This window comes from Prunus persica, chromosome G2 (genome assembly GCF_000346465.2).
Source record: "Prunus persica cultivar Lovell chromosome G2, Prunus_persica_NCBIv2, whole genome shotgun sequence".
Lineage (NCBI taxonomy): Eukaryota > Viridiplantae > Streptophyta > Magnoliopsida > Rosales > Rosaceae > Prunus > Prunus persica.
In genome coordinates, this window is record NC_034010.1 from 15,140,032 (window position 1) to 15,212,120 (window position 72,089).

General features: G+C 36.3%; 5 protein-coding genes across 6 annotated transcripts; 2 read left to right on the plus strand and 3 right to left on the minus strand.

Moving 5' to 3' along the window:
• On the minus strand, nucleotides 32,015–33,809 carry LOC18787279 (E3 ubiquitin-protein ligase SDIR1). The gene has a single exon (XM_007219794.2). It carries the CDS (start codon nucleotides 32,892–32,894, stop codon nucleotides 32,178–32,180), a length of 717 nt encoding a protein of 238 aa, XP_007219856.2. The 5' UTR covers nucleotides 32,895–33,809; the 3' UTR covers nucleotides 32,015–32,177.
• Nucleotides 34,935–35,699, minus strand: LOC18786405 (receptor homology region, transmembrane domain- and RING domain-containing protein 1). Its single transcript, XM_020557310.1, has one exon. It carries the CDS (start codon nucleotides 35,697–35,699, stop codon nucleotides 34,935–34,937), a length of 765 nt encoding a protein of 254 aa, XP_020412899.1.
• On the minus strand, nucleotides 39,272–43,863 carry LOC18787299 (SEC12-like protein 1). Its single transcript, XM_007218042.2, has 10 exons — nucleotides 43,582–43,863; nucleotides 43,272–43,372; nucleotides 42,271–42,403; nucleotides 42,074–42,165; nucleotides 41,551–41,650; nucleotides 41,353–41,425; nucleotides 41,153–41,273; nucleotides 40,630–40,749; nucleotides 39,959–40,029; nucleotides 39,272–39,843 (listed from the first exon to the last, which is right to left on the minus strand). Exons 1-10 carry the CDS (start codon nucleotides 43,768–43,770, stop codon nucleotides 39,647–39,649), a joined length of 1,197 nt encoding a protein of 398 aa, XP_007218104.1. The 5' UTR covers nucleotides 43,771–43,863; the 3' UTR covers nucleotides 39,272–39,646.
• On the plus strand, nucleotides 43,927–50,248 carry LOC18784719 (probable U3 small nucleolar RNA-associated protein 7). Of its 2 annotated transcripts, none has more exons than XM_020556996.1 (9): nucleotides 43,927–44,386; nucleotides 45,117–45,211; nucleotides 45,745–45,813; nucleotides 45,898–45,987; nucleotides 46,286–46,418; nucleotides 46,965–47,083; nucleotides 47,687–47,754; nucleotides 48,290–48,338; nucleotides 49,046–50,248. In XM_020556996.1, exons 2-9 carry the CDS (start codon nucleotides 45,164–45,166, stop codon nucleotides 50,081–50,083), a joined length of 1,614 nt encoding a protein of 537 aa, XP_020412585.1. In that variant the 5' UTR covers nucleotides 43,927–44,386; nucleotides 45,117–45,163; the 3' UTR covers nucleotides 50,084–50,248. The 2 variants fall into 2 exon arrangements, with proteins under 2 accessions (XP_020412585.1, XP_007219314.2); XM_007219252.2 differs by having other exon boundaries at nucleotides 45,123–45,211.
• On the plus strand, nucleotides 57,657–60,519 carry LOC18785863 (probable phytol kinase 1, chloroplastic). The gene is made up of 5 exons (XM_007218658.2): nucleotides 57,657–58,094; nucleotides 58,989–59,056; nucleotides 59,182–59,313; nucleotides 59,402–59,517; nucleotides 59,854–60,519. The coding sequence occupies exons 1-5, from the start codon at nucleotides 57,786–57,788 to the stop codon at nucleotides 60,153–60,155; spliced, it is 927 nt and encodes a 308-aa protein (XP_007218720.1). The 5' UTR covers nucleotides 57,657–57,785; the 3' UTR covers nucleotides 60,156–60,519.

The following is a 72,089-nucleotide window of genomic DNA, read 5'->3' on the forward strand; positions in this document are numbered from 1 at the left end:
TCAGGTCTAAGGATTAATTTGCATGATCACAATTTAGAATTCTTTGTTTGACACTTGTGAGTAAGACTTCCATACAAGAATTCTAGAGTTGATCGCATTCAATGGACTCCATCTTCTATAGAGCACCTACACATCTGTCTTAGTATCTCTACACTAATGACTTGAGACTAGTCATCCTCCTAATTGAACAGACATAATGTGTACCAGTCTTTGCAAGTCACCATTGTCCAATTGGTGATCCTATGACCAGAAACATTTTAGGATACAATATTTATGTGTATGGAAAGGTCTCGTGCATCTAACTTCTTTAGACTATTTTTCATTTATATCTTAATCCATGGACTTGTTACTTTGTGCACGTTATGTATCTAAAGCAATGTTCTTGCCCATTTGATTATTATATATTATTTCTTTAAAATTATCCATTTTATATTGACTTCTAGGGCATATATCTAACAACAACCACGCTGCCACTGCCACCACCACCACCGGCGGTCACTGCTGCCACCACTACCACATCCTCCTCTATCTCCACCACCATCACCACCACAACTGCCACCTCCTCCTCCACCTCCACCTCCACCACCACGCCATCATCTCCTCCTCCTCATCAACCTCCGCCACCTTCACCTCCACAACTGCCATCACCACCATCACTACCACCACATGATTAGCGCATAACACTTCAGCATCATGCTTATTTTAGTCTTCACAGTTACAACAATTTTATATTAAAATTTACAAAACAGTTTTGACACTGCTTTTTGTACTAAGAACACTTTAAAAATATTGTTTACCAAACATAGAGCTCCATTACTTTATAGCTAATTATTTTCAAAGCACAACATAAACAATTTTTTTTTAAAGTGATAGCAATCCCAAACTGGCCTTTAAAGTGGGGACTTATCTACCAATGGGTCTAGTAGAAAAGGGTAATTACTGGCAGACCAAAGGTCTCAGGTTCGAATTCTCATGGCACCTTGGTAGTGTGTGTGTGAGAAAGCTCCCTCCCTTGTAGTTTATATCGCTTCACTCGCAAGTTGGAACTTATCATAGCATTAGTAAGAGAAATGGTAATAGATCAAGAGGGCCAACCAGCTAATAATTTATTGTTAATTTTTTTCATAATATTGAAAAATATTTCAAATTCGATTTTTTCCTCTACAAACATCAAAAGAGAAAAATATACCAATAGATAATTGATCATACATATTCAAGTTATAAATAAAAACTTAAAGCTAGACTACTACATGAATCAAACCATCACACATACATCTCTAACAATTTAAACAATCATTGGATGAAATGCTAGTAAATTTGATGGAGAAAGACAAATACTTCTATCATAAGATGAAGTGACAAGTGGGATTATCATGAGCATTTGTCATATTCACACAAATGAGTGATGACTAAGGGCTCATTTCGGAATGATTCTGGATAGGCCAATAATCATTTTTATGGAGAATTATTTCTTCTTATTTAAGTAGGTTTAAGAGATTTGATGGAGAAGCACATGGGAGGTGCTTCTCCTTAGAATCGCTTAAAATCATTAAAAGTGATTATATGGAGAAACACGTAGAGTGCTTCTCCCTATAAGTGATTATAGTCCTCCCACAATCACTCCTAATAAGTCCTAAGATAATTGCAGCTGATGCATGTTGGTAACGAATCCTGAATGTACCCTCTACAAGATAAAACCGTAAGACCTTCTCCCTTTCCTACGTGAGTTCTCTTGGGCTTCGTGCTTTGTTGAACTGTGTAGGTTATGACATCCAAAACATGGTTTCTCTTTTGAGACACTTACGGGCTGTTTAGCCTTTCTAAGAAAATGAGTTAGAGCTAGTTTTTATTATTTGGGTCTTAAAATTTTGAGTTTAGCACCCTGCTGAAGATGCTTTTAGAATATAAAATTTTCATTTTTAATTTGAATTTCTTTTCACATGATTGGAAGTGGCTGTCAAAAGTTCAAATTGTAAATCACTCGTTTAATTAAGGCCCGAGGGAAACCAAAACCAGTTGATAGTTGTTCGATTTACTTGCTCTTGTTAATTGGGGTTATGGGTTTTCCCTGTCCAAATTGTGGGAGCATAAACTGCCTCTATATTGCTTTTTCCATTTCTATTTGATCTCTTTGGGCTGACTTGCCTAAGAACTTTTTGCTTGTATAATGTTTTCTTTCCATATTAAATATTAAATAAAAATAAAAATAAATAAAAACTAAGCAGTGAGTTAGAAGGATTTAAATTTCAAATCACACCTAAAGAATAAAAATAAGAGCATTAAACTCTTCATGCAAGACATGTTGATAATTTCAAGGGTGGTAGGTGTGAATCCGTTTGGAGGTTGTTGTTGTTTTTTTTTTTTTTGTGAGAAATTCTATGATTGCATTCATAATTCAGCCAAAAAAGCCACTAGCCACAAATGGCCAATACAAACTAGCCACAAAAGGGCCCACGGAGCGGTCTAATATCAAAATTAAGAAAATCAGGTACGTCTCCACTAACGATCAGGCAAGATCGAAGAAACTCTGGCATAGGCATCCCAACTAAGATTGCAAACTTAGAATAATAAAAAAAAGATAAAGCTTGAAAAAACCAAGTCAGAACAATACAAATAAAACTCTTACAAAGGAGAGATGAAAAGCTCTCACAAAGGAGAGATGAAAAACTCTCACAAAATGAGAGGTGAAAACTACACAGAGAACCCAAAGAGTCTCTGCAACTTATTCTAAACATAAAGAAATTGTAAAAAAAGATGGTGGTGGAGATCCGACGCCGAAATACAGGTGAAAATCCGAAGCTGAGCCGCAACCGCCTATAATGGTTAGATGAAAATCATAACAAAACTAAGACAAATAGGAAAAACCCTTTGTCTATGAAAATGGGGGAAGAGGTGAAAGGAGGAAGAGAGGAAGAGAAGAGGGGAGAGGAAGGAAGAACAATGGCTTCCTCCCCCCTCAAAGTGGAAAAGGCTCTAAGAGTGTTTTTTGGGAGAACTAATTTGGAAGTCGGGTGAGAATAAAATAGTAAATATGGTGTACAGGAAACTTTATTAGAGCATCTCCAACCAATATGTCAAGTTGCCACATAGATATAAAATGGCAAAAGTGGAAGGTTAAAGTTGCTCTAATTGAGTTGTCAAATTCTACATGGATTTGAAGGGCGGAAGAGATATGTCAAAAACAACTTATCAAAAAGCTTGATGTCAAATATTATTTTAATATTTGTTTAGTCATGGACTCCACTATCATTTACTCTCTTTTAAAACTTTATGCATCATATAAGCCTCATTTGCATTTAAAAATATAATAAAATAATATGATATTTGGCATTTCGGGTGGAGTTAAAATTTTTCCAAAGTGTCAAATAGCCACATAAGCCATAAAAAAAAAATATATGTAATTTGAAATTCGAACTTAGTTTCCTTTAATTTGCTACAACAACTTTCTTAATATGGCAACAAATTGAAAGCTCTCATTTAGTTCTATTTCCAAACACATCTTTGTTCATGTACATAACATTTAAGGAAGCCTGTCTTTTGTACCAAAAACAAAATTACACAATTTCTTTCCTATAAATCCAGAGCCTTTCTCTCTTTCTAGGCCATGTGCATTGGATGAAAATGGTTGCTCATTATAAAAAAAAAAAAAAAAAGGTAATTTGAAAATATAAGTCAAATATTGTTTTCACTTTCCTTTAATTTGCTAAAATAGACACAAAATTAAAAAAAATTAAATTATTATTTTTTCGGGTCACAGATATTTCGGAGCATATTCATATATATATATCGTATAAATACCGATAATATAGGAAAATATCAATGTCAATAATTTCGCTCACACTTCAGTAATATTTTGTCAAAATATCGCTATACTATTGGAAATATCAAAAATATTGATGTAATGGAAAGAAGGAAAAAAAAAACACATAGCACACACGCAAAGAGGATTCGAACCCCTGCCATTTCACTCCTCCAATGCCTTAACCACCATGTTGCTTATGTTTTTGTGATAATACGCAAAGGGGAACTCTATGTGATACTGAGTCACTCATGTATCTTACCATGCAATGTATAAAGTGTAAAATATTGCAGCAAATCATTATATATAAATGATTATGGTGTGTTTAATCTTCTTTCATTAATTACAACATATTTTCTTCACTCATAATGTTTGTCACATCGCTATATAATCAACTTAAATCAGTTAAACCCATCATGCAATGCATTTCCTTCCAATTTTTTGTGATAAACTAATAGATAATTGACTAAATAAACATTCTCCAAAGTTTCAATAAAAAATTTCAAGTTTTTCTTACAATTTCCATGGTTTTTATTCAATTTTTATTGATATCGATAATATCTTGATATTTTCATCGAAATTATCGTATTTTTAGACTATCAATATTTCTAATACCATCAATATTTTAGACCTTGGGTGTGAATCCAATTGGAGGTTGTTGGATGAACTAATTTGGAAGTCCGGTGCGAATAAAATAGTAAATATGGTGTACAAGGAAACCTTACTCCATAAAAATATGTAATTTGAAATTCAAACTCACTTTCCTTTAATTTGCCACAACAACTTTCTTAATATGGCAACAAATTGAAAGCTCTCATTCAGTTCTATTTCCAGACACATCCTTGTTCATGTACATAACATTTAAGGAAGCTTGGCTTTTCTACCAAAAACAAAATTACACAATTTCTTTCCTATAAATCTAGAGCCTCTCTCTCTTTCTAGGCCATGTGCATTGGATGAAAATGGTTGCTCATGAAAAAAAAAAAGTAATTTGAAAATATAAGCCAAATATTGTTTTCACTTTCCTTTAATTTGCTACAACATACATTTCTTAATTTGGAAATAAATTGAAAGCTCTCATTTAGTTCTATATTTAGACACCTAATTTTTCATGTACATGAATTTGAAGGAAGCTTGTATAATCTACTAAAAATAAAAGGAGAAATTTTCTTCCCTATAAATCTAGAGCAATTCTCTCTTTAGACACCCACACTCATGTCTTCTCTCCTTTGTATTTGATTTATTGCGCTTTTTAGCCGTTATAACTCTCTCACTCTCTCACTCTCTCTCTCTCTTTATCTCTCAAGATATCTAGCAGTACTTCACAAATAAACTTCTCATTAGCACCCTCTACCTCCACAACTGAAATACTCATTTACGTTATTTTGATACAGAATTTACCAATCTTCTAGAGCTCATTTTGGTGACTTATGCGCATGACCCGCCATTGGCCTCTTCTCCAAAAACCTAAAGAAATTGGGAGCTCTTGTACTAAGCATGAGGAGTTGTAGACAGAACTAATAGCTATTCCTATATTATTCCTCATATTGATTTGCAAAACTACTAGAGCTTCTTCAGAACTTAACCATGTTCGTATAGTTGGTTTGGTGCCCTAGGGGTGGATGATGAGAGTGTGCATACACTTTGAACTCGAGGATTGGAACTTCGATTACGGATCAAGATCTAATGGAAGAACACCTGACATGGTATCAAATTAACTGCTCATATGAAGTTATTTTACATAATTTTGAAAACCTCAAGATCCATAGACTTTTATTGGAAAATTAGCGGAGATAAACTTTTCTTATGCTACTGTGACACCCTTAATTAATTTTTTTCATGTTTCCTAAAGATATGAAAATGATTTATGCAGTATTACCGACATGAAGGAGACAGAGAGAGAACTTTCAATCAACTGTTTAGGTGGTTAGGTTCATCCACCGGCAAGGAAAATGCGTTGATGGAAGATGAATCGGTGAGTCAATTAGGTCACACAATTTTAATATAGTATATATACATTTTTATATAGTTGTATTGCCACATTAAACTTAGAAGATGAATGATTTATTGCTAAGTCTAACATATTTTCAAAATTTAGAAAATTAAATAATTTTATATGATTTTATTTTTTCTTGACATATATTGAAATTGATTTATGCAGTATTATCGCCATCAAGGAGTAAAGATGAATTTTCAATCATTTATTGAGGTGGTAAAATTCGTCATATACGAAGAATACCCAGCCACGAATAAGGGAAAAGAAGATGAACTAGTGAGTTAATCAGATCACATAACAATAACATTATATATACTAGCCCTTTAATATAAGCGCGAAAATTAATAGATAGTTTATATGTTTTACAATTCTCTGCTTTTTGTTTTATATATATAGATTTAACATTATAAAAATAAAAAAATTAAATTACATTTGTTATATTATGAGCACATGTCGACGTTTTTAACATATATATATTTTTAAAAATGAAATTATACATATATATATTAATGGCCGAAGAACGTTGGTGTAGCACTAAATCCCCCATGCAAAATACTGTTTTTATGTCCATTAAATCTCCCACAGAACTAAGAGATGGAGATATAGAGACGACAAGCCTTCTAAGAACAATGAGGAAGTTGTCCAACTCAACCTTATAATGAACTCTGATAAGGTGGAAGTCAAATCAAACCAAGAATGGCATGAACCCTACGGAAGTGAATGAAACACAGTACAGGTTCCAAATGTACATGATGTTACCACCACAAACGAACTGAATGAGCAAAGGTGATGAAGGCTTTCGGTTTCGATACAATGCTACTGATGATTACCTGTATTGGCTAACTAGGTTTATAATTCGTGGTTGGGAAGATGAGTATAGATTGTAAGGACGAATTTGAAGATTAATAAGTACTAAATATTTTGAATTTACAGTTTCTGTACGTCAACTTTGCACTTGATTTAGAAATAATCTTCATATGAATGCTAATGATTTATGCATTTTAACACCACGAGGACTTCAAAAGTTATATATGCATCTTTGTTTGGGCTTAATTTAATAGTTATGCTAAATTCCCTTTTTACCCCCTAAACTCGAATTTCTATCTCAATTTAACTCCCGAAACTCAAATTTTTTCACGTAACACTCTAGAACCTTACTACGTGTCCCACTTTGACTCATTTCGTCGATTCCGTTAACAAATCTTTAACTTGCTGACATAGCATGAAACATTTTAGTAATTTTAGTTATTAAAAAAAATTAAATTTTTTTTTAAAGCTTTGCTTAAAATTAAATATCATCTCTCCCCCTTTTTCTCTTTCTTCCTCTCTCTTTCTCTCTGTTCCCCCTCTCTTTTTTTCTCTCTCTCTCTTCCCTTCTTTTTCTCCAGTGTTGCATGCTTTGTTTTCCTACTTTCATTTCCTTTTATGCTATTTTCTTTATTTGTGAAACTAAGCAGCTAATGTTGATAGTGTAAGAGCATCTACAATCATGTTCTCTATTTTTTAGTTAAAATTAGCTAAAAACATACAAAAGCTATTTTAGGAGCTCTCTATAAAATTTTAACTCAAATCATACTCTCTAGTTTAGGGATTCATAAATCCTATAACTCTTTTTTAATTGGTCCATCTATATAAAAATAATAATATAAAAAATAGTTAACATTAATTAAAGGATTGAAATACTCATAAAATAAAGCAGCATTAAATTATAGGGAGCCACTAGGAGTCCTTTCTCTCTCCTCAGATTTAGGAGCTCCTAGAGGTCTCCCTATTTTAGGAGGTGGATGGAGAGCATGGTTGGGATTGTATTCAAATCCTCCCTGAAATTTGTCTAAGAAGGTGATTTAGGGAGCCCATTGTGAATGCTTTAAAGCTTAATTAGAAACCCAACACAATTTACCACCCCAACCACAGCAACACTGCAATTTTCCCTCCTCCCACCTCCAACCCGTCGTAAGCCACACCCAAACAACCTTTTCTCTCTCTCCCTCTCTCTGCTTGGAATTCCATTTGAGACTTGAAATTTTGTTAATGTGGCAAATACATCGGCAAATGAGTGGGCTCCGCTCATGCCACATCAACAAGTTAACAGATTTGTTAAACAAAGTTAATGAGAAAATTTAAATTCTATGAGATAAATTGAGATGAACATTCGACTCTATGGGTAAAATAAGAATGAAGCCTTTTAAGTTAGCCTGCCAGCTAATCCATGTGGTAGGATGAAAAACATGGGTACAGACACTTGTGCAATCACATTCACACAAAGGGACAAAATGTAGAAATATGGAAACAAAAAGAAAGGTATCCGACATCATTCAATTATGCAAACAAAGAAAGGGAAAAAGTAGAGAAAAGGAAGATAGATGTCTCACACGTTTTATTGTTGCTTCAGTATACTGTTATGCCTTCATGTGTGCCTTCCTTTTCGGACTTGCCATTTAAATGGCTTAGGTTATAGGGAGCATTTTTAGTCACTTTAATTCAATATGTATCCTCATCGTCTTTATAAAAAGTTGACATCTATTTATAAAGATAACTGTGATTAACTTTTGCTTTTAAAGATTTTCAGGAATTTAAAACTAAATAATAAAGTATAATAATAATAATAAAATATAAAAACTCTTTCCTCTCTCCCTCTTCCTGACCGACTCCCTCCCTTCATCACCACCGGCACATCATCCGTCTGGTCCTTCACCGCCGACCTTGTGCATCAGTCAATTTATTTATTTATTTTTAAAAAGCACACAACTTTCAATTGCTCCAAAAGCCATCTTTAGAATTATAAAGATATAACCCATTGTTGGTATGAAACTAAATTTTGCTTGAGGATATGATTGAGAAGAATAATTTTTCTCACAATGTTTATTCAAGATAAAAGAACTAGACTATATAGCATTTACTTGAACTGAAACCAACAAAAAAAGCTGAAGCATTATCCCATGAATAACAAGTCCTAATCTCATGGGATACTAGCTAGAGAAACAGTCAAAGATAAACCTCTACAACTACGTTTCTACAACTTAGGGATTATTCAAACAATTTAAAAATAAACAACTAATAATAATATCTTCACATCCTCCCTTAAACTGAATGCGATTAAGGAATCAGTTTACATCTTAACTTGAACAGATTCCAAGTGAACTGCGCATCTTTCTGAAATCATCCAACTTCAATGGCTTTGTTAGAATATTTGCAACCTGTTCTTGAGTTCGGCAATGAACCAAATTCACCACTTCTTTTTCAATGAGTTCTCGCAGAAAGTGAAATCAAACATCTATATGCTTACTTCTTCCTTTCATAATTGGATTTTTAGATAACTTAATAGCTGAACTATTGTCACAGTATATTAAAGTAGATTCATACTGTGAACAATGCAACTCATTAAGTAATCTCCTTAGCCTAATAGCCTGACATGCGCATGAGGCAGCAACAATAAATTCATCCTCAATTGTTGAAAGTGTAATTACTGGTTGTTTCTTTGAGGACCAAGCAACAGCTGCTGAACCATATATGAAAACATACCATGAAGTACTCTTTCGATCATCTAAATCACCAGCATAATCATTGTCACTGTATCCTAATAGAAAATATCCTTTCAATCCTTTCTTGTAGAACAAACCATAATCTGTGGTTCCCTTCACGTATCGAAGTATCCCTGATCCAGGAGGATCTACCAACAAAAATAAACATAATATAATATAATTATAATTTATTATATTATATTATATTATTAAGTTATTTAAAACCATAAAAAGTTAATGGTTCAAATTAAGTAAGATTTTAGGCCATTCATTCTTTATGGCTTAAAATAATTTACTATTTTAGTTTAGTTAATTTTAGCAACCGAACCTTGTATAAATATGTAAGTTATTCATTGAAATGAAGGAAGCAATTCAAAAAGGCAGAACTCAAAGCAGTTCCTTAGCTTCTTCCTTTTGTTTCTCTAATTGTCTTAAAATTCCTTTCGTTCCCTTATTCCTATAAACTAGGAATTCATAGTTCTATCGACTAGAAGTTTTGGATCAAGTGGTATCAGAGCACCAGATCCGAGTGGGTGACGGTGGTTTATGGTCTCAACTCGCAACCAACGCAAAGCTTCTGGAGAAGAACTTTTAGGTCCTTTGCTCGTACACCGAAAGCCAAGGTCCAAGAGAGGCAATATGACTGGAGAAAACAAACAGGATACATCTAATGATGGCGATCGCATCACTAAACTTGAGCAACAAGTTGAAAACTTGTCTGCATCAATCCTTAAACTCGTGGAGAGTTTGAAAACTGGAAAATCTTCACGTCCATCAACTTCATCCGAGCCTGATCAAAAGCTCAAGAAAAAGGTTGTTGAGGATAGCGAAGATGAAGACGACATACAAGCTGATCCAACGAAAAAGGAAGCTGAATCAGGTGACAATAAAAATTCTATTGATACCTTAAAGATTGATTTTAAGGTTGACATCCCTATATATAAAGGAGATATTGATCCTGAAAAGCTAGATAACTGGGTAGACACATTAGAAACTTATTTCACAGTTTATAAGTATTCTAATGTGCAAAAAATAAAATTTGCGAGTTTGAAACTTTCAAGCCATGCCCTTACATGGTGGAAGTCCTATCAGAGACGGTATGATGTCTCAGAATTGACTTGGAAGAACTTCAAGAAGCTTTTGAGAAAACAATTTTATCCAGTTGGCTATGAAGATGAAAGATGGTATAAATGGCAACACTTCAGACAAAGATTTGGACAACATGTACAAGAGTATACAACAAAGTTCCACAACCAAGCTATGGTTCTGGACATTGACGTCGATGACTACGACGTTTTCATGAAGTATACCGGAGGTCTTGCCGACTACATACGGAAAGAACTAAAATTGTTCACCGTAGACACCATTGAAAAAGCTACTGTGAAGGCCATCGCCATTGAGGCGAAAAATAAAAGAACTGACAAGAAGGATGACAGATCAAAACCTGTCAACAAAACTGACTGGCAGAAAAAGGGGAAGCGGAGCAAGGAAGGTCAGACACAGAAGGTATACTGTGATCACTGTCAAACCAGTAGACATGCCAAAGACAAGTGCTGGACACTCCATCCTGAGTTACGGCCAAAGCGCGAGAAAAACAACCAGGGGAGAAATGACAGAAAAGCCACCTTAACTACACAACAAGCAGAAGAGCTTCCAGAATTGAAGCAACCTGATGTTACACTTACCCTTATGACAAGACCAGCAGATATTGAAGACACATACAACCGTGAAGAGTTGTTTCATGTGAATATTCAGGTGAAGCAAAGTGTTGTACAAGCTATCATTGACCCTGGAAGTCAGAAAAACCTGATTTCAGAGGCTTTAGTAAGAAAAGTGGGTTTAGAAACCACACCACATCCTAAGCCGTACCCGCTAGGATGGATTCAGAAAGATGTTGACTTACAGATCACGAAGCAATGTACCTTCAAATTTGCTATCACCAATCGATATATCGATGAGGTGACATGTGAGGTGGTTCCTTTGGATGTTTGCCAAGTCATATTAGGCAGTCCATATTTATGGGACCGAGATGCCATCCACTATCGGAGGCTTCGCAAGTATCGACTTGTGAAGGATGGGAAGGAGTTCCACATCAACGCTTGCAAGCCTCAAGCTACAAATAATTTGCTTACAGATAATTTGCTGACAGCTAACCAAGCCAAGAGGTTAGTCAATTCATGTGGGCGATTTGTTTTGTTGATGATTCGACCACAAGATCAAAGTTCTAGAGCTGTGACATTGTCTACATTGTCTTTATCTCCTACGCAATGCTCAGACATAGGAAAATTGCAGGAGAAGTTCAAGGACTTATTTCATGATGTGCAAGGTTTGCCACCACAGAGAGCTATAGAGCATGAGATCTAGTTGGTAGGAGATTCACCTCTACCAAACTTAGGTCTGTATCGTACTTCTTTGATGGAATCTGACGAGATCAAAAAGCAAATTCAGGGACTTCTTGAACAAGGAATCATCAAACCTAGCTGCTCCCCATGTGGTTCGCCAGTGTTACTTGTGCCTAAGAAAGACGGAGGCTGGCGTATGTGTGTTGATTATAGGGCACTCAACAAAATAACCATTAAGAATCGGTATCCATTGCCGAGGATTGATGACCTACTAGATCAACTACATGGTGCACACTACTTCACTAAGCTTGATCTCAAATCTGGCTATCACCAAGTCCGCATACATGAAGAAGATACTTGGAAGACTGCATTCAAAACAAAGCAGGGACTCTTCGAGTGGTTAGTCATGCCATTCGGGTTATGTAATGCTCCAGCTACCTTCATGCGATTGATGAATGAGGTACTCCGCCCTTTCATTGACGACTTCGTCATTGTATACTTAGATGACATTCTCATTTTTAGTGTCACATGGGAGGACCATCTTCATCATATTGCTCAAGTTTAGGAGGTTCTACGAACAAATCAGTTACAATTAAATGGTAAGAAGTGTGAATTTGGGAAACAACACCTCGTATACCTGGGATTCATTGTTGGTGCAGGAGAACTGAAAATGGACCTAGAGAAAGTACATGTGATTTCTCAATGGCCTACACCCCGTTCAGTGACTGAAGTTCGGAGCTTTATAGGTGCATGTCAATATTTGCGAAAGTTTATTCGGCACTTTTCACAAATTGCAGCACCCTTACATTCACTTACAAAAGCCAATCAAAAGTTTGAATGGTCGAGAAACCATGAAGAATCTTTCCAATTGTTGAAACGAAAGATTACAGAGGCCCCAGTACTAGCATTACCGAATCTGCAGAAACCATTTGACGTAGAAGCAGATGCATCAAACTATGCAATGGGAGCCGTATTATTTCAGGATGGGAAACCAGTTGCATACCATTCTAAGATGTTTAGTGGACCGGTATTGAATTATCCAACTTATGACAAGGAGCTGTATGCAATGCATCAAGCAGTGAAGCATTGGAGAGCTTACTTGTTGGGAAAAGAAGTTGTAGTTCACTCAGATCATAAACCTCTTCAATTTTTAACTACACAGTCTAAGTTGCAGCATGCTCGCCATATGAAATGGATGTCTTACCTACAACAATTCAATATTGTGATAAAGTACAAGAAAGGAACAACTAATAAGTTGGCAGATATGTTATCTAGACCACCTACACCAGTTAGTTCCGCATTGCTGGTGGCTATGCAAATCCAACCCATTGTTCCTTCTGAATATGCCAAAGGGTATGACACAGATACTGATTTCAACTCAGCATATGCCAAGCTACAACAAGGAAAGACTAGTGAGTTCCAATTGAAGGATGGACTAATGTACAAGGGAACACAATTGTGCATTCCAGAAGATGGCGACAGATTGCAGTGGATTCGTGAGGCTCATACTTCCAAAGTAGCAGGACATTTTGGAGTTGAGAAGACTTTATTGAATCTTCGTCGCTATGTGTATTGGCCAAAGATGCATCTCGATGTTTCACGATACATTCGAGGTTGTGTTCTATGCAACACATCAAAGCCTTCCAATAGAAAGTTAGGACTGTATCTTCCATTGCCAATACCTAGCCTACCTTGGGAGAGTATCTCGATGGATTTCTTAGGTGGATTGCCTAAAACTAAGTCTGGAAATGACTACTTGTTTGTGGTGGTAGATCGTTTCAGTAAGATGGTGATTCTCATTCCATGCAAGAAGACCGTTACTGGAGAAGGAGCTGCTAAGTTATTTTTTCAACATGTTTGGAAGTATTTTGGCTTACCTACATCGATTATTTCTGATAGAGACAGTCGATTCTTAGGCCATTTCTGGAGGTCTTTATGGGAAATGATGGATACTAGATTGAAAAGAAGTACTACATTTCATCCACAGACAGATGGGCAAACAGAGGTTGTAAACCGGACTATGGTACACTTATTGAGGGGTTACAATTCAAAGCATCCAAAGACTTGGGATGAAAGTCTCCCTTACTTACAATTTGCTTTTAACCGAGCAATTCATGGTTCCACACTCAAATCTCCATTTGAGGTTTGTTTGGGTTATTTACCCCAGAGTCCTTTTGATTTAGCATTCACTATGAGTGACCAACCATTAAGTGGGAAAGAAGAAGAAGAACATATTCGAGCAAAAAAATTTCTCGAACGAGTCAGAAAGATTCATATTGAAGTAGAGGCACAATTGAAACGTTCTCAACAACGGTATAAAGCTCGCCATGATAAGCATCGTGTGCCATGTAACTTTAAAGAAGGTGACCTAGTATGGTTACACCTTGGAAAGGAGCGGCTAACCGGGGAAGGCAAGAAACTGAAGCCTATTCGTTATGGACCGTTCAAGATCATCAAACAAATTGGTGATAATGCCTTTCAACTTGAATTACCACCATACATGCATATGTACTCGGTCATCAATGCCGAGAATCTTAAACTTTTTGAACCATCTCTACTTGATGATGATCCCGAAGAAGACACTCGTCTTCCATCAGTTGATGACTTGCAGATTGAACAAGAAGATCCTTTGCAGCAGGATTGTATATTGGAACAAAAGGTTCGTGAGACTCGACATGGAAAGTATGAGTATTTTCGTATTGGTAGTAAAGGGCAACTTCCCAGCAAATCGAAATGGTATATTCGAGACAAGGCAATAATAGAGTTTCCTCATCTCAATGTAGCTTGATCAGGAGCTCAAGCATCTTAAATAGGGGAGCCATGATCCAGGAGGATCTACCAACAAAAATAAACATAATATAATATAATTATAATTTATTATATTATATTATATTATTAAGTTATTTAAAACCATAAAAAGTTAATGGTTCAAATTAAGTAAGATTTTAGGCCATTCATTCTTTATGGCTTAAAATAATTTACTATTTTAGTTTAGTTAATTTTAGCAACCGAACCTTGTATAAATATGTAAGTTATTCATTGAAATGAAGGAAGCAATTCAAAAAGGCAGAACTCAAAGCAGTTCCTTAGCTTCTTCCTTTTGTTTCTCTAATTGTCTTAAAATTCCTTTCGTTCCCTTATTCCTATAAACTAGGAATTCATAGTTCTATCGACTAGAAGTTTTGGATCAATCCCTTTGCTGTTTGAAGATGCACTTCAGTAGGTGATTCCATGACCCTGCTTATTAGACTAACTACATACATTAAATCTGGACGTGTATTAGTCAAATACATTAGGCTCCCCATAATCTTCTTGAATTAAGTGCTATCAACTTTTTGTCCTTTAGTGTATTTAATGAGCTTGGTTCCTAGGAAAATTGGGTTTTGTACAACATTGCAATCAACCATACAAAACCTTTTGAGCACTTCTTTTGCATATCTTTTCTGCCCAACAAAGATTCTATCCGTAGATTGCTTCACTTCAATACCCAAGAAGTAATGCACCTTTCCTAGATCTGTCATCTCGAACTCATTCATCATGGAGGTCTTGAACTAAGTGGACATAGCTGTATCATTTCCTGTATATATTAAATCATCAACGTAGAGACAAATAATCAAGATTTTATCTCCCTCTTGATGCTTTATGGACAAGGTGTGTTCATATGGACACTTCACAAAATCTGTTTTGAAAAAAATAGCTTTCAATAAGACCGTACCAAGCTCTAAGAGCTTGTTTCAGTCCATATAGAGCTTTCTTCAAACGATAAACCTTCTGCTCTTGCCTTTTTTTGTTTATAGCCAATCGGTTGATCCACATAGACTAGCTCATTTAAGTCTCCATGCAAGAATGCTGATTTTAGATCGAGTTGGTGGATATCCCAGTCATTGTTGGCAGCTAAAGCAATTACTAATTGAATGGCATCATGTCGAGCTATAGGTGCAAAAACTTATGTATAATAAATACCATGCTTTTGAGAGTATCATTTAGCTAATAACCTTGCTTTGTACTTGTCAATCTCACCATTTTCTTTGACCTTTGTGTTGAAGATCCACTTGACTCCAATTGTTTTTCCTCCCACAAGCAGATCAGTAAGCTCTCATGTATTGTTTCTTTGAACGACATCTATCTCAACATCCACGGCTTTCCTCTATTTTGAGCTTTTAACAGCTTCATCAAAGGTGATTGGATCACTATCAATGAACAAAGCAAAGTGAACACCATTTTCTTCATTTATTAGTTCTTCTCCAGTCACATAATCAGTTAGCCATCCAGGAGCTCTTCTTGTTCTCGTTCCCCTTTTCATTGCTTCATCAAGTTCTGAGGAGTTGCTCTCTAATGAGTCATTTTCTGGTAAGTCATTTTGAGAAGCTTGAGGTGTGGCATCTTCAATTTCTTCAGCTACTTCTAGGTCAACAGTGACATGTTGATCTTTTCCATTACTCCAATCTCATCCTTCATCTTCACTAAAAACAACATCTCTACTAATAATAATCTTCTGTTTATTTGGGTTGTACAACCCTGTAAGCTTTTGATTCCTCACTAACACCAAGCATTACACATTTCACACATTTATTATCAAGTTTAATACGTTAGGAATCACTTACATGAGCATATGCCAAGCAGCAAAATATTCTGAAGTAGCCATATTAGGTTTCTTTCCACTCCAAACTTATTCTTGAGTAACATTCTTCACTGTTCGGGTTGGACATCTGTTGAGTATATGGTTGCTCCAGTTCACTGCTTCTGGCCAAGACCTTTTAGGAACTTTCTTCAAAGCAAGCATACTACGGACCACGTTCATGATGGTGCAATTCTTCATCTTAGCTACTCCATTTTGCTGTGGTGAATAAGCTGTTGTCAACTGTCTTTTAATTCCATTCATTTCGCACAAAAATAACAATTTGAATTCTCCTCCACAATTAGTTTGTAAAGTTTTGATGAACAACCCAGTTTCCTTCTCCACAGCAGTTTTGAACTTCTTGAAAACAACAAGAGCTTCTGATTTTTCAGCTAAGAAATATATCCAAGTCTTCCTATTATAATCATCAATAAAGGTAATGTAACACTTTTTATTGCTGTTGGAAATAGGATTTATAAGTCCACAAATGTTTGAATGAACAAGTTGTAATACTAATGATGCACTCCAAGTGCTTTCCTTTGGAAAAACTTCTCTGTGTTGTTTTCCCATCATGCATTCTTCACAAATCCTAGTTGGAGGTTGCAACTAAGGTAGTCCTCCTACCATGCTTTTCTCCTGTAAAGTCTTTAAGCCCTTGAAATCCAGATGTCCATATCTAAAATGCCACAACCAAGTATCATCTTGGATAGTTGATTTCAAACAGACTTGCTTGGTTAATGCAACTTGTTTTTGTAATGGAACATTCTATTAGAAGCTGATTCAACCTGCATAATTAAACCTTTCTCCGAATGATGAATTTGGCAGCAATACTTTTGAATTAGAATGGCAAACCCTTTCTCTTGAAGCTTACCAAGGCTGATCAGATTACTTCTTAATTCAGGCACATAAACACACCTGATATGATTTGTAGAACACCACTGACTTTAACTTTGACATCTCCTTTTCCTTGTAATTTTAAGCTTGAATCATTACCAAGCTTTACATTCTCCCTGAACTTCGCATCAAGTTTGGTGAGCATCTTCCTCTTTCCATTCATGTGATTGCTAAAGCCTGAATCCAAATACCATGTGTTATTGATTTGTTCTCCCTTGACTTCCACATATGCCATCAGCAACAACTCTTCTTCAGTTTTAGCTACTTTGGCTTTTGTTTCATTCTCCTTTTTGGGACACTCATATTGAAAGTGTCCCAGTTCATGGCACTAGTAACACTCCACAGTTGATTTATCAAATGATCCCTGGCGTCCTCTTCCACGTCTTGAAAGCTTCCTCAACCTCTTCTTCTTCCTCTCCCAGGAGAGTGATTCTCTTGGCTTACCTTTAATGCTTATTCTTCCATTGCATGACCATTCATCTATTGTTCATGTACCAAAAGACTGCTTTGTAGTTCATCAATAGAGAGATTATCAAGATCTTTTGATTCTTCAATCGAACACACCACATAGTCAAATTTGGTGTCATTGATCTCAGAATCTTTTCGATAACAGCTACATCTTCTAGCTTCTCTCCCATTGATCCTCCTCTTGTTAGCCACAGTTAGAGTCCTTCCAAAATACTTATCAATTGACTCTCCAACCTTCATATTGAGCATCTCAAACTCTTTGTGAAGAGCTTGAAGTTGAGCACGCTTGTCTTTTGTCGTGCCTTAATATTTCTTCTTCATTGAATCCCATATATCCTTCGCTGTGTCTTTCTTCAAGATGGTCTTAATGGCCTGAAAGAGATACTTCTTGGTCTTCAAATCTTTGAGCTTCTGATCCTCTAGGACTTTCAATTGAGCTTCTGTCAACTCTGCACCCTCTGCATACCTTGTGATTTCATTCTCAAAATGCCCAAATATTCCATGGACTTCAAGAAGTTTTCCATCAATATGCTCCAGTGGTCATAATGACCATCGAAGCATGGAATCGTTAGTTGCACGAAGCTACTTCCTTCTCCTGCCATTAATTCTTGTTGCTACAAGCTTTCTTATGCTTTCTCTACCCCAGTTAGGGCTATGATACCAATTCTTGGTATTAAACTAAGTTTTGCTTGAGAATATGATTGAGAAGAATAAGTTTTCTCACAGTGTTTATTCAAGATAAAAGAACTAATCTATATAGCCTTTACATAAACTGAAACCAACGGAAAAAGCTGAAGCATTATCCCATGAATAACAAGTCCTAATCTCATGGGATACTGATGTTGTGGTCCAAAATAGCTCCAAAATCTTACAACTTTACAAGAAATAAATAAAGCTCTACTACCCTCATCTAATTCAGCCTTAACTTATTTAGTCCTAGTCTTGCCCACAAATTCATCTGAAAAATTAAACAGGGTGAGGGATGAGCAACCACTGCTCAGTAGGTACATGAGACCTTACCACGGTAGATTGATATAACTAAATTAAGTGACATGCAATCACACAACCAAATATCATGTTAATAATATTAATGCATGAATGCTCTTCATCTACTCCCGTTAATTCATATAACTGGACAAGCAGACCTGCACGTCCCATACCATGCTTATACCACTTGGTCCCGAATGCCCATTTATATGAACTAATACCCATCTCAATCATCCCATAATTCCCCTTTTGTTAGTCATCTTGTCTAACTCCCTGTCGCCAGTCCCAAATCACCCAATAAAAACCATGTGCATTGTGGGATCCCTGAGACCTGGTACCTGCCAAGAGTTAGACTCAACTACACAAAAAATCCTTCCCATTACCCTCTTTTCCATACTTTCTTTATCAACCCAAGAACTCCAAAAAATTTCCATGACATGATATAATTATGCATTTCATATACCCATATATCTCACAACAATGTAACATTTAAAACATCACCAATATACATATAATCATTAAACGCATAATATAGTGCTCTCGAAATTTAATTAGATCAATCTCTACAAAGGCTCCCCGAGAAAACCCTACCTTGACACCGAAGCTTTTGCTAGAAAGTAAGGTACATCCACAAACTCAGTTTCCCATTCTTTTTCTTAACAATTCTTCTTCTCTCTAAATTTCTTTCTAATTTCTCATGTTTGAAACGGTAAGGTTATGCTTCTATTTAAAGTGGTTATAGGGATAGGATAAACTTCAATATCAAAAGGATAAGAATCTCCAAGTTTATCTAAAAGATAAATATCTTAATAAGATAAGATCATCCAAGTTTATCCAAAAGGTAAATATCTTAAAAAGATAATATCGTCCAAGCTTATCTAAAAGATAAATATCTTCTTTTACCCGTTTAAAATACAGGTCTTCACAACCAGACAGCTAAAATTTTTGTTACCCATGCTGCGGAGAGCAATGAGATTGTCCCCGACTTTGAGTGGCCAAAAAAATGTGTAAGAGTAGTCGAGGGAGAAGTTATCTGAGTCTGGGCAGATCCAGTCATCCTTGGTGAGCCTCCAATTTCCGAACAAGGAAGCGGATATTATGCGGAGGATTCCTTCTGATTTGGCCAAAACATGGTTCGCTATTGTCGGATCTCCCAAGTCGTCGAATTGGAACAATAGATACAGGCGTCTGTTGATCATGCAGGCACTAAGGTATTTTCTATTGCAACCCTTGAAAGCCATGTATCTGGGAAGTCTCGTGGCCAACGAGCCCAATCGGTGGCAATCATGTTAGCTTCACGCGATGATGCAGATGCTGCGAGTGGTGCTGCGTGTAGGCCTTCCTTGCAGGCATTATTTTTCAGGCAAAGGCTTACGTAGCTTCCAAGCTGGACATGGCGAAACTGGAGAGATAAAACTTTAATATCCAAACTAAAAGATGAGGAATCTCCTTCATAGTATGATTCAAGAAGTTTGTAGATGGGCTCGGACAAAGTGCATACGGTTTTGGATCGGTCTTCCTTTGGTTCGTCGGCCCCAGCAACAATCAAAGCCTCCTTATGGAACTTGTTCGTGCCCTGCAGCCTTACCCAGTATTTGTTATTGTAATAGCATCTGATGTGTAGGAGGCCCTCATTCTAGCTGCTCTTTGCTCTCTCTAGCTCAAACTTTGAGTAATGGCTGCCAATGTCATCTTCTGAGAATTTGTGAAACCCTGCTAATGGCACCTTCTTTTCATCTTCATCATGTATGTAGTGCAGGTGTTTGTGGTTGCTGCAAGATCTCAGCACCACAAACCTTGGCAGAGTTGCCATTTTCTACATTTTATCACTTCAAATAATTTACCAAAAATGAAGGAGAGGTGTATTAAAGTCAAATGGAAATGGTTTACATAACTAGCAAGAATATCAAAAATCCACTCAAGCCACACTTGATCTCATACGTGGTGACCTCCTACTTTAGACACAAAGGCCGCAACCTGGTGCGCTGCCTTATCACATTGGCCTATAATATCTTTAAAAACTACCTGCTGCAATTGGCCAGCATGCATCTGGATATTAAAAACAATAGCCTCCACTACTACTTCTACATGTCGTTCTCTTCTACGCATTTGCATATTGTGCACCGAGTCAGACTCAACTTCTACACACAGCATTCGAGTCTTGATGCAGGTAAGCAAAGCTTCTCTAGTAGCCTCAGCCTCCATCTCTAATTTACCAAATAAGTTTTCAGTTGTCAATTTTTTAAAAATGAAATGAAAATTAAAAATAGTGAAAACTCAAATGAATATCAACCGGACCCTAAATTTATAGGTTCAAAATTGGTGAGGGACAGAACATTTATTATTCACCGCTACCATTAATTCTAGACAAGATAAGTCATGAATCATTCCCAGATACATATGGGAATTGTAATATATAAATTTATCTAGAGTGGCAAGGCAAGTTCTCAAATCAATTCCACAAAACACAGAGTAGGCCTTACAGAATAAATGAAAGTCTAAACCATGAAACTCATGAAACTAGAGTAGGCCTCAAATCAATTCCACAAAACTAAGAGAACGTTTCACCAATTATTAAAAAATTCATTCATTTTGGAAATAAACAACACAATATCGCCAAACTGATGTAGAACAGATGGCAGATTTTATTGCGGTTGAGCTAGAAAAAGGACGTAGCGGGAATTTGAAAATTTATTGTCCGAGCTCCGATTAGGACGCAAAATACCATTTCGGAAAGGGAACGCGCCAGGAGTCAAACTCATAACTTTGCTGTGATGTACAATGGATTTTGGCATTCTGAAGTCGTTTGTCCTTCCAAAACTGCATTCAAAGTTTCGTAGTTAATTCTTCGAATAAATTCTGTTTTTCAGTTTTAATGTAATAACTTCCCTAGCAGTTCATGGGTTGAGAGTTGTGTATTTAGACAGGTTTGTCTGACGTTTTTGATTATCTCAGATTTTAATAAAATTATCCCAAGAGAATTCCTCTTAATTTCTGGTGGAATCCAAATTTCTTGTTACTCAAGGTTTCGCTTGAAACCTTTGTTGCTTGTGCTGCGTCAAGTGGTATCAGAGCGGGTGTCTCCCGTCTCGGCATTCTTGTCTTGTCTTATCATGGGTGATCGAGAAGCTGATGTCCCAGCCCCAATTACTCGAGCGGATCTGGGCGCTCAAAACCAACGGATCGACAACCTAACCAACCAATTTGGGGAGATGCGAGAATTGTTGTTGCAAGCTCTTGGTGGCAACAATAGAAGAGGTGGCAGAGATGACGAAAGAAGAGAAGGCAGGGAAGACAATCGAACAGAAGGTAGAGATGGCGAGAGAAGAGATAATAGGAGGCAACATATTCCGGATAGCGAGTCAGAGTCAGAAGAAGAACATGAGGAACCACCACCACCGGCTAATAATCGTCGTAATCGTAATTACGAAAATTTTGGCGATTATCGGATTAAAGCCGAAATTCCTAACTTTTGGGGAAATCTGAAGATTGAAGACTTCTTGGATTGGCTTGTAGAAGTGGAGAGGTTTTTCGATATTATGGAGGTTCCTGAGCATAAAATGGTGAAGATGGTAGCTTTCCGTCTAAAAGCTACAGCGGCTGTATGGTGGGATCAATTGCAAAATTCAAGGCAGAGGCAAGGAAAGCAGCGGGTTCGTACATGGCGGAAGATGAAGTCGCTTATGATGGAACGATTCTTGCCCACGGATTATGAGCAGATTCTATACCGTATGTATCTAGGTTGTACGCAAGGCAACCGTTCAGTTTCTGAATATACCGAAGAATTCATGCATTTGGCAGAGCGAAACCATTTGACCGAGACTGACAATCAAAAGGTCGCGAGGTATAACAATGGGCTGAAGATTTCCATCCAAGAAAAAATTGGTATGCAGAATATATGGACTTTGCAAGAGGCGATTAACATGGCGATGAAAGCTGAACTGTTGGAGAAGGAGAAGCGCCAACCCAACTTCCGTAGGAACACGACGGAAGCCTCTGAATATGCTACTGGTGCTTCTAGTGGCTCCGGAGATAAGGGGAAAGTGCAGCAGCAACCTAGAGGAACGACGAAACCAGCGACAACTGTCCAAAACAAAAACTTTAACGAAAGCAGCAGCCGGACTTTCAACAGAGGGCAGTCCCGAAACCAATCCCAGAATCCGTATGCTAAGCCCAGGACGGACATATGTTATCGTTGCCAAAAACCAGGGCATCGTTCTAATGTTTGTCCAGAGTGGACGCAGGCTAACTTTATCGAGGAGGTCGATGAAGATGAGGAAAAAGATGAAGTCGGGGAAGATGATTATGCAGGGGCTGAATTTGCAATTGAGGAAAGAATGGAGAGGATTATCTTGGTTTTGCAGAGAGTTCTTTTGGCACCAAAGGAGGAAGGGCAGCGTCATAGTATTTGTCGTTCCCTCTGCTCAATCAAAAACAAGGTGTGTGATGTGATCGTCGACAATGGAAGTTGCGAGAATTTCGTGTCAAAGAAATTGGTGGAGCATTTGCAGCTATCAACGGAGCCACATGTCAGACCTTACTCACTAGGTTGGGTTAAAAAAGGCCCTTCGGTTCGTGTTGCTGAGACTTACAGTGTGCCACTATCCATTGGTAAGCATTACATCGATGATGTATTATGTGATGTTATTGACATGGATGCATGCCATATTTTATTAGGGCAACTTTGGCAATTTGATGTGGATGCAACTTACAAGGGACGAGATAATGTAATTCTATTTTCTTGGAACAACCGAAAAATTGCAATGGCAACTACAAAGCCCTCAAAACAATCTGTTGAGCCCAAGACGAGGAGTTCTAGTTTCCTAACCCTAATTAGCAGCGAGCAGGAGTTGAACAAGGTTGTCAAAGAGGCGGAGTATTTTTGTCCCTTGGTGTTGAAGGGGTTGTTGAAGCTTGGCAGAGGAGAAAGTGACATTCCACAAGACGTGCAGAAGATTTTGTCACAGTTTCAGGAACTACTTTCTGAAAAATTGCCAAACGAGCTGCCATCTATGCGGGACATACAACACCGAATTGACTTGGTGCCTGGAGCTAACCTTCCGAATCTGCCTCATTATCGGATGAGCCCCAAGGAGAATGACATCCTAAGAGAGCAGATTGAAGAATTACTGCAGAAGGGATTTATCAGGGAGAGTTTGAGTCCCTGCGCAGTTCCTGTTTTGCTGGTTCCAAAGAAAGACAAGACTTGGCGAATGTGTGTTGATAGCCGAGCAATCAACAAGATAACAGTCAAGTCCAGGTTTCCCATTCCACGATTGGAGGATATGCTGGATGTTCTTAGCGGCTCAAGGGTGTTTTCCAAGATAGATTTGCGAAGCGGTTACCACCAGATTCGCATCAGACCTGGTGACGAATGGAAAACAGCGTTCAAGAGCAAGGACGGATTATTTGAATGGTTGGTAATGCCATTCGGATTGTCAAATGCGCCTAGCACTTTCATGAGACTCATGAATCAGGTTCTTCGACCATTTATTGGCTCTTTTGTCGTAGTTTATTTCGATGACATTTTAATTTACAGTACCACAAAAGAAGAACATCTTGTGCATTTGAGACAAGTTTTAGATGTTTTGAGAGAAAATAAACTGTATATGAACTTAAAAAAATGTACTTTCTGCACAAATAAGCTACTGTTCTTGGGTTTTGTTGTTGGTGAGAATGGTATCCAGGTAGATGACGAGAAGATCAAGGCAATCCTTGACTGGCCAACTCCAAAAATAGTTTCTGAAGTTCGAAGTTTCCATGGTTTGGCCACCTTTTACAGAAGATTTGTGAGGCATTTCAGCTCCATCACTGCACCTATCACAGAGTGTTTGAAGAAGGGTCGGTTCAGCTGGGGAGATGAGCAAGAGAGAAGCTTTGCAGATATAAAAGAAAAGCTTTGCACCGCGCCGGTTCTAGCCCTTCCAAACTTTGAGAAAGTTTTCGAAGTTGAATGTGATGCCAGCGGTGTGGGAGTCGGAGCTGTGCTTTCACAAGACAAGCGGCCAGTTGCGTTCTTTTCTGAAAAGTTGAGCGATGCATGTCAAAAGTGGAGTACTTATGACCAAGAGTTCTATGCGGTTGTTCGAGCTTTGAAGCAATGGGAGCACTATCTTATCCAGAAGGAATTTGTTCTATTTACAGATCATCAAGCGTTAAGGTATATTAACGGCTAGAAAAATATTGATAAAATGCATGCTAGATGGGTGACTTTTTTGCAGAAATTTTCGTTCGTTATCAGGCATACTTCCGGCAAGACAAATCGTGTGGTAGATGCGCTGAGTAGAAGAGCTTCATTGTTAGTCACGCAGACTCAAGAAGTTGTGGGGTTTGAATGTCTGAAGGAATTATATGAAGGTGATGATGATTTTCGGGAAATTTGGACTAAGTGCACCAATCAAGAGCCGATGGCAGATTACTTTCTTAATGAAGGTTATTTGTTCAAAGGCAACCAGTTGTGTATTCCAGTTTCCTCTTTAAGGGAGAAGCTCATTCAGGACTTGCATGGTGGAGGGTTGAGTGGCCACCTAGGCCGTGATAAAACAATTGCGGGGATGAAGGAGAGATTTTACTGGCCACAGCTCAAACGAGATGTTGGAACTATTGTGCGCAAGTGCTACACTTGTCAAACTTCGAAGGGGCAGGTACAAAACACTGGATTATATATGCCATTACCAGTTCCTAACGATATTTGGCAGGATCTTGCTATGGATTTTGTCCTCGGTTTGCCCCGAACACAAAGGGGAATGGACTCTGTATATGTGGTGGTTGATCGGTTCTCAAATATGGCGCATTTCATAGCCTGCAAAAAGACTGATGATGCATCAAATATAGCCAAACTGGTTTTCAGAGAGGTTGTTCGCTTGCATGGGGTTCCTACATCCATTACATCAGATCGTGACGCCAAGTTCTTGAGCCATTTTTGGATCACTTTGTGGAGGCTGTTTGGGACTACTTTGAATCGTAGCAGCACTACCCATCCCCAGACTGATAGCCAGACTGAGGTTACAACCCGGACATTGGGCAATATGGTATGAAGCGTCTGTGGAGAAAAGCCAAAACAATGGGATTATGCACTACCGCAGGTGGAGTTTGCATATAACAGTAAAATCCATAGTGCAACTGGGAAGTCTCCATTTTCCATTGTTTATACTGCTATACCTAACCATGTTGTAGATTTGGTGAAACTGCCTAGAGGCCAGCAAACTAGTGTGGCAGCGAAAAATTTGGCTGAGGAAGTAGTAGCCGTTCGAGATGAAGTCAAGCAGAAACTTGAGCAAACTAATGCTAAGTACAAAGCTGCTGCAGATAGGCATAGGCGAGTTAAAGTGTTTCAAGAAGGCGATTCTGTGATGATATTTCTGAGGAAGGAGAGGTTTCCAGTTGGCACATATAGCAAGCTTAAACCAAAAAAATATGGTCCGTACAAAGTGCTCAAACGGATCAATGATAATGCCTATGTTATTGAGTTACCGGATTCCATGGGAATTTTCAACATTTTTAATGTTGCAGATTTATATGAGTTCCGTGAAGATGAGGTCATTTATCCAGATCATAACTCAGGGTCGAGTTCTTCGGAGGTGGAGGGGACTGATGTAGAACAGATGGCAGATTTTATCGCGGTTGAGCTAGAAAAAGGACGTAGCGGGAATTTGCAGATTTGTTGTCCGAGCTCCGATTAGGACACAAAATACAATTTCGGAAAGGGAATGACGCCACGAGTCAAACTCACAGCTTTGCTGTGATGTACGATGGATTTTGGCATTCTGAGGTCATTTGGCCTTCCAAAACTGCATTAAAAGTTTCGTAGTTAATTCTCCGAATAAATTCTGTTTTTCAGTTTTAATGTAATAACTCCCCTAGCAATTCAAGAGTTGAGAGTTGTGTATTTAGACAGGTTTGTCTGACGTTTCTGATTATCTCAGATTTTAATAAAATTATCCCAAGAGAATTCCTCTTAATTTCTGGTGGAATCCAGATTTCTTGTTACTCAAGGTTTCGCTTGAAACCTTTGTTGCTTGTGCTGCGTTACAAACAATATAAATTTACATTGTGTCAAATTAAAACAAACATAAGTTTTAAAAATATTAATCGAAATTGAGGATTGTCCTTGAATTGCTTCAAATTAAAACCATAGGGCAAAAGTGACCAAATTGAAACCACAAAGACCTTAATATAAAAGTGATGAACAGCAGATGTCAAAAGTGACTTTTTGTCTTTTCCTTTTACTTTGAATTTTCTTTTTACAAAGTTGGAAAAGGCTACTAAATTTACAATTGTACACCACGAGGGCAAAGGAAACCAGCCCACTAATAGTTCGAAATACTTGACATTAATTAACATAAAAGGAAAGGGTAGACATGGACTTAGATAAGTTGGCTAGAGCGGATATGCTCTCCACTCTACACCCGAGTTCGAATCCCCCTCTTCTCGTAGTTTAGATTAATTTAAAGTAGATTATCGCCTGTTAAAAAAAAAGTGCCTAATCACACATTAAGAGCACTAAACTCTTCATGAAAGACATTTTGATAATTTCAAAGTTTTGTAGGTGCGAATTCATTTGGAGGTTGTTGGATGAACTAATTTGGAAGTTCGGTGAGAATAAATAGTAAATATAGCGTACAAAGAAACATTATAATAATAGGTTTGCTACCTTAAAAGCGATTATTCCATATAAATATGTAATTTGAAAATCCAACTCAAATATTATTTTCACTTTCCTTGAAATTGCTACAATATTTTCTTAATATGACAACAAATTGAAAGCTCTCATTTAGGTCTATGTTCAGTCACCTTCTTGTTCATGTACGTAGTTTTATATGGACACAGTTTCTTTCCTATAATTCTAGAGCATTTCTCCTTTTTCTACACCATATGCAATGGATGTCTTCTCTCCTTTGTTATGCTTTATTTTGTGGACCCAGTTGGAGGTTGTTGGATGAACTAATTTGGAAGTCTAGTGAGAATAAAATAGTAAATATGGTGTACAAAGCAAACCTTATGATAATTTGATTTGGGACGATGAAAACAATTGTTGATTAAAAAAAAATATATGTAATTTGAAAATATAACTAATATTGTTTTCACTTTCCTTTAATTTGCTCTAACACCTTTTTAATGATATATAAATGAATTTAAGGAAACTTGTTTTTTATACAAAAAATAATAATGAAAGGACACATTTTCTTCCGTATAAATCTAGACCGTTTTTGCAGAGATGAGCATAGCCAAGGTGGCTAGAGCACATGTGCGCTCCTCACTCTGCACCCGAGTTTAAATCTTCATTCCCGCAGTTTAAAAAGTAAAATATCACTTGTGTAAAAAAAATCTAGAGCAGTTCTCTCATTAGACTTGTGCACTCAATGCCTTCTCTCGTATGTTTTGCTTTGTTGCCTTCTATTCTGCCTTGTTTAGCCGTTAAAACTCTCTCGTTCCCTCTTTCTCTCTCTCAAGATATCTAGCTGCACTTCATAGAAAAACATCGCACTGGTACCCTCCACCTCCACGCCTAAAAAGTCGGTATTAGATTAGTGCACATAGAAAATGTTCCTTCATCTTGGTTGGATATAGACTTCACCAATCTTTGAGAGCTGTTTGAGTGACTTATGGTCATCAACAACCACTAGCCTCTTTAGAGAAATTGAGATCTCTAGTACTGAACTTGAGGAAATCCAATAGAAACTGTTGCTGTAAGTAACAGGCCTGGTGTAGCTCAAAATTCTCATCCAAACAATATGGAAAGCATCCAACCAACGCTATCATGAACTCCAATCAAGTAAAAGTTCTTGATGAACATCAAGCCAACAATATTTTGAGCCCTACAAAACTAGATAGGGCACAGTGGCCAATGCAAACCACTCCACCACTGATGAACTTGATGATTAATGCAACATATCCAGCAACAAGTATTGGAAACTCTTAACTGAAAGTTTAGACCATACTTACCATTCTTTTTTCTCTAAAACCCTAAGGCCTTCCTCTTCTCTTCCCAGCCCCGCACTTCCCCATTTGGGGAGGAGGAGGTATGTCCCTCCTCCCCTCCACTTCTCTTTCGTGTTGCTACCTCCCTATCTCTCCTACCTTGGCTTCTTTTGGTGGGACTGGTCTTACCTTCGGTTTGAGTCTGTTTTGGCTCTGCCTATGGCTATCTTTGAGAGTTTATTGCTTCTCCTCCTATGGTGACTGCTTGAGCCTTGGGCTTGGTTCTGAGATTTAATGTCTCAGACTGATTTTGTGTCCCCCATTCTTCGCCAAATACCATATATAACTAGATTTACTTCTTCCTCCACATCCCCTCCTCTTCTTGCCTTCTCTTCATTCTAGATCTGGCCTCTCTTTTGGGTTATATAAACTACTTCTATATGCGTTTTTTTTTCCGTCTTTCTGGGAATGTGTATAGAGCTCTTGCTACAGTTCTAGATATGGTGCTTTGCTTGCACCACTACTTTTTGCTATGTCGATCTTTGGGTATATACCATGATGTTGGTGTGAATGGTTGTTGTTTTATCTTGGGTCCAGAGACGAATTTAGGTGTGATGGAGAAGATGACTCTTGGATGACTATTGGTGTGTGGATGGATGCATTTTCTGTGTTTTCGGGAATTTTTCTCCTTAGCAGATGATCAGTGGGTCTCTATGTGCAGCGGTGTTGACCTGTGTGGAGGATATGTATCTCCTCTTTTGTGGCCATTTTTGTGCAATCCCCGTTCCCTTAGGGGCGACGGTGTCTTTGTTTTTTTATTTTGTTTTGATTTTGTGATGGGGAAGATTTATTACGCTAAACTGTACTAGTTTTTATTTAATCTTTCGTGTGCTTGTTGTACTATGTTCTTGGCCTTTTCGGCTCATGTATTCATTGTTTTTCCTTCCCCTTTTGTGGTTTGAATGAACTTTACTTGAACAAAAAAAAATATGTATGGGAAACTCCACTATTGATATTAATGATGAGTTGTACGCAATCATCGGGGATTTAATTTATAGTCGGGAACAAGAGTGTAGAATATGTCTCTGGTTCAATCCATTTTATCTTTATAATCAATGTGCCATTTTAGGACTTGAATTGAATCGACTTGTCTTCAGTAGTATCTCACTTTGAATTCATTGAGTGAATCAGAGTGATCAAGCACACTCACCTCAACTACAATTGAAGCACTATCAAATTCCTTGTCACAAAGATCGAGTGGTGACGGCTGCTTGTTTCTAGGGTTTTTGTGTTTTGGGGGTTTTTTTTGTCCTTTTGGCCCTAAATTATTTGTATTTTGTATTGGGCTTTTATTTTGTTTGGTTAAGCCCTTGTTTTTATTGTTCTAATAATTTTTGTTTTGAATTTATATGTAACTTTCTATGGCAATAGCATGTTCATTCCTCTGAAGAAAAAAAACTAAAATTTGAAATTTTTTATTTTCATTGCTCAAATTTGTGTGCCAAAGTATTTCATGATTGCTGGAGATTTTGAAGGTTGACCTCATCTTGTCATATTCATTTTTTAGCTGATTTTTTCACTTGTTAAAGTTTAAGGAGATTTATCTAGAACCTACCTAGTGGAAATTTCATTCAAATCCTCTCCACCTAGCTTGCAAAACCAACCCTAAAATTATGGTTTATTACATCCTTGGCTACTCAGTCAAACTGACCATCAAGTGAACCCTTTTTTTATTATTAAAAAAAAATGAAACCTTTGTTTTTTTTTTTTTTTAGTTGTTACATTGGAAGAAAGAAAATCTCACTGAAATTCGATTATTTTATTTTTGTTAAAAAATTCTTTTATATATGTTTCCATAGAACATCCATTAAAATATTGTATAGATTCAATAAATACTGAAAATAATTCATTAATATTACCGATGAAAAATACATCATTAATTCCCCTGAATAAATTCATCTCAACTACTTCAAAAAAACTACAGTCCTGATCTCTTGGACTCCTATGGTCCAAGAGATCGGGACTGAAAAAAACTAACTCAAATGCTAAATTCAAATGCTAAATGTTATTCATATTTTTCGTGAAACTAATGAAGTAGCACATAAGACTTGCTTGTTATGCTTTATCTTTACCGAATTCATCTTCTTGGTATGAGGAATCTCTCAATATCATTTAAGATGTTCTAGTAAATGACCTTAGTATAATCTTGATTTGCTTCAATATATTTCTTTTTTTTTTTTTTTTAAGGCAAGTTCTTAAGTGAAAAAAGGTTAAGACTTAGACTTAAGGGTGGGCATCAAAACCGGAATATCGAAATCATTCTGAAACCGTGCCAAATCTTGCCAATCTCGTGCCGTCCCATTTGGTATTGACTTGTAAACAGGATGATACCGTGTCATCCCGTTACTGTTTGGTATGACATCGATTTCAGATTTGTGATCCTATTTGGTGTCATACCGTATCGAACAATACAGGTAAATAAGAATCCTAATTTAATTTCAGTTCCTCCTCTCTCTCCCACAGACATTTCGACTCAGCTTTGTTTCTCCTCCGTCCTTTCCTTCCCTTCCCTCTATCTATTCTTCTCTTCTCTTCTCCTTTGATCCTGTTTATTACATTTTGACTGCAACTGCCTATAGTTCTCTCTCAGGCTTACATATTTGTTAACGGTATCTTTGAAAGAAGATGATATGCATTTGACCCAAACTCTGCTTTTCCTTTTTCTTTCTATTTTCTTCAATTACTTTCCTTTTCATTTATCAAAAGTAAATAGCTAAATAAATAAATAAATAACATTTTTTTTCTTCTTCTTTCTGGCTGAATAAAAGCATGTGCTTACCATGGTTTAATAATGGTTTGTTCTATCTCGCTGCTGTAATTCCAATATAGTTAGAAGATTTATAGTCGGTTTAGTTTTGTTTAATAGCATATAAACGCTAAGTCTCGCTACTGTAATTCATTCTGTATATTCTGAGAATTAGAGCAATCAACCTAGAGGTTTTCTATTCTTTCTTTGCTTACTTTCTTCTTCATTCTTGCAATGGCTACCATGGTTATCAATGCCTTGTAACCATGCTCAAGCATCAGACCATTTGGATTTCAGGTGTGAAATGGTTTGGTGACGCAACCAAAATTTTGAGACAGAATTACTTTTAAGTTTTTTTTTATTTAAATTTTGTAGGATTTTTTACAGTATCAACATTAATACCGAATCATACCGGTTTCATTTGAGTTAATACCGGGATGCCGTGCCCAGCCCTACTTAGGCTAGCTCAACAATTTAATTCCATTCCATTTTATATTATTTATAATAATAAATAAATAAAATAAAACTAGCGAGTGTTAAAGGGGAAATTATAAAACTCCCCAATTAGTTTTTATTAAGGGCCGGCCCTAAATCTTGAATTTCATTAGTGCGGATAACAAATTAATTTTTGTTGTTGGAAAAAGTAACAAATTAATTGGAAATTAGGAACAATCATATTCATTAATAACAAAAATAAAGAACCATCAATTTACATCCATCCAGAGACTTAAAAAAATAAAGAAATAAAGAATATCAATCGGGCAAGTGATATTTGGTGCCGTATCCTCTCAGCGGCATTTCAACAAACACTTCGGTGTCCGTTGTCTAATCGGGCAACAAAATAGAAGATCCGGTTTGCCGACCCGACCAGCGCCCCGACAGATCGGCAGGCAGAGAAAACCGACACATCGGGCAAACCCTGCTCTTCTGCAGCCACTCCACAATGCAGCCCCGGTGATAAAGATGCGAGCACGGCATACACGTGGAGTCCGATCCAACGGCCATCTCCTCCAGACAAACCGCGCACACCGCCGATTCTTCAACCGTCGCCGTCTCCAACTTCGAAATCGCCGCCCTGCTCGCCGGCACGAATTTCGGGGCGGTCGCCTCCTCCTCCTCGGAGCCGCCGAACTGCTCGACGAAAACATCGAGGCACGCCTCGATGTGAACGAGCATGAAGTCCGAGAAAGGGCGGGAACTAGCCTCTTCCGCAACGGCGCCGTTTGCTACCTTATCCACCATGGCGGCGCAGAGCTCCGGCGGGCAATGCAGCTCGGAAAGCAGAGCCTCGGCGAGCTTTGCCCTCGACGCATTTTCGTCCATCAGTAGGTCAAGTTGGAGCTCGTGCGAGTAGTATTCTGAAGTGGGCGGTGAAACGGCGTCGTTTTCTTCATCCGAGGCGTGATTAAAAGTAAATGTCGTGGACTTGACAGTGATCAAGAATTGGGTACATGGCAAGTCAGTTTCAGGCTCAATCACGGCTAATGTAGATAACCGGCAGCAGCAGGAGACTTCGCTTCGCCTCTCCATCGGTTGATCCATCGAGACGAAAATCGGGAAGCAAGAATTGAAGACGACACGAATTAGGGTTCGAGTATGGTGTAGAATAATTGTAGCAGAACCAAATTGTGAGGCTTGTTGGAAAGTCTTGTAACGTTTATATACAGAAAGCTAAGGCGGTCTCCAATTTAAATTAGGAATTGTGATCGAAGTAGGATTCCATGTTGCATTAGGATTGATGAGGGGTCGTTGGTCAAAGGGTAGTATAGTAATTCAATAATGGAACAAACATTTGTTTATTTTACGAAGAAAAGTTAATTGAAAATCGCGTGCACCTAGTCAACTCTTTGACTCTGGGCAGGATCTCAGTTTTGCCTTGCTATTATTACTCGTAGTACAAAAGACAAACAATAACATTTGTTGCGGGCTCATCAGGCGCAGCGCACTACTCGCCATCTCACCTTTAATTCCACCAAGGTTGTAATTTTTTTTTTTTTTTTTTTTATCGAAACCCAAGGTTGTGATTCTCCTTTTTTTTTTTTTTTTTCAAACCCAAGGTTGTAAATTATAATTCATTGCAATACTTTTGCTGCATCTCTTACTAGCCTCTTGACCCACGCAGCGACTTAAATAGTTTTCTTTATTTTCATACGAATTTTTTTTAATTATTATTAAGTAAATATATAAATATATAAAAATCTAAAAACTGAAAATGCAACATTAAAGAGGGATGTGCCTACAGTTAGGGATGACAATGGGTCGAATCGTGGGTGGATATGCGAATCTTATCCCCATCCCTGTTAAGTTTTTTCCCCCCATTCCCGCCTTCATACCTGCAATATTCATATTGAGGATCCCTTATTCCCATCTTCATTGGGAAATGAGTTCTCTGACCCGCCCCATTACAGAAGAAAAAATCAATATAAAACTACTTTGTTGAAAGAAAAAAAAAATTTGAAGTAGGGCAAGATAATGAACCTATATATATAAGTAGTGTGACATAAGATTCATATAAATTATATAAGTATATAATATAATAATGGGAAATTAAAACTTAGTTGGCACAATTACTTTAATAGCATAGTTATATATATCATAATATATATTCTAAACAGGGAGGGTTCGGGGCAGGAATTAAAATATCATCCACGCCCCTCCCCGAACACCATACCAAAAAATTTCATGTACCCGTCTCTATTTCAGTTTTTTATCCTTCATACCCGACCCATTAGGGTCGAATCCCCACGAAGACCCTTACCCAAGGAGAAAATTGTCATCTATATTGCAGTGGGGAGTAACTGCTTCTATATAATTACTTAGGTGAGATTTATTTTTTATTATTATATGAATTATTCACTATTTTTAATTTGGTTACATTTTAGAATATCACAATAAAAAATATTATACGAAGAATGCCATGTGGAAAATCTTCGACTTTGGTGTGTTAGAACCTGTTGTGCTTCTTGTGAAAGAAAAAAAGAAGAAAAAAAAAAAAAAAAAAACTTGAGTACTTGAGTATTTGGGTGTTTGTCTGCTTGAACCCATCAAGGACAATTTCTTCCCTAATGCGGAAGTTTGACTTGATTGTTTTTTTCTTGATTTGGTTGGTGTAGCTTCTCATATAATGACATGTGCTTTCTTTTGCGGATCTTTTTCTCCTCTCGAGTAATATGTAGCATGTGTATTTTACGTGATACTTATATAATCTCAGATGCAAAGATAAATGTTCTTAATGACTTGAATTATTAACCAACAACCCGTTTATTTAGTTATTATTTGTACCACTAAAATTAATAAATCTTAGTGTAAGTCTTAACATATTTGCTTTAATCTACAGAATAAAGCCGCTTCCTAATTTTCTTGCTTTTATTCAAGAATACAAGAAAGTTAAAGAGTTCTTTTAATAAAAAGTACATTATATTGAAATTGCAAGAATCAGATTAATCAATATCTCACCAAAAAAATTAAATTCACCTTCATTGGCTTGGCTACAATATTAATATATATATATATATATATATATATATATATATATATATACAAAATTTGAGCTACATAGTTGCTTGCACCATTAATTAATATCTAAAAACTTCGTCCATCATCTCTCTTCATACCTCTCTCTTCATGCATCAAAGCAGGCATGGAAAATCGACACAATGGACAAGACCTGCTTTTGTCCAGCCACTTGAGAATGCAAGCTCCATGAAAAAGATGAGAACATGGCATACAAGTCCCTTCCGAACCAACCACAATCTCCTCCATACAAATCGAACACACAGTCGAAACTTGTACTTCTCTCACCCTCTCCAACTTATTGTCAACCCACAATTTTTTCGTCCACGGCACGAATTCTAATCCGGCCTCCCCCAAGTCATCGTTCCACACGTAAGTGTCAACAACATGAACATTGATGAAAACCGAAAGATTCAAAACCTTATGCCCGGTACCACCTCTGGTAACGAACAAATAGAAAGAGGCATCGTTCAATATTTTATCTGTCATCCACTGACAAATTGCGGCTGGCACGCTCAAGCAAGATAGCTTGCCGGATATGGCAGTCCTCGAATCCTCTTCTGAGGCATTGCCAGCCGCGAAGGGGTCGATCTCGAGCTTTTCGTGCTTAACGCTGACGAGGGTGGTGCAATTTTTTTGGTCAATGTGGTTGTCCTCGTACAAGTCCTCAAACTCGAAATCCCAGCAGGGGTGAAGGCGATTAACCCTAGCCTCCATGTTCAGAAGGAATTTGGTGGATCGCAGCTCGGTTTGGGGTTCAATTACGGCTTCAAGCTCTGTAGTAAGCCGGAAACGAGGGTCACCCACCACCCTTTCCAAAACTTCAATCGACATGGTCATCTTCTATACGCACACTTCTTGATTCACAGTGATCAATCGAGCACTTTTTGGAAACTAACAACTTTGTGTGTTTGGTTGTAAAAACTAGCAACTTAAATATATAAGCTTGGCTGGTTTTCAAATCAATTGCTAGGAATCCCTGTCGGTTGATCCATCAACTTGCAAATTCGATCGAGACGAAAATTGACAAGCAAGAAATCAGGTTTGAGTATGGTGTAGAACTGTAGCAGAAGCAGATAGTGAGTATACGGTATGAAATGTTACTGGCATTTCACGTTTATATAGAAAGCTTGGTGGTCTCCAAATTAAATTAGGATTTGTGACGTAAGTATGATTCCTTGCGAGCCAATAAAGACATGAGGGGTAGTATAGTAATTAATTAATATATAAGCTTGGCTGGTTTCCAAATCAATTCTTTCCTTTTCGATAAGTATTTTATTTAGGAGTGGCATTTTAAACCGAAAAACCGAAAAACCGCAAAAATCAACCGATATTTTACCGCAATAAAACCGCAATCGCGGTAAACCGAACCGCAATCGCGGTATTAAGAACCGAACCGCATTTACGGTTGCGGTTGCGGTATTTGATTTTCAAAATTTGCGGTTACCGCAAACCGCAAAGTATAGCCGCACGGCTATACTCTATGAATAATTAAGTAAAATTGTAAACCCTTCTCTTCTCTTGAATTGGTGGAAAGGGAACCAAACAAGATATCCTATTCTTTCACAAGTTGCCAAGGATATCTTTGCAATTCCAAGTTCTACGGTTGCTAGTGAAAATGCTTTTAGCATAGGCAAGAGGATTGTGGATCCTTTTAGAAGCTCTTTGCATCCTAAAATGGTAGAGGCATTAGTGTGTACTAGTGATTAGCTTAGAGCGGACGAATTTTCCTTTTACAAAGAACCAACAGATGATGAGGTTGAATTATACAAGGAAATGGAAGATATGACAACTTGTAAGTAATTAGTTTATTTATGCTAATGTTATTTATGCTTCTTCTTATAATAAAATGTACTAAACTATGTTGTTTTATTTGTAGATAGCATTGGTGCTCAAACAACACAAAGGGGTTCTTCAAATCCACTCACCACCAACACTTGAGTTTGTAACATTGGTGTATTGCATTTTTCCTTTTAGTTTGTAACTTTAATTAACTGTGAATTGGATTTTTCTTTTTGGTTGTAACTTTAATTCATTTTGCTTTTGGTTTGTAAATTTAAAGGATTTGGAATTGGAATGCTTGAGAAGTTTAACTTTAATTGGAATGTTTGGAATTGTAACTTTAATTTTCTTAGGTTGTGAATGCTTGAGAATTGGAATCGATTGTGAATTTATATATGCTTGAGAAATTGAGGTTGTGTATTTATTTATTTAGGTTGTAAATTTATATTTTTGTGAATGCTTGAGAATTTACGGTTTTAAACCGCAAAACGCGGTCGGTTTGCGGTTTCAAAAATCACCAAACCGCAAATAATCGGTCGGTTTGCGGTTTGAATAAAAATTCGCGGTTACCGAACCGCAACCACCCCTAATTTTATTAGTTTAACAAAAATTAACGTTGTTTTTGGTCGAAGAGGTTTGGGCCCAATAGCGTGGGTCGATGATGGATGACCCGTTGGCCGAATTGTTAGCGATGTTGCTCGTGGAGAAAGCTATGTAATTAATAAACAATATATTATATATGTAGTCGTTTCTTTAATATAAAAAATAATTTATTCTACTGCTCATACTTCTTTAGTGTTTTTTTTTTTTGGTTGAGAAAATATGGTATTTCATTCAATCGAAAGGAACATTACATGGTAAGAACTAGCATATTAACGACGGTCTAATTAAAACCTTCACAGAGAAACAAAATCCTGTGGTAGAAAAGAGTACCACCTATGTTATTGACTAAACAGAATAGTCAAACGACTTATACGAAACAAACCAACCTAAGCCCCAACAACAAAACTCTTAAAACAACATCCCATCACTACGTAAGTACTGTTAAAGAAATTCTCATATGATCTAGAAAAAGCATCATAGTTCTTCGTACATAGTCAAAAACGTACTATGGGTATCAGAATAGATCCAACCAATCACCCAACTGCAAAACCATTGAAACACATCCCATCACTACGTAGATACTATCAAAGGAAGCCTCCTATGATCTAAAGAAAGCATCATAATTCTTCGTACAAAGTCAAAAACGTATTGTGAGCATCATAACAGATCCAGTCATACACCAACCGCCACCTCCAATTTTCTTGATCTAGAACCCCAGCTGACAAGCAAGAGAGACCAAGATTGGCCTCTTAACCTGAAGAAAATTCTGAAGAAAGATCTTTATAGTAGGAACGTTCATCGGTTACTAAGCCCACGAACGTTCCATAGGAGAATTATTAGGGAGATCTTGGAGACCCCTCAAGGCTGGTCTCCTCCGCCTTGTCAATAAAATCCTCGATACAAAAACTATGCTTATCAGAAAAATCCATGCCATTAACAATCAGATGCCCACACCAGTTTTCGCGCTCTTCTGATTCCCGCTTGGTATCGCATACTTGTCATCCTCTTGAGCGGAAGAGGCAGTGGCCATCTCCATAGCGTTAAGATGGAGACCCTTCACCAGCGACTGGCTCCTTGGGAACCCAGAAAGGAAGCCAACATAGCCACCCCATGGAGAACAAAAGAGCAACAACAAAAAAAACGTCATATCCAATTCACTAAGAAGAACCCAAAGAGACAATCAGAGAAGATTGAGAGCGATGGCGCAGAGAATGAGTAAAGAAAACTGGAGAAACCCTAACTCTAACCGTCAAGGCTCTCCTCACGTGAACAGAGAGCGACCCCTACATCATCATTGTTTCTTGAAATGTATTTCCTCTTGCTTCTTTAGTTTGTTTTTTAGACTCCGATGGGTCAAGCTCATGCTAGGGTAGTAGTTGTTTAGTTTGTTTCTTTTCTTTGGCCTTAGCCTGCCTTTTCAAAAAAGAAAAAAAAAGATAATAATAAAGAAAATGTGAAAATATATTGAATTTGTAGGAATGTAGTTTAGATAGCTGCACGTACTTAAAGACCATGTTTGTTTTGGTGACTGTAATTGTATTGAATTATAATGTAGAATTGGAGCACGTTAGATTACATTGGATTGGAGAGAGTAACAACACCACCAGATTAAGGGGCTGGACTCCAATTCACTACTTTGACCATTACTCTTCATCTTGTAGGCCTCCCTTGAAAGTCCACATGATGAACGGTGGAGATCTTCTAATCTAAACATGCACACCAAAATGTACTAGACCAGTACAACATGCTATCAGCATATGGTCACCCAAATCTTTTAGAAGAAGAAAAATGATCACAGGAAAAAATGTTTTTTTCGTTTTTGTTTTTATATTCTTGGGGGAGAAGTCTCAGTCAATGAGTGCATTTTTCTTCTTCAACTTCTGATGAGGAGAGGAAATTACCATTGTTTTTCTTTTTCGCCTCAAGAGGAGATGACCTCACTACAATACTACATAATACTTTTGACTAAGAACAAGATGTCAACTCAGAATAGGAAAATTAGTAAGGAAAAAAGGCAAATACGGTAAGGACTCTTAAGAATTCAATTATCGGCGAGTACTGCTATGGGCAGTAAGCCCCCTTATACATATGAAAAGAAAAAAGCCAAAGTATCATGCATAATTAAGAACACCTCGTAGCTGGACGAAAAAAATTATGCGCATAAATGCAATCACACAACACTGGCTTCCCATAACAAATTTAAATCAATTATGTATTGTGAAGAGGAAGAAATTCTCTACTACATTTCTGTGAATGCTATATACACCACAAAAATAATGTCCCATGGGATTGAAATAAAACTAGGTTAGCTTGGGGACTGAAAGAGCATAGTTTTTGTCCAGTTACTGATATGATATTTCTTCCCATCGATCGTAGAGAGTGGACAATAAAAATCATCACATATCAACCGGACCCCAAATATTTCTGTCATCAGAAGACTTTGAATCTCTTAAAAATGCTCCCAAGTGCGGTTTTGCTGGTTGATTTCTTCCAAGGGGGAAGTTCCAAAATGAATCAGAGTTCTCGAAGAAGATGTAAAAGGCGACAGCAGATGCTAAAAACAGTCCTAAAAGGACCATATAGATCTGCCACTCTGCATATTTGGAACAAGGGCAAACAAAACTGTCAAACCACACCCCAAAAAATATATAACAAAAGAAGAAGAAAACAGAGAGAGAGAGAGAGAGAGAGAGAGAGAGAGAGAGAACCTTTCCAATCTGCTGGAACAGTTAACTTAGTTACAACAGCTCCCCATTCATTAGAAGTAGTGAGCACAACCCTGAAACCAAGAAAAACGTGAGCATCCAACAAACAAAGAATTGCATACTCCAAATTTCTTGGGTTACAAAACATGTCTAAAGTTAAATTTCATTGGAAGTTTCCAGCAACGCTTAGTACTCTACTTTAGCATTCCGATGCAGAAGAAAAAGAAACAAGAAATTGTTTTCCAAAGTTAAAGCCCCTTCCTGAGCAAGACTATAATTCCAATGCTGTTCAATGAAGGCAAATAGAAGCATTAAGAAAACTAGAAGAAAGTTGTGTGCTGATCCTTAATACATTCAATAGAATGAATACCCAGAAAATGGCCTCTAAAGAAGCATTTTCATGAAAAATACATACTACGAAAGTGCATCAAGCGCGACCTTAGATCTGAAAACAACATGAGCTCTAATAACACTAGTAAAACCTTCTCTATAACATATGCAAATTATACAGCAAATCTATCTGTATTACAAAATAAAGTCAAATTTTATTATATTTAAATAACGGTCAAGGAATGGATTGATTGTTAAGCACCGGTCAATCAATTATGGTAATTCAACATACAAAAACATGTCAGTAGTAGTTCACAAAACTGTATTGGTTGGAAGGGCCTTACCTTTCAGTGGGACAAAACTCCAGAGTTTCAATGCATGTACCCAGGTGTAGCCTCTTACTCCAGTGGCAAATCTCCATTTTCTTAACTTCAACCACACAAATATCTCCATCTTTGCTTCCTCTGCAATTTAAAGAAAAAATTGGTGAAACCGATATCGTAAACTATGTCCCAACAACAACATTCTGATAATATTTACCAAATCATCAAAGCACTGTATCCAAATGTGGAGTGACTCATCATTGAACCAAAGAAAGAACATAATAAACAGTCAATTAATATATTTCTCTGATTCACATCAACATTGAACATTTGAAAGATTTGTCCTCTCTTAAAAGGGAGTGTGAGCAGGCATATCTATGTGTATATTACATTAGCACTCTATTCATTATAAATATGAACCAGTCTAATTACCAGATATGTTTAATGTTCAATTCAATGCACCAGCAGAGCAATTTATTGTTTAATAAATTCTCATTTAAAGCCTAGTATATAAACACAACATAAAATGTAGTAAAGCGCTTACAGAGCAAGATATTTCCCATCCTTGCTGACAGACATAACGGAAGCAGACTTTTTAAGTAGCCTCTTATGCCCAATTTTAGTCCATGTACTTATGTCCCAAACTGCGGTCAAAGCTTTATCACCTGTTTGATTAAAACAAATATATTTAATTGTCTGAGAAACAATGATATAGCAGTACAGAATTATTTTAGAGAGGTAGACCTTTTTGAACAGTGCAAAATAGAAAGGGTTTTGTTGCATCCTTAGAAAACCGACATAGTTCAATCTTTTCATCCTGCATGAATTAAACTCCATATATTACCCCAAGATTCCACCCAAAAAAAAAAACACCAAATATTATGCAAGATAGGAGAGAAAAAAAGGCAATATATTTCAAAAATTTAAATGAATAAGCCATACTGAGTTGCGAGTCAAAGTAGTCAAAGGAACACAATCTTCCATCTTCCATATTCTTGCTGCTCCATCAGTAGATGTTGAAGCTAAGAACTCGGAGTCTAGGCTAGAGTAGGATAAACATAGACCAAAACATTCAAAATCAGTATAGGAAAACTGTGCAAATCTTCTTAAAATATTCCAGTCTATAGACTCCATACACCAAAAGAAAATGAAAGGGAAAAAGAATCCATTAACGTCTTTTATTTTCATTATATAACCAATTCATTTTTGCTTATGCTAAATTCAACCAAGACAGGTGGTTTGTTTGAGATTCTTAGATGAGTGCAATAAGTACTGCGGGAAAACATCATGGCCTTTTCCTATGTAACTGCAGTAGCATTGATTAAGATACATAACTCTTCTTGCTCAATCATATGATAATGCCAAATCCAACAAAATGTAAACAGATATCTGATTATAGCATTTTCTTATGCCTTGTTATCTGTATTTAAATGTACACAAGACAATCAACAAGCATTTTCCTCACCTGAAATCCAAATCACGAACAGACTTGTGCGCTCTTGGTTCATCTAAAATTATTCGGAGGCTTGGCCACTCCAAAATTCTCAAATGCCCATCCTAAAGTTGATTAGGGCATAATTAAATAAATGTTTGGCATAAAAATTAAGCTGCAGCACGAGAAGTGTATGGTGAAAATGGACAGTAATACAGATTATTGCTTACCACCCCACCAGTAGCCAATTTAGATCCATCAACACTAAAAGCTAGACACTTCTGTGGACCAATTCCCTTCAAAGGAGCTAGTTCTTTTGCCAGCAGCTTTGCATTTGATTCTTGGCCGTATAACTCAAACAATCTGCATTTCTCCCAAAAAAATATAATTCAATATATGAGATATACTGACAACTCAAGGCAAAATACTGGATGTAGCCACACTTGAGGACTACATAACCTCCACTAGAATCTCAATAAACAGACTAGCTAACACAGAAAGAGGAGGAGCAGGAGGAAAAGAAGCTCAATCAGCCAACAAACACTGGCAAGTTGAACAACAATTTATACGAGAAAAGTATCCCCATCATGCTCTTGTCTCTATCTTGGTTTAATCCTAATAAACTCCACCTTAAATTTGAATGATATCTTTATACAGAGATCATGTTCTTTAGTTGAAGTGAAGTCAAAATGTGCAAACAAAAGGCAGTGATAGTAGGAAAATAAAGCATATGGAAGACCCAAAAATCTTATCTTCTGGGTTCTAAATTTAAAATGGTTCAAGAAAGCCAAATATTTGAACCTTGCCACCGAAATAAAATAAAAATAAAAAAGCATTTAAAAAAGAAAATATACAGATGTGTACCCACATATCCTATCAAGCACTAATAATTATAGTACTATTACAACAATGAAGCAGTGAAGCAGATGGGAAGCTTTACGCTCCAGATTTAGCAATCAAACAGCACAGCTACTCTCCAACAACATCAAACAACAGTACAGTTTAAGCAAGCTTTAATGATCAAACATCATAAACCAACGAAATGTAAACAAGGACAGCTTTTTTAAAAAAAAGGTTCTTTAAACTTATAAAAGGCGTCAACTAATAATTAGCATCAAATTGGGAAACAAAAAGAAACCCAAAATAAAAAATAGTACCACGGATATAAAATAACAAAAAACGGCTGTTAAATTTCGAAAAACAAAATCACTAGAAGAGAAATAAAGCTCACTTGCAGCCACCATTAGAGGTAGAGCAAACGATGTCGTCTCCGGTTGGGTGCACCGCAATGGAAACTGGCTCACCCTCCACTTCTTCAAGCACATATGTAGTCTAAACAATCAATCCAAAACACACACAAAACAAAAATTAAAGTCAAACGCAAGCAAACAAAATAGTCAACCCTTTCTTCAAGCTCTCTTGGGTCAACCCGGTAAAACAAAAAAACCCAAACTACGAATACCCAATTCACAGGGTAGCAAAAATTGCATCCATTGCTTGTAAATTTCAAATAAAAAGAGATTTTAGAGAGCGAGGGAGACCAGGGGAGAGGAAGAGAGAGAAGTAGTCTTGGGGTCGAAGGAGAAGATCTCGAGAACTGAAGAAGACGACGACGAAGAAGAATCCTTACGACTGGACCTCCCGAACACCGCCCAATTGGCGCTTTCGGGCCGTCGGATCCACGACCCGCACGTCACCGGACCCTGCTGTTCTGCCCCACCGGTCGCCATTCAGTTCAATTTCTAAGAAGAGAGAGAGAAAACAGAGGCAAAATCTGACACGGATGGAATTAGAAATTTCGTTAGTTTTCTCTCCGTATATTTATTTATAGAATTAAAAATGGACCCCACCAAAACCCCCCAAAGGTACAAGAACGACGACCATGTTGTTGTCGTTGTGGGTCCCACGGAGCTGTATCGACGACGATGATGCTGATAACAATGTTGTTGGTGGGATGGGACGATGTCAACTTTGTTGATGGATATTCGCTCCAAAGATTCTGGGCCTTTTTTTTTTTTTTTCCCTCCAGGACTAGGTTTGGGCCTGGTAAGGCCCATTATGGTTTGAGCTCGGCCCATGGGCCCAACCTTTGTCTTTTCTTTTCTTATTCTTTTTTTTCCCTGTAGCAAAACCTCTATACTAAAACCCTACCGTTTTTCTGGTTCTCCGTCGTGAAATTTCAAAGCTCTGTTGCCCAACAAAGCCTAAGCTTCCATTCGGTCTACTGTATAACTGGTTATCTGTCAGAGACGCATTGAAGGGCTGAGCTCTCTCTCTCTCTCTCTCTCTCTCTCTCTCTCTCTCCCAGTCTCCAGAAACAGCAGCAACTAAATTGGGACCAGAGAGGTATTGCCTTAACTCACTGAATGTGCATCCTAAAATGCTCTCCAAGATGCACCCCAACTGTTTGGTGATATGTCCCCAAGAAACATGTTGGATATTGTTTTCTTTTTCATTATTGCTTTTAAGTAATTTAGGTACCAACACACCAGCTGCATACTTTCTATCTTGTGTTTTGTTCTTGTAAAAATCTTTTGCTTACACTTTCTATTGTTTTTCTTTTGATAGGGTAGCGTTTCTATCCTTTCTTGACAAAACCCAGAATTTGATTGTCTCAAATTCATTACAATTATCAATTCTTAATGAATTTTAAAGGATTTATAAACCCTTGTGGATTTTATGGATTGTAATTGAATAGGGGTCCTGCTTCTCTCAGAAAAATCTCTTCTCCTAAGTTTGCCTGAGCTTTCTAACCCTGCCCCTTGATAAAGGTCCAAGGATCACAATTTAATGTGAATTTGTTCATAATACATTGATATTAATAGATTTCTTTTTGCATTTACTTTTTGTTTTTCTTAATGCATTGAGTTTTTTCTGTCCTCTTTCCTCTTCAATTCAGTGTTTTGCTATTCAAAATTCACCTTTTGAGTTGGGTTTGCTAGTTTGTACAGAATGTGTATGGGTGTAGCTCGAGATAGGATATGGATTCTCCAGCTAAATGATTATGTGAACCATTTTATTTATTCTTGTTTTAGAAAAAATTGAATATTGTAGTTAAATTGCATTACTCATCAAGTTTCAGGGCATTTTGTATTTTACAAATACGAAACTGGATTAAGCAAGATGGGTGTGAAACAAGACGATGGCAGTATCATGCCTACATCTGAACAGGTACGCATTATTTTATTTTATCCAAATGAAAGTCAACCAGTTACATCTTATCTAGCACTAGCAGTCCCTCAACATGCGCTTGCAATTATGGTTCTATTCAGTCTCATAGATGTTTGCTCAGATCATCTGTTTGGTTAAGATATTCGATTGTAAATATTTTGGCATTTTGCTTATAGTAGTTTTTTGTGGTTTTTTTTTTTTTTTTTTTTTTACTGAACGTGATGTTATGGCCGTTTCTTCTTACCTGATTGTACTACTGTCTTTGTTGCTTCCTGCTTTCTAACCACATTCGGCTGTTTATAAGTAATACTTATGAAAATAGTTAAACTCTCATCTGTTTTTATTTTTTTCTAGCTACATACTTGGAATGTGCCTGACCATTTAAGCAATCTGAGCTGTAATCTTGACACCGTCTTTACATATCTCCACCATCTCACTCCTCCAACATGAGAGCTGAACACTAGGTTCTTATGTAAATATATGGCTTCCTGTTACACGATTAGAAAATAAATGGTTCATATTTTAATTTGCAGGAGAAGATCTCTGATGAGTTAGATATCAGAGTGAAGAAGTTTCTTAGAGGCGAAAAAACTAATTTGGAGGTACTGTGTTGTCAAGGGAATTTCACTTTTCATGAAATTTGACTTGTTTATTTCTTATTGCATCTTGGATTGTCGTGTTTGTAGGGCTTGCAAGATAAAAAATTGAAGGGTCAACTTGCTGTTAGAGAAGAATTGTTTGGAAAATCTGCACAAGCTGCTGCCAAGGCTGAGAAGGTGAATTTTTATTGAATGTGATCTGTCGTTCTGTTATAGCAGAAGGGGAAAAATCTAACATACAGTCATGCTTAAGCATTCTGTTGGCCTTTGTATTAATTTGTATAGATTCAGCTATGGTTTGTATTTTTTCCAGTCGTATGCTGTTTGCTTTTCATCTGAATTATAGTTTTTTCTGATTTACTGGATTTAGTTCATACAAGCTGATCTTCTACAAGATATTTTGCTTCTCCTTTTCTTTTAGTAGATGTAATAACAATAGACTTTAATGAATTTTCATTTGTGATCAAAATTATAGTGGCTTCTGCCAAGTGAGGGAGGCTATTTGGAGGCTGAAGGCATAGAGAAAACATGGAGGATCAAACAAGAATCAATTGCTCATGAAGTAGATATCTTAAGCGCAAGGAGTCAATATGATATTGTCTTACCAGGTTGAAACCTAAACGTTTTTATTGATTTCTAATGATTAACAGTCAGTCAGAATTTTTCATTCAAACTTTATTGTTTTCCTTATTGAAGTTGAAAGTTTTCATATCCTATATCTGGTTGTGTGGCTTTTCCCTTTTCAGTTATGCAAATTCTGATTCAACTGGCCTAAGCAAAATTTGTTTTGGGATGACCTGTATTGACTGAGAAGAGAGTAGAATTTGGAATATCCTGATTTATCGACAATAAAGAATGAAAAGAAAACTGGAAATGTTCTTTTCTCTTTACAGGGTTTTCAGATAAGTCCATTGATATTTGGTGGAAAGAATAAATAAATGAACTGGAGCAGAATAAAAAATAATGCTTTGTTGGGTGCTGGATATTAGTTGAGATAATGGTTCAAGGGGTTGAATGTGGGATCGATAACGTAGATATTAAACGTAAGGCAGATTTCAATGTGAGGTCTAAAAGCAGGTTTATGCTTTGTGAGGTCTCCTGCATCACAAATCTTACTCTAAAATTTATGACTTAAACCTAATTCTTATCTGCAGATCTCGGTCCTTACACACTGGATTTCACCTCAAGTGGTCGGTATATGGCAGCTGGTGGACGCAAGGGCCATCTGGCTATTTTAGACATGAAGAATATGAGCCTGGTTAAAGAAATCCAGGTATTTTGGGCAGTATGAATTCAAAATAAAACTATATTTTTTCTACCGAGTAGTAATACCTTTTCAGTCAGATACTGTGACCTTATATTATACATGATTGTTCGCCTCTCTTTTTTTCTTACCAAAATTGTTCACCTCTTGTTAGATTGATTTAGATATGTTTCTTGCAGCCATGTCCCCATGTCTTAGTCTTCATATGCAAAGATATAATGTACTAGTGTGGAATTTGATGCACTAGATTAGATTCTGAATTTTGTAACCAACGTTATGAAGATAAGAGTTGCGGGAGAGAGAATGAAAGGCATCATGCAAGTACATTTTAAACAATTTAATCTTTGAACCTTATCAAGTTGTGATATGTTTTGAGTCAAATTATCAGTTCGATGTAGTTGTAGCTTCCCACTGTCCAAATGTGAAAGTTTAGATGGGTGGATGTTACTGTAGTAAACCCTTTATTGTTTTCCTCAATGTACATTTAGTTCATTAGTGGGAAACATCTTTTTCTATGTTTTTAAATGTTATGCGCAAATGTTGGGTCCTCGTTTGATTTGTACTTCGTGGTTTAACTGGAACATTGGACTGATTAGCTAATTGTTTGTTCAGGTTAGAGAAACAGTGCGTGATGTGGTGTTCTTGCACAATGAGTTGTTCTTTGCTGCTGCCCAGAAAAAGTATAAAACTGTTTGCTTTACTTAAATTAATGTTCTGTAGTTTGGTAATCTTTTTACATTTACAGGGTAGATTATAGATGGAAATTTTTTTCTATTGCGACTAATATTGCGAAACATTGAATACTCCCATTGTACAATTTTTGTTTGGACAAATGGACAACTCCAGATATTAATAAAACCTGCTCAATCTACTTTGAACTGACTTGTTGGTCCAGCAGATTATAGATCTCTCTCACAACCACATTTTTCTTTATTCCTGGTGGTGGCATGGTGATGCACTTTTGTCCGATTTTATATACATTGATTTAGCCCTGTGTACTTGTTGGAGGATTCACATTATGTTGTTTTAGCCAATATTCTCTACCATGGCCTTCGGTTAAGTACATGTTTTTTTTTTTCCCCTTTGCAATGTGAATAAACACAAGAGTTCAATTTATAAGCAAAATCTCGTTTTGTAATTTTCACTAGTTTATCTTCTACTTAAGATTGATGTTTTATCTTATTTAGAGGTGCTAACCATTTTAATTAACAACAGGTATCCATATATTTATAACAGGGATGGCACTGAACTTCATTGCTTAAAGGTTAGCTTACTGTATTGAATAGATTGTTGTCTAACTACATGGATCGCAATGATTTAAAGGCTTTTCCCTATTATTAGTAACACAATACTAAATATCGTGCAAGTGTTTATTTTTTATCCCAGGTCTTTGTTTGAGTTGTCTCATTACAGTGCATGTATTGTGAACTGGCTAATCAATTATATCTTCAGTTCGTGCTCCTAATGAGTTTATATTACAGATTGCGTAGAGTTTAAAAGCTCTTCAGATAGGTTGGTGATGTTCTGGGAAAATAGCAGTATTTTAAGATTACTCCTTTCTTTTCTCAAATCGTAATCTGCGACTCATGGTCACTTCATAAATAGATATTTAATCTATTCTGGGATCACAGTTAAAACTTAATTTTCTGAGCTGTGAATTCTGCCTTTATCCCATTAATAAATTGGTTTAGGTAAATTCTTAGGCAGGTCAAACATGTTGAATAATGCGAGATAAAGCATCAAGCCAGAATCTTAAAAGTCAGTTGCTTGCCTTTATGTGTAATTGTGTTCTAGGCGTTCAATTTCTAGGAACCGTGTTCCTCGTATATATGCAGCTTATTCCATAATTTGCTCTAATACTCTTACAAGTCAAATAGTTCCTTGTGATCTGTTGTGAAGTCTCTTTTAATAGTTAAGTGAATGGTTTTCAGATGCATCTGTATTGAGCTAAAGTTCCTTCTTATCATGTAGGAACATGGCGCAGTTTTAAGGCTTCAATTTTTGAAAAACCATTTTCTCTTGGCATCAATAAACAAATCTGGGCAGCTTCGTTATCAGGATGTAACAATGGGCGGGATGGTAGCTAATTACAGGACTGGCTTAGGCCGTACTGATGTGATGCAGGTGAACCCCTATAACGGGGTGGTTGCTTTGGGTCATTCACTTGGTACAGTTTCCATGTGGAAGCCTACAAGCTCTACTGCTCTTCTCAAGAGGCTGTGTCACAAGGGGCCCATCACAGCAATGGCATTCCACCCAAATGGCCATCTCATGGCTACAGCTGGGAAAGAGAAGAAAATTATGCTTTGGGATTTGAGGAACCTTAAGGATGAGCCACTCCAGACTTTGCCGGGGAATGCAGATACTCTTGATTTCAGTCAGAAAGGTCTGCTTGCTCGTTCAACTTCATCATTTGTACAGATCCTTAGAGATTCATCTGGGACTCAGAACTACAATAATTATATGACTCATAAAATAATTAAAGGTTACCAAGTAGAAAAAGTGTTGTTTCGACCTTATGAAGATGTTCTCGGCATAGGGCACTCCATGGGGTGGTCTAGTATTCTGATTCCTGGTTCTGGGGAACCCAACTTTGATTCTTGGGTGGCGAATCCATTTGAAACATCTAAACAGAGAAGAGAGAGGGAAGTGCACTCTCTACTTGATAAGCTCCCGCCTGAGACAATCATGTTGAATCCCACAAAGATTGGCACAGTAAAGCCTCAGAGGAGGAAAGAGAAGAAAACAAAGGAAGAGAAAGAGGCCGACATGGAAGCCGCTGTGGAAGCGGTCAAGGGCATTGAACCAAAGAAGAAAACAAAAGGAAGGAATAAGCCGAGTAAGAGGACAAAGAAGAAGCAGGAGATAGTTGCGAATGCCAAGAGGCCTTTCTTGGAGCAACAAAAGAAAGAGGAAGAACAAGTGGTTAGGAAGAAGCAGAAAGTAATTGAGCAAGTGGAGCTACCAACATCTTTGCAGCGGTTTTCTCGCAAGAAATCAGCTACATAGTTGTGCTAATCTAGGTTAAGGTGTTGTATTTTAATTCAATGTTATTCATTTGTGATTTGTGTTTGTTTGTCTTCAATCAAAAATAACTTTTCCATTTATCTATCAGTAAAAGTACGAGCCAAAGGGGTCCTAGTTTCCAAGCTCATCCCCATAATTCAAATTTCAGATTTGGGATTTGATTTCAGTTCAATAGGGTTCATGTAAATCTAATATTCATAGGATTATGCATTTCGGTTAAACTATGTTGTCCAGATTAACCAGATTGATCTGGTTCAGCACAAATAACATGAGCTCAAATGGCAAGCTTAACCTGCGTATTGAATCCATGACATGAGTTCAATCTCCCTTACGTTTTGTATATACATCAATTCAATTTATACACGGTGGGTGTGGTGCGGTTTATTTAGGGTTTCGGCCTCAAATCGTACATAGAATCAATGAAACATCACTATTCGAATTGTTTCGGTTTAAATATCAAATTGGTAGCAAAAGCAAGCGTGAAGCCACCCTTAGGCTAGTGCTAATTTTTGGAAAGTTCATCCTATTTAGTGGAAATTAGCCAATCTCATCCTAAAGAAAATGTAGCCCACTTCATTCATCTTAGTAACTCCTTAAATGAATATATATATATATATATATATATATATACAGAGAACTTCCATTGAGGGATCCCTCAAATATCCAAACTATCTATTTTTGAGAAAATCATTCAAAGATCATCTCTACCAAAAAAGACTTAAAGCCAATATCATTTGACCAATCAATTGAGTTATTGAAATTTTAGTACTTTTTTAAAACACCGTGTTCATTGATTTTGTATGACACAATTGGATGTTGAAATAGTTTCTGATTTGTCTAATTTTTTGCAAGGATGAACAATGAATGTAAACTTAAAAAATAGATGGTTTGGATCGTTGAAAAAAAAAAATCGTAAGTTATCCTAAAGGGTGTCCCTCAAATAAGCTTATTTGAGTGACACCCTTGCAGGGCTCACTCCGCATTGTATTTCACTAATCCAAACGTCTATGTTATAGATATTCATTTAAAGATCATCTCTTCAAAAAAATCATTTGAATTTAATATCATTTGACCACTCAATTAAATTATTGAAATTCAAGTACTTTCTTCAAGCATTGTGTTCATTGATTTTATTGATTCCAATTAGATGCCTTACTGATTTTCAATTTGCATGATTTTTTGCAAGGGTGATCTTTGAATAAAGAAGTGAAAAATAAATGGTATGGATCGTTGAAAAAAAATTTAGTAAAGGACCCTAAGAGCACTTCCACCTCATTATGCCATGGCAAAGCGTAAGGGCAAGTAAGGGCAAATACTATTCACATGAATAGTGAATAGTGATTGCCATAACAATTTTTTGATGCATTCCCACTCATTACCATGGCAACCACTATTTATATGAGATATGAGGAGGGGAATTTGTATGAATTTTGGCGTGGGGAAGTAAAGAACATGGCTAGGTATTTATAGAAAAAAAAATTCTGAATTTTTTGCTTTTTTTATATTTTATTTTATAAATTGTGTATTTAAATTAGTCTCTGACGTCAGCTTGCCCAGGCAACAGCCCAGACAAGTCTTGCTTTCAGGCTTGCCCACTTTTATGGGCCCAGTTCTTGCCATGGCAATTTTTCTTTTGTGAGGCTTGTAGTGTAACATTAGTGGCCAATTTAAATACCAAAAAAATTGAAAAAAAAAAAGGAAAAAAAAACCAAGAAATTCAGAAATTTTTTCTATAAATATCTAGCCATGTTCTTCACTTCCCACACCAAAATCCATACAAATTCCTTTCCTCATATCCCATGTGAATAGTGGTTACCCTTAGGTGGCCATGGAAATAGGTGGGAATGCATCAAAAAGTTTGCTAGGGTAGTCACTATTCACATAAATAGAATATGCATTTACTTGTCCTTTGTCTTTGCCATGGCACCATGAGTAAAAGTGCTCTAAAGGGTGCCCGTCAAATAATTTATTTGAGGAATCTCTCAATATAAGGGATATACATAAACTCCCGACTCTACCCAACCAAAGCAATTTGTCCAGTGATTCGTTTTGTTGAATTAGATTGCTTTGCTTTGACAAGCAATTAAACCACTATTCTCTAATGTCATAAATTTTTCTTTGAAATAACTTTTTTCTTTCTTTATATAAGTGATATTGGAGAAGAGGGAATTGAATCTAGGATCTCAACTGCATGGGTAAATATTTTTAACTACTTTTTTTTTTAAATGTAAATGATACTAGCGGAAGAGGAAAGTAAATATAGAATCTCACAGTGTCAGTTCAAAGTAAGGACTAAAATATCGATAATATCGACGAAATATTGCCGATATTATCATTCTTTTGGGTCTAGGATATTTTGGAACATATCTGTCACACCCAAGGATGACAAAAATCCCCGACGAGGACCCACCCCAACCCTAACGGAGGGAGATTTCGAGGCCAAACAAGTATCGGGTACAAGGATCCCTGAACTTAAAAAATCATCGACGGGTATGGGGAGGGGATGGTATTGGCGTCCCAATCCCCGAACCCGAACCAAAAATATATATGTTTATATTTAAATAAATAATTAATTAATTATAATATTTATGTTTAACCCTAAGTTAACCTCCCTCTCCTGATTCTTCCTAATCTTCTCTGGAATTTCATATTGATATGATTTTGAATAGTTGAGTTGAACTTTATAGTTAATTTGGATGAGTTGAATGATAATTTAATAGGAAACTTAATGTTAAAATGCACGATAAATATTTTTTATGCAAAAAAAATCGAGGATTCAGGGTGGGTATGAAGGATAGTCCTCCGACGGGAACAAGGACAGAGATTCCCCTATACCTATTAAACAGGGATGGGTTCGGGGATGGGGGTGAGGATGAAGAGCGGGGACGGGGATGGAATTGTCATACTCGGCCCCTATCCGACCCTTTGCCATCCTTAGTCAAGCCCCAACTCACGGATTTACGTAACCTTGGATTAAGACGTGATTCACACCTTAATTATAGAATTTGATAAAAACTATAACTTAAATGTGAAGAAACATAAAATAAATATTTCACATAGAATATTCAGTGGAAACGAAAACATCTGAAATCTTAAAAAATTTACATTATTTTACAAGTTAGAACTACTCAAGAGTTCACTAAAAGAGTAGCTCATTATTCATCCACAAAATATGTACACAATACACTCTATAGATATGCCAAAATCATCACAAGCTCAAGATTTCAGGTTTAGTACCTACAAAATCTGTTAGGGGGTGAGTGAAATCATAGCTCAGTAGGGACATAAACGTTTTTACGGTAAATTGATATAACTAAATTAAGTGACATACAATCACACAGCCAAATATCAAATTATTAATAATAATGCATAAATGCCCTTCATCTAATCCCTTTAATTCATATAATTGGACAAGCAAACTTGCACGTCCCATACAATGCTTATACCACTTGGTCCTGAATGCCCATTTATATGAACTAACCTCCATCTCAATCATCTCATAAATCCTCTTTTATTAGTCATCTTGTCTAACTCCCTGTCGCCAATCCCGTATCATCTAATAAAAACCATGTGCACTTTGAGATTCCTGAGATCTGGTACCTGCCAAAAGTTAGACTTAACTATACAAAAGATCATTTCCATTACCCTATTTTCCATTAGTATTTTTCCACCCTAAGAACTCCAACCAATTTTCATAACATTATATAATTATGTCTTTCACATATCTCATATATCTAAAACCAATGTAATCATTTAAATATCACCAATGTACATATAATCATGCCGACATTAATCAAATAGTTAACAACACGTAAACACCCCACATTAAGAACATTATATAATATCAAGAACATCCAAAAAAAAAGAAACCTCATACATTGACACCAAAGCTTTTGCTAGAAATGTAAGGTGTTTCTCAATTTTCCACCGCATTCACAAACTCAGTCTCCCACTCTATTTCTCTCTAATATTTCTTCTTCTCTGTATTTTATTTTTTTTTTCTTCGTGCAAACTTACAAATGCTTCACAACTTGGCTGAAATGAGAATGAAAAACAAAGGAGTGGAATGGTCTATTTATTGAAAGGACCCGACCCAAATTCCACTTTAGAATTTGGCCCGAACCCTGAGCGTATCCGACATCTGGCGAATGTCAGGACAAAAGACCAAATTGCCCTTCTAACTAGAAACCAAGTTTTCTAGCAGCTAGACTGCTGCCGAAAATTCGACAGAGTCTCCCCTGTAATCTGCTCATTTCCCAAAAGTCTCCACCTGCCAACAACCATTTATATATGTATCTCAATCGTTCAACATGCATTTAAATAGATTCAAGCAATCAAACGTCATATCATTCTGGCCTCCGGCCTTAATAAGTCGAATAAATCAATTTGCTAACAACATTCAAATCAATTCTTATAACATCCTCATAACAGTGTTAGATTTCATAATAACTTAACTGGACTATCTTTTATTACCTAACCCCGTGGCTGCATCTTATAACACTAGGTTGTCTACGTACCCTTATTGAGGGATCAAGCCACACATAGTTCTTTCCTATACTCGTAACAGTCATACACTCAATATAAATACGCCATACACTGAACTCCCTTTAGTTTAGTTTAAGAATATCTCAGAACTGACATTCTCTCCTTCTAGGTGTACCCTCATTCCTGATCTGTCAATCCCATCCTCACATGCCTTAGAGACACCACTTCTATCCGGGCCGTAATTCCCTCCTCGTATGTCTCGGAGATACCCCTTCTATCTGAGCCGCAATTCCCCCCTTGCAGGTCTCAGAGATACCCCTTCTATTGGAGCCGCAATTCCCCGAGGTCTTGGAGATACCCCCTTCTATCCGAGCCGCAATCCTTGCTCACAAATTCGGAAGTCCCTAAAGGTTCTAATATGCCTAGGACACATGTCCCATGAGTTTGGTCTTGATCGGACGGTCGGATTGATCACGATCGGACAGTTACTGTAAACTTGGCCCTAGGGTTGGCATTTTTGGAGTATCCGGGACTCCGATTTACGATCCCTCGACTCCTATACGATCCTGGAATTATCTAGATCAACATATCTAAAAATAACTACAATCCAAAGGCTCAAATGTATCGAACTATGAAATCGCTCAATGGGCGAGATCCGTTCGGGGTTCAAACATTATCCAAACAGGAATCTGAGCGCGCCTACGCACTCGTGATGACCAAGGGATTATTTTAGGACTGAATGTAGTCCCCATCATGCTGCCCACGAGCCGCCACACGCACTGGTAGTGTGTGGGTATCCAAAGCGATACCACTCGCTGGAAAATCTCAAAATCAAGGGCCAAGCTTCCTACCCTAGGTTCTGGACATCAATTGGAACCACTTTTGTTCTTGGACCTACCCCAAAAAATGGCCGGAAGTGGCCAAAATTTCAAACCGAAATTCGGCCAAACTCTGAGTTACAAATCGAACCACCTAGGCTAGAAATCAATCAAATCCTATCCAACCACCAGCTAGAGCATGAAAAATATGTGAAAACCTATACCTCACAAGTCAAGATTGGTGGCCAGAGGAGAGAGATCGAACGGCTAGAAATTTCGGGCGAAACCGGCCTGTTCTCGGTTTCTTTCTGGCAGATTCCGGTGGTTTCAATGGAGGAACTTGACTGGGAAGGGAAGGGGGAGGCTGACCAATTCATTTGGGTCCAATCTCGTGGCCAGCCAAGGCCTGCAGCTGCGGTGGTCTCTCCTTGGAGCCATCGGCTGTCCAGAAAAGTCGAAAGGGAAGGGGGGAGAGAGAGAGAGATTAAAAATCTGATTTTTGCATAATTACAGTTTTGCCCCTAGGAGTATTTTGATCGTAACTTCCTCAATAAAAGTCCGATTTGAGCCCACCACGTCAACGGTATGATTGAAATTCCCAAATTCCTTTTTGGTCAAAGAGTCAACTTTTAACCTAATAAAATATCTTAAAGGCATAATAATCTTTTATTATAATAAATTAATAATTAAATATTAATTTAGGATCGGAGTTGTTACATTTATAGTGTAGTGAAGACTGTAGCTATAATACATGATAATATCAACATTTATGTAAGAACTTAATCTCTAAGTAATATATATCAATATGGCCTTGCACTCCAAGTCAACAACTGATAAGAAAAAAATTACTATGAAGACACGTTGTGGCGACTCCAATCCCACCAATCACATCCTAACAATTTTCATGTTAGAATGATGAGTAGACAAGGCTAGTAAACATAGCTTTGCTACTAGCATGCATGAGTGACATGCTTATTGACACCTAACAAGGAGGAGGTGTACTTTTAATTACTATTCACGTATAAAAATGGAGTTATCCTTTTAGCAAGAATACATAGCCATGAAATAATAAACATTAAAATTAAATTGAATCAAAACCTTTAAAGAAATTAAGAAAAAGAACACGTGAATTTAACTAACAACAAATCCTAACTAACTACCTTTTCAAGAACCAATTTACTAAAGTAAATTAATATATATATATATATATAAATAGAATAAAATATAAATAATTATTAGAATAGTACTATCAATGCAAAACAATATATATTTCCTTTTTATCAAGATAATTACTTATAAATATACATATAATAATATTTATTCCCTTTAAATAAACTTTGAAAAAAAAAATTATGGATTCTCACAATATTCATACACATATCGTATAATTATTGATAATATCGAGAAATATAGACATCGATAATTTCTCGCACGCTTCAACAATATTTTGCCAAAATATCGCGACGATATCAATAATATATCAAAATGATGAAGACAACGAAATTTTTGAATCTCATAGGAACTCTATGTGCTATTAAGTTACCCATGTATCTTACTATGCAATGTATAAAGTGTGAAATATTGTAGTAAATCGTTATAAATAAATGATTATGGTGTGTTTAATCTTCTTTCATTAATTATTACATATTTTCTACACTCCTAGTGTTTGTCAGCTTACTATATAATCAACTTAAATAAGTTAAACACATCATTCAATTCATTTTCTTCCATTTTTTTGGGATAAACTAATAGATAATTGACTAAGTGCCCATTTGGAATTGCTTATTTGGGGTGATAAGTGATTTTTTAAAATTTTTAGGAAGCCCATTTGGTAAACTATAAAAAAAAAAATAACTTATTGTTAAAAATTACTGCGAGATAAAGCTATAAAGGAAAGCAGTGATTGAGGTGCTTTCATTTTCTGATTATGCAGGAATCAATTTCGAAAAGGCGCTGGGTTTAATGATTACACGAGAATCATTTTCTGATTATTGCGGAATTAGTACCAGCAACACTTTCAACAAAAAATTCACCAAACGCCAAACTGTTTTATTTTACATCTGATTTCTCTCAAAACAAATCTGACAACGATTATTTTCACAACACAACAATACCAAACTTGCCCTAAATAACATCTTCCAAAATTTCAATAAAAAATTTCAATTTTTTTTTCCATTCCATGGTTTGTATTCAATTTTTACCATTTTCGTACCATAATTTCGATACTTTCTCGAAATGACTATTGATATTTCCGAAACTTGGTTCAAAGCATGTCGTACAGTTGTCAATAGTAAAATAGGAAAACCCGTGTGCCGTTCACTGTGTTTTCCATCATTATAAGGAAAAGACTACTTTGAACTCGATGTGAGTTTTATTTTCTGATGACGAGCCTCTTATCCTTCACCCCAAGCACCCCCTCTCTCTACCTCCCCACTTTCTCTAACGTGCGCCATCATCATCGCCTCAGCTCCACCACCCTCCTTATCAGCTACCCGCATCCCCTTCCACGTGTCCAGGTCCTCTACCGTGCGCCGCATGCTCCCCGACGCCCATCCCTTTCCGCCTCCGCCCTACGCGCCGCCGCCGATGGCCTCTTGCAGGACGCCGGAGCCACCGCGTTTGTTCTCGCAGGCGCCTACGGCCTCGTCCTCTGCTTCGACAATCTCACGCAGCGAAACCTTCTCCAGCAGGTCATTTTGCTCTCCTATTGATTTTTCTTCCAATCTCTAATTAATTGTTTCCATTTTGATTTTCCATTTCTGGTACCCTGTGGAATTTTTATTCTGTTATTGGTCACAGATTGCTACTTTGATTGTGAATCTGTGAAATGCTGAAAATGGAAGTTGGACAACCCCACTGACACTGTTCTGTTTTTCTCTGTTTTTACTGAAAAGTTGAGAAGTTACCGTATTTTACTAAAGGGGTAACATTTACTTACCCAAAAAAAAAAAAAAAAAATAGCTCCATAGTTGCCTACTTAAAAGAAAAGAAGCCATAATGGCATATAGTCCTATAACTTTTTCTCAAATTTTTGTCACATAAACCAATCACTATATTTGTCCAAAAAAAATATTTGACCCCAAAAAAAAAAAAAAAAAAAATCACTATTTGGTTCAAATCTTATCAACAACAAATGTTGGATAAAAAATATATTTAAAAAAATGGTGACGTAATAGGATTTTACTTCTTAAAAATAACTGAGGTCTAAAGTAAATTTGCAGACGTTCACTAGGCCAGTTGGACATCACTGTGAGCAAATGAAACATAATAAATAACGTGTGGTATTTATCGTAGCATGTGGTGTTTGATGAAAACTTACCTTAATGAGGTGTATACCTCCCTTGTGTCTATAACACTTATAATGTGCTATAAGTGTTTGGTAAGTGTTATAGGCACTAGGAGGTATACACCTTGGCATATGTGGGTTTTACTCGTCGTGTTTTGGTTAGCATTACTCTTTAAAATGTGCACCTATGTCATCAGCATATAAATTGTAATATACGTAATGTGTTACTTTTTTATTTGTTAAGTAGCATGTGATGTTTTTCACATTTCTTCTTTGCTTACACAATAATTGAATGCAGAGTTTAAGCAGAAAATTGGTGCATATATTGTCTGGGCTGCTCTTCATGCTTTCCTGGCCAATTTTCAGGTAACCCTTTTGCTGTTTTTGTTCAGAATTTCTACAACTTGTTCGTTGTTCATTCTTTTATATCCCCAGCGGGCAGTGCTAGAAGTTTCCTTGACTACTTGAGCTCATCTTTCATCCTAGAATAGCACCTCAACAGCGGCTCGCTACTTTGCCACTGTGGTTCCCCTTGTCAATTGCTTGAGGCTTCTTCTTCATGGCCTCTCCATAGTCACCAATGAAGGACTAGTCAAATCTGTCACTCGAGAAGGAAACCCAAAGTAAGTTTTACCAATAATTAAACCTTATACTTGCAGCTAATTTTCCTAAAACCAGAGTGATTTAGCTTCATTTTTTTAACATCTGCAGGGAGTTGCTTAGAGGTCCTTTGTATTATGTTCTGATTTTGATTTTATGTGCTCTTGCATTTTGGCGTGAGTCTCCAGTTGGAGTGGTCTCCTTGGCAATGATGTGTGGTGGGGATGGTAACTTCTCTAGTTTCTCCAACCAAATTCACATGTCCCTTACTCATTATTCCATAAAACCAGTTTTATACAACGACGTGTCTATCTCTCGAGAAGAACTTACCTGTAACATTCACTACCCCTCTCTCGCAATGCATCTCTCGTCACACATCATTTGAGAGAGGGCAGGGAACCCGCTGCAGTAAGTTTTAGTCCTATCTCTCTCATCATGGCATGTCATGTGATGAGAGAGAGAAGCACACAACACGATTGTATATAACTGGTAGTATGGAAGAAAATTTTCTCTTACTGCTTCCAATAGTGCAATGATAACCTTTTCAACTTCGCTGTTTATAGGTGTTGCTGATATCATGGGAAGAAAATTTGGGTCCATAAAGATCCCTTATAATCAAAAAAAGAGTTGGGCTGGTAGCATATCCATGTTTCTTTTTGGGTTCGTGATTTCCATTGGGATGCTCTACTATTACTCATTTCTGGGATATTTTCAATTGAATTGGGTCGAGACAGTTGAAAAGGTAGCATTGATTTCTCTGGTGGCAACAATAGTGGAGTCTCTTCCAATTACAGATGTACTAGATGACAATATATCTGTTCCATTGGTGAGCATGGCAGCAGCATACTTGAGTTTCTCTTTGTAATGAGTAGCTGTCGTTCGGCTCTGCAGTGATTAAGCGTTAAAAGCTCTGTTGTGAATGGGAATGTATGCAAAGTCGAAACCGCATCCATTGAGCTCTGTGACACATTGACAAAAATAGAGCAAAACAAAAAAGCAAACCAATTTTAGAGCCAACAAGGTAAATAGTGTCTAGCTAATTTTCATGGCATCCTATGAAAAAGGGTCTTATTTTCTGAGTTGTTTTTGTATTCTTAGCGAGCAGTTACCCATGTATTTAAGATCAGAATTCGGACTACTCCCCCCTTTTGATTTCCTTTTGTAACCGAAAAGTGAAAATGTTTGTGTGACTAGGGGCTAAATTTCAAATGCATCGTAGCTTCAACAGATGGGCTTCCGGATTATGAACTGCATATATGCCTAACAATTGCCAATTCTGCAGTGTCCCTAGGTAATCCCTACCTTGGGTGGGTTTTGTATGCCAATTTGATCACCACAATTGGTTGCTCTTCACATCCAAGCTCATAGTTTAAAAAAAAATTAAAAGCGGATTCTAAAGGTATATCAAATCATTTGGTTTAACGACATTTAGTCTCTACTTTTTAAAGGAAGTCTTGAGTTCAAATCTCACAAACGAGAGTTTGGTGTGGTGTTGAATAAATTGAAAACAAGCACAGGATTACATTATTTATTTGCTTGAGCTTAGGGCATGTGTTTGATAAGACTCGGGATTACAATTTTCTTTGCTCCCATGAACAAACGCCACAGGGATTGAGTAGGTTTAGGCCAAAAGTAAAAAACAAACCAACATGGACTCAAGTAGGATGCATTTGACCCACACGGATTGAAACTACATTTGAGCCCAAATTTTTATGTAGCTCTAATATCGAATGTAGAACACTGAGCTGGGCCAAAGTGTGATGATAGGATTTTATCTGTAAAACGTTTTCCTACAAAAATGGTTTTAATAGAAATATTAATCATAAACAAAGAATATAATTGTTCCTAAGCATCCCAATTCTACCCGCCTAGCTATTAGTTTAGTTGTATTTATGTTGGAAGATATCCCAAGTTCGAATCTCCTTCCCTCGTTGATAAAAAAATTAATATAAAAAACAAAAATCTTATGTTGTGAGCTGAGAATAATAGGCTGTTAAAGCATATACTTAGTTGTTCACGTAAAATAATCAAAAGCTGTTTATAGGAAAGTTTCACAACCATTTGGTTTGCAGATAATATATATAATTATGATACTGCACTTTATATGTTGAAGCTTGGCCAATAATGTTCTGGATGTGGGAACAAATAATCACCTTTACAAGATTCCACCTTCATAGAATTATTTTCACTTACCCTGAAGTTTTTGGTTTTTTTTTTCACAAAACTCTCTGAGATTTTATAAATTACACAAACACCCCTATGAGGTTTTAAATTGTTTTCACAAAACCCAATTCTGTTGATTAAGATTGATGATTTTATATACAAAATTTCTCCAAATGACAAATTTAGATTGCACATACATTTATTGAGGTTAATTTTGTCATTTGGATAATTTTTTTTATAATGAAATCATCAATTTTTGGACGAACAATCAACGAAAAGGGGTTTTGTGACAACAATTTGAAACATCAAGGGGTGTTTGTGAAACACCGAAAATCTCAGAGGGTATTAGTGTAACTCTACCTTTATACCTTGTCAATTAAAGATAAGCATGAAGGATGTTAAACATGTTTAAAGTCATTTAAAAAGGGTTTTTCACAAAGAGGTCCATTCTAACATGACATTTTATAAATAAATTTTTTTTTTAAAAAAAAACCCCTCAAAGACCTTATTTGGAGAGAAAAATCCTAAACTAGCCATTTGCATTTTCTAATTGGTTCTTCTTTTTTTTATCAATCGATGGAATAAATTTATTAAAGCCGAATTGAAAAGTTTACATTAGCAGCAAGAGTGTCAAACAACCACTCAAGCCAAAGTTGATCCCAATAAAACTTCCCCCCCTCACGAGATACATGTGCTAGTTGGTGGTTCTTCTCTCCAAATAAACTCTTTAAGGATTTTTCTATAAAATGTCACGTTAAAATGGATTTATTTGTCAAAGGTTATTAAAAGAATACTTAGATTAATGAATGATGCCCTGGAATTTTGGTATTTCCTTTCGGCATAAAAGGGCAAGCAACTTGAATTTTCTCATGGAATCTGAAGAAAAATTATATGGTGGAAGATGGAAGATGCTGAAAAGGAGCCACATTTGTAGTTATGGCATGTTCAATTATGTATGGCTTGAAGTCAATGGGGCCTCTTCATTGGTTTTTGAGGTCATTATAGTTCTTGCTCTTTCTCATGAGTTGTATTCGTCCATGTAAAGAAAAGCCAAAGACCAAAATATAAATTAATAAATAAAATTAAAAATATATGAAAAATCCAAGCCAATCAACTGCTATCTAACACAATGAGGTTGACCGTTGACAATGGATGATGATATTGGAAGGCTTATCTTTGGTTGTTGTTGCCCTAGTTGATTGAACAACATGCCAAAAGTCGTCTCCACAGGATAGGATCTGTTGACCAAAAGCGTCGCAAATAGCCACTAATTGTAAGGAGCGGAGCCACTTTTAGACCAGAGGTGGCTCTGGCCCCTTCAATGTTTTCTAAGTTTTCACCAATTAAGGTGGCTCCGCCCAAAAGAGGAGCCACTTTTACTAAAACCGATCAACGCAATGTATTGTAAAATATTAGAAGAATTTTGCATATTTGAAGTTAATGGCCACCCTAATAAATTCATTTGGAGTAATAATGTGAAGTTATATTGGCTATTCTTTGCTGATTTTTATATCTTTCTCTTTTGGGTTTTAGTAAATACTGATTTCTTTAGTATAAAAATTAAGATAAATAGCTATACTTGGATAGATTTAGTTGGAAAATCTTAATTTTTATCATAACTAACCAAATAGGTTAAAAAAAATTGATAAAAAAAATAATTAAAATGGCTACAGAGCTTAACGTATTTCAAAATAAGTTTAATACATGTTAATTTTTCTTCTGCAATCTATATTTTTTTTCTTCTTGTTCTAGATGTTTGGTGTGGACTGAGAATAAGGATAAGGAAGCTAATAAGTAGTTTCTTGGTGGGTCTAGTGCTCTTTTATATATGGATTTTGAACCATACCTACATTCCATGAATCCATGATTATGGTATGTTAGATTTCATAGAGACCTATCAACCCCCATTATTACCGGTACTGATATTGTTCCTAATTTAGCTATCTGCAAAGCCAAGTAGGTGTGGAGTTTTACCGGAACCCGATTTGGAACTTTACATTCTTAAACACCATAAGCCATCATCCAAACATCAAAAAATACAGTTTTTGAACAGAAAAAAAAACACGTACGCTTCAAGACTTTGAAGAAATTCAGGTAACACTAGATAAAACGTTTTGTGCAAGACCCGAATTTAATACAATAGTAGAGACGCTATTGATATAATTAGGTTTACCCTAATCAATATGTGAAAAATAATAATAATAATTTGAAGTGCAATTCAAGACGTTATAGTTGTGCAACTCTTATCTCACACTTCTCACAATTTTATACCCAAAAATAATTAACATAAAAAGTTAGGTGGATATGAACATGAAAAAGTTCAAAGAAAAAGAAACTCATCTTTCCCCCAGCGGACCCAAGAGATCATAAATGTTATACGTGTTTTAGTTGAGAAAGCATGCCTCATCCCATTAGGACCACCACCACCATTGTAGGTCAAATGGGGCCTCTCTTCTCTTTCATGGCTAAACCGAAGGCGACGTTGGAAGCTAATGCCTGAAATTCCATGTCGCAAAGTCATGGTCTTTTGGTACACGCATTTGCTTTTGCACCGTAGCAAAGAGGCTACTCGATTGAGGCCAGCTGAAATAGCCCACAAAGAGAAGGACGACACATAGATATTGTCTCTCATTTGTCGATAATAAAAAATATTTGAAATATTTGCTATGATTTCCATCCAATAAAAGAGGACTATTTCCACTATTTATATCTTCTGCACCTTTCATTTTCGTTCTAGTGGTTTCTGACAGGTCTAAATTTCTGTCTAATTTATTAACGAAATAAACATGTGTTTCTTAACTATTCTTTTTTTCATCAATTGGGAGAAAGGACATTTAATTTAAAATATCTTCTAATATTAAGAAAATGGATATATGTATTTTTTATTTTTTATTTTATTTTTTATTTATCAAACGAAGAGAGTTTTATTCGAGATGAATTGAAAGATTTATATCTAGCTAAAATATCAAAAATCAACTCAGGCCACGTTTGGTTCCAGACGTGATTACCTCCTACTCTAGACAAAAAAACCGCAACCTCATATGTTGCCTTATTATATTGACGGGGGAGTAGCTATAAAAACGACATGTTGTAGCTTACTAGCAAGCATCTTGACGTCAAAAACAACATATTGTAGTTTACTAGCAAGCATCTTGATGTCAAAAACAATAACTTTCACCATAATTTCTACGTGACGCTCACCTCTGAACATCTAGATCATTTGCACCGAGTCAAATTCAACTGCCACACACAATATTCGACACTTAAGGCAAGCAAACAAAGTTTTCGATACGAAAAGACAAGAGAAAGTTCATAAAAGGTTGCAAGAAAATTGGTAGATATATATTCATCATTTTCAATCGCCATTGTACTTTTCGTTCCTATGTGTACATATCCGAAATTTCCAACTCATAGCCAAATACGATGAGAAATTTCGCAGTTTCCAAACCCTACAAAGCTCGAAAAGCCAAAATGGATAATAATATAATAATAACAATAATATGATGGCGGCAAAGAATGTTTTGTTCTTGAAAGAATCCAGTTCACCACAAAGAATTTTAGGCCACAAAATAATAGCAAAATATTTAAATAAAAATGCAAACACAATGTGTTTTTCTTATAGTCAACTCCTGTCAGTCAACTGCACCCCAAGTACGCCTTCCTATCCAATTCATTTTATTCTAGATATTGCTAACGGGGGGAAGAAAACAACTTTGTTATGACCAACCTTTTTAAATTTTATAATTTTATAAAACAAATAAAAGTTAAATATTGAAAGAGGGCTTGAGAGTTTTTTTTTTAATTTTTTTAATTTTTTTAATTTTTATTTTATTATACAAATCAAGCTAATGTTTACTTAATACAAAATCTGTAATTATATTATTGCTGTGTTCACCAATTTAATATTTCTTCATATACTTATAAAAATTTATGCAACTTGCAAGTGATGTTAAAAACAGTTGTTCGCGCACGCGAGTAATTTTCAAACAATGATGTTTATCCATAAAGCTTTACTTGTTTAGGCCATACAATTGGAGAGAGATATTATAGGTGTCTTGTAGCCAAACTGTCATGAGGAGTCACTCTCAACTCTCCACCACCACAAATGAAAAGTTAGCGACCAAGGTGAGTTTCAGCCCATTCCATTACCCATTATAGTGACTTCTTCCAAATTCTCATCCCATGGCAGATATTGCATATAGCTCGACCTTTTTTTGGTGATTTTCTATCAAATGCATTGAGTTATCATGCATGGGTTTCCTTAGCTACTAAGGGAAAAATGATTGGCTATATTCTCAAAAATATAAAAAATCTCATTTTTATCTCATCAATCCCAGAAAAACTTGTATGAATCGAGTTATCATAATGGATGGGCTAACAAGTTAATTAGTAGGAGCATCTAAGTACAAATGTTTATCCTTTTTAGAGGAGGGGGAGGATAAAGACTACCTATCTTTTTGAAATGAAAAGCCAAGAACTTATTTGGAAAGGTGTATTGATCATCTTTCTAAGTACATTTTGTATTGATTACCAACTTAATATGTAGTGGATATTTATAAAGGAGATGCGTTTAATCATCTTCAATCATATATACCCTCTATTTTCAAATTAAATGTTAGCTTAGAAAACTATAAAATTAGATTTGGAACTTCTAATAAAATTTATACTCCGATTGTGTCTCTAGTTTTGGTAGTTACAATGACTAGGAATATTGAAAAGATGATCATTAGTAATAAGGAGCTACTAGGAGTTCATTTATCATTTCTTTGATTTAGGAGTCCCAGAGATTTTCATATTTTAGAAGATGAATATAGAACATAGTTGGAGTTGAGCTTTTTCAACTCATCTCTAAATTTTAGCTTAAAAAACTGATATAGAGAGGTGTTGGTTAGGTGATGGACCTCCCTGGCTCCTAGATGGAGTTAGGGAGGATTGGTCTCGTTTTGTCTAACTTTGTTATAGGGGTGTTGATTCTTTTGTTTAGTCATTAGCATGGGTGGTGCTCTTTCCTATTCTTGAGTTTTATCCCTTGTGTTTTTCCCAAAGAAGGTTTTAATGAGGCCACCGTTAACATGCTCGTTTTTACCATGTATTGTTTTCTTTGGATTGAATGCAATACAATTTTCTCCCTATAAAAAAGGAAAAAAAAAAAAGTCCATTAAATATGCTCTTAATACATGCGTCTCCAAATACCAAAAATTATGGCGACGATCTAACATATCCCCTTGTTTTTAATTCAAGGGAGATTTCAATCTGTTCTCTACGTCATCTAAAGCTAAAACTCATCAACATAATGAAAACAAGAATGTTTAACCAACTATTATTCTCTCCACACCCACTCGAAAAAATGTTTAACAATCCAATATTATTCTCCCCACACCCACACCCACACCCACACCCACACCCACGCCAGACCCTAGACTTATTGATTCAGCTTTCCAAGTCAATAGCTCTTTAACGCAAGGTCCCGCCCGAAAGCTGTTGCGTTGCATGACAGTCACGATTAGAGAAAAAACTGTTGTCCATTTCCACATGCCGTGTTACAGAAGCCCCTACAATCCACACCATACTTCCAAGGTGAGAGAAAAACATATAAAATGGTCACAAAAGTGACTTTTTTTATATAAAAAAATTCTTTATTTTTTTAATTTTTAATTTTTAATTTTTCTATAGACTTTATTCAGGAACCAGTGCTCTCAGGTTTGGAAATATTATCAAATGGAAAATGCTAGGAAGATGATATTTATAAATCACGGTGATTAGTTTATAAGGTTGAATAGTCAATTCTTCTCTGAATCTAGAGGGTTGTTATCATACTAATAACTAGTTCTTTTTTTTATCAATTGAGAGAAAGGACATTCGAATTTAAAATATCTTCTAATATTAAGAAAATAGATCGAAGAGAGTTTTATTCAAGATGAATTGAAAGGTTTACATCTAACCAAAATATCAAAAATCCACTCAGGCCACACTTGGTCCTAGACGCGGTTACCTCCTACTCTAGACAAAAAGACCGCAACCTCATGCGTTGCCTTATTACATTGACGGGAGTAGCTATAAAAACGACATGTTGTAGCTTACTAGCAAGCATCTTGACATAAAAAACGACCTATTGTAGCTTACTAGCAAGCATCTTGATGTCAAAAACAATAACTTCCATAGTAACTTCTACGTGACGCTCACCTCTGAGCATTTGGATCATTTGCACCGAGTCATGATCACTTCCACACACACTCTACTTCCAAGGTGAGAGAAAAACAAATAAAATGGTCACAAAAGTGACTTCTTTAAAATAAAATAAAAAATTTTATTTTTTTAATTTTTAATTTTTTTTTCCTATAGACTTTATCTATTTTTTATTCAGGGACCGGTGCTCCCAACTTTGCAAATATTATCAGATGAAAAATGCTAGAAAGATCATATTTATAAATCACGGTAATCAATTTATAAGGTTGAATAGTTAATTCTTCTCTGAATCTAGTCTAAAATTTTTTATTTCTTTTTTATTATTGAATTTTAATCGGTGTCTTAGGGCAGGATCTAAAAACTCTCCAACTTGTTACGAATATCTAAAATGTGATCTCTCTAACATCAACCTTATCGTATATATGCGAACATTTTCCTTGTTTCACCTTCCCTTCTTGTGTATATCAAATTCAATGCCAAACCTTCCAATCGACAAAGTAGTTCCTTGAGAACAAAACAAAAACGACAAAGTTCTTGACCCACCTTGATGAATGACAGCTTTTAAGGCAATAAAATGTAGGACACGACCACTACTCTGTAATAAAATGTTTATAGAATTCGATTGTTTCTGCACAAATAATTGTGCGCAAACTTTCTTAGGTGAGGCTGCACATGTGAACAGTCATTTGGATTTGAAATATGCCCGTCTCTTTTTTTAACCGTTTTCTTTATTTAAAAAGGCTACTTAGAGATAAAATTGTAGAAAATGGTAAAATGCCTTAAGCGCATTTTCATCCCATTTTGCTATGATAAAGGGGAAGAGTAAGTAAGGGCAAACATTATTCATGTAAATAGTGATAATCATAGCAATTCTTTTTTATACATTCTCACCGATGGCTTCTAAGAGCAACCACTATTTACATGAGATATGAGGAGATGAATTTGTATGGATTTTGATGTGGGAAGTGAAGAACATGGTTAGGTATTTATAGGGAAAAAAAATTCTGAATTTTTTTGGGCAAACATTATTCATGTGAATAGTGACAATAATAGCAATTTTTTTTTATACATTCTCACCGATGGCTTCCAAGGGCAATCACTATTTACATGAGATATGAGAAGATGAATATGTATGGATTTGGGTTTTGATGTGGAAAGTGAAGAACATGGCTAGGTACTTATAGGGAAAAAAAATTCTGAATTTTTTTACAATTTAAATTGACCGCTGACGTTAGCATGCCTAAGCAGCAACCTAGGCAAATCTTGCCTTCGAGCTTGCCTAAGTTGACGGGCCCACTTCTTGCCATGACAACTTTTCCTTTGTTGGGGTTGTTTTTCGAGCCTAAACTCCCTTTTACTAGGGGTGGAAGTGCTCTAAAACGAAAACAAAAACAACGAGTTTTTTTTTTTTTTTTTTTCTAGCAATGACTAACGTGGCATCTTCAATCACTGCCACACGCAACACTCTCATGGCACGTCAGCTCAGAATAGGATTAAAATATTAACAAAAACAAGAATGTGGGTATAAATTTGATGATTTAGAATTTCTACTCCATGTCTAAAGCGGTTTGTGACCATCCCACCTAGGGTTTCTTAACAATTCAAAACTATCAGAATCCTCCTAGATAGATAGATTGTAATATTAGGATATATTTTTAAAACAATGAGGACAGATAATTACAATAGGTTATATTATTAAACAATCATGATACAATATAGTTGACAGGTGATTATGTGTGGTCAACAAAGGACTTCGATCGGATCAAATCAAAGCTTCCACCGGGCCAGGCAGGAGGATTGGGAGAGCAGATAACCTCAACTTAGGGAAGAAAGCTTGTCCGACCCATGCCGTCATCATGAAGAGTGGAGGTATCTCGATCGCCGGGGGATCAACCATGACGTACATGACAAACTTGACAAGGATCGAGAATGCATTTAATATTAGATCCAGTCATATGTGAGTGTTTGTATCCAAATTTTCTTTTTCTTTTTTTTGGTCAATTTATGGACAAAGTACGTGATTTAGAAGATTTCAAGGCAATCACTGTTTTGCATGCCAAATGGAGAAAAATTTAAGAGAATTCTGGAGATATTATAAGATACAATTTTGATTAAATTTGCTTGGGATGCAAAGTACATTGTACATTTTTGGGAAGGAATTAAACTTCATGTACAATCCCAAATCATTACATATGTATGAATACATATATATGTACACATACATATAAGCTCTTTTTTCATGAAGGACAAAAAAAAAAAAAACTTATATTTATCTATATATATATAAAGCAAAAGGCAGAGAATGGTAAAACATTCAAAATGTCAAAAAATGTCCTTAGTTAATTCAAACATTAAGAATTGAAATTATTAATTTCTATATCTATATATATAAAGCAAAAAGCAGAGAATGATGAAACATTTAAAATACCAGAAAATGCCCTTGGTTAATGCAAACATTAAGAATTCAAATTATTAATTAAATGAGGATAATATGGTAAATTCACACCTTTTCATATTTAAAAAAATTAAAAGAAAAAGAAAAAGCAGATAATGGATCCTATTTTTATGGAACACAACTACCCATTATCTTTTTTAATTCTAAAATAAATTTACTTATTTTTTTTTAAAAACCTCTCGCAAGCGCGGAAGCGCGTGCAGAGAGGCTAATATATATAAAGCAAAAGGCACAGAATGGTGAAACATTCAAAATGCCAAAAAATGCCATTGGTTTATTCAAACATTAAGAATTGAAATTATTAATTAAATGAGGATAATCTGGTAAATTCACATTTTTTTAATTAAAACAAATCAGATAATAAGTCCTACTTTTATAGAACATAACTACCCATGTTATCTTTTCTTAATTCTAAAAATAAAATAAAAAATAAAAGAGAAAACCAATTGGCACATGCGAGAGCATGTGCCAAGGGACTAGTATATATGAAGAAAAATGTAGAGAATGATGGAATATTCAAAATACCAGAAAATTCCCTTAGTTAATCCAAACATTAAGAATTGAAATTATTAATTAAATGAGGATAATATGGTAAATTCACACTTTTTTATATTAAAAAAATTAAGATTAAAAGAAAAATCAGATACTGAATCTTATTTTTATGAAACACAACTACCCATTATCTTTTTTAATTCTAAAATAAAATTTTAATTTTTTTAAAAAGGAGTGCTTATAAAAGACAAAAATAACTGATTTCAAATTTTTATATACTATTCCCCATGATCTATGTTTCTGGCTCCGCCTTGGTGTGTAAAATATAATATTATTCGAACTTTTTCTCTCTGTTTTTGGTTTACTATTGGTTTGTTTATGAAAGGGTCAAACTTGTTTTGGTATAAACGAAGTGCTCTAAGTCTAACGAAACCAATTTCAAACTGCCCTCGAGCTTTATGCGCATATTCAAATGAAGGCCTGCGCGCAATCAATAAAAGCATTATCCACTAAGCATATGGGTTCATCTTTGTTCTCTACATCATTCATCCATATTCCATTTGTCCTTATCAATGTTTCTTTTTTATCAAATTTGTGGCTTTTCCAACATCATTTGCAAGGAGATTTATGGATATAAGTTAAAACTTTTAATTTATGTAGTTAAAGTATATGTAAGATTTTGGTATTTTATTCTCGTCCTATAATTTAAAAAGTAGGATCTTTAGACGAAAGAACAAAAAATAAAGCCAATTAGAAAATGGTCATAACAAACTAACTTTTGGTCTAGTGGTATTTGCTTTAACTTAATTGAGAGTCTCGGGTTCGATTCACATAGATAGCGAGGACGATATATATTTGTGACAAATATAACCTCATAATAGTGTGTAGCTTTGTTGTGACTGTATGGACCCGTTGTAAAATTAGTTTTTATAAATACCCTAGTATGAGGTTCTAGAAGCCAAATTGTTATCAAATTTCATGTCCAAAGAGAAGATAGTTGTAACTGCCGATTAGCATTGTAGCAAGTCTTCTATGTAAAACTGCAAATTGGATTAAATTATAACGTCTTTGGAGGTGCTGAAGTATACAATTTGATTTGAACTAGGGTTGACAAAGTCAAGGTCAAGAAAGCTGAGTCCATCATCAATTCCTTTCCTTATCCCTTTTCTTTTTCTTTTTCCAAATCCCCACTTGGTTTCGCTTTCCATTGGGTAAACAAAAACAGCCCTCAAATTTTGAATATATGCCTTCCCAAACAAAGCCCTCCCCATAATGTACCTTATTTTCTTAGCCCAGAATAAAAACGAAGGTTCTTCTCTTCATGAATAAATAATATAATTTCAAAGGTGACAGTTTTTTTATTTTTATTTTTAATAAGACAAATAAGATGTTCCCATTTAACACCTCCCCACGATGTATTCAACATTGCATTGGTAAGTACATCGTATATGGTTAAGAAATTCAATTTGAATTACGTTATGTGGATTCTGGACCAAATATTTT

What these genes read in the sequence shown, in the direction of transcription:
- LOC18785863 (XM_007218658.2), top strand. Translation starts at nt 57,786, where the DNA reads ATGACGAGCCTCTTATCCTTCACCCCAAGCACCCCCTCTCTCTACCTC. An exon ending in CTTTCCTGGCCAATTTTCAG is followed by an intron (nt 59,057 to 59,181) that starts GTAACCCTTTTG and finishes ATCCTAGAATAG; the next exon opens with CACCTCAACAGCGGCTCGCT. An exon ending in AATGATGTGTGGTGGGGATG is followed by an intron (nt 59,518 to 59,853) that starts GTAACTTCTCTA and finishes CGCTGTTTATAG; the next exon opens with GTGTTGCTGATATCATGGGA.
- LOC18787299 (XM_007218042.2), bottom strand. Translation starts at nt 43,770, where the DNA reads ATGGCGACCGGTGGGGCAGAACAGCAGGGTCCGGTGACGTGCGGGTCG. An exon ending in CTCTCTCTTCCTCTCCCCTG is followed by an intron (nt 43,373 to 43,581) that starts GTCTCCCTCGCT and finishes TTGATTGTTTAG; the next exon opens with ACTACATATGTGCTTGAAGA. An exon ending in GTTCGTGATTTGGATTTCAG is followed by an intron (nt 41,651 to 42,073) that starts GTGAGGAAAATG and finishes ATCCTACTCTAG; the next exon opens with CCTAGACTCCGAGTTCTTAG.
- LOC18787279 (XM_007219794.2), bottom strand. Translation starts at nt 32,894, where the DNA reads ATGGATCAACCGATGGAGAGGCGAAGCGAAGTCTCCTGCTGCTGCCGG.
- LOC18786405 (XM_020557310.1), bottom strand. Translation starts at nt 35,699, where the DNA reads ATGTCGATTGAAGTTTTGGAAAGGGTGGTGGGTGACCCTCGTTTCCGG.
- LOC18784719 (XM_020556996.1), top strand. Translation starts at nt 45,164, where the DNA reads ATGGGTGTGAAACAAGACGATGGCAGTATCATGCCTACATCTGAACAG. An exon ending in GCGAAAAAACTAATTTGGAG is followed by an intron (nt 45,814 to 45,897) that starts GTACTGTGTTGT and finishes TCGTGTTTGTAG; the next exon opens with GGCTTGCAAGATAAAAAATT. An exon ending in GCCTGGTTAAAGAAATCCAG is followed by an intron (nt 47,084 to 47,686) that starts GTATTTTGGGCA and finishes TTGTTTGTTCAG; the next exon opens with GTTAGAGAAACAGTGCGTGA.